General features: G+C 35.3%; 2 protein-coding genes across 2 annotated transcripts; both read left to right on the top strand.

The window, feature by feature from the left end:
* The first annotated feature begins 29,433 nt into the window (after positions 1–29,433).
* LOC142234628 (uncharacterized) lies at positions 29,434–30,165 on the top strand. The gene is made up of 2 exons (XM_075305785.1): positions 29,434–29,538; positions 29,715–30,165. The coding sequence occupies exons 1-2, from the start codon at positions 29,527–29,529 to the stop codon at positions 29,952–29,954; spliced, it is 252 nt and encodes an 83-aa protein (XP_075161900.1). The 5' UTR covers positions 29,434–29,526; the 3' UTR covers positions 29,955–30,165.
* Positions 30,166–34,848: 4,683 nt separating this feature from the next.
* On the top strand, positions 34,849–35,456 carry LOC142234627 (uncharacterized). The gene is made up of 2 exons (XM_075305784.1): positions 34,849–34,900; positions 35,033–35,456. Exons 1-2 carry the CDS (start codon positions 34,889–34,891, stop codon positions 35,348–35,350), a joined length of 330 nt encoding a protein of 109 aa, XP_075161899.1. The 5' UTR covers positions 34,849–34,888; the 3' UTR covers positions 35,351–35,456.
* The last annotated feature ends 36,633 nt before the right edge of the window (positions 35,457–72,089 follow it).

Raw genomic sequence — 72,089 nt, 5'->3', positions numbered from 1 at the left:
AAGTATATTATCTCTAACAACTATGCAAAAATTAGTTCACATCGGTTCATAATTATATATAGCCCCCATATAAACCGTTCCCCCGATTTGGCTTGCAGAGCCTCTGAGAGAAGCAAATTTCATCCGATCCGGCTGAAATTTGGTACATGGTGTAAGTATATGGCCTCAAACACCCATGCAAAAATTGGTCGAAATCGGTCCATAATTATATATAGGCCCCATATAAACCGATCACCAGATTTGACATCCGGAGCCTCTTAGAAGAGCAAAATTCATCCGATTCGGTTTAAATTTGGTACGTAATGTTAGTATATGGTATCCAACAACCATGCAGGAATTGGTTCATATCAGTCCATAATTATATATAGCCCCCATAGAAACCGATCCCCAGACCTGACCTCCGGTGCCTTTTGGAGTGACAAAATTCATCCGATTCGGTTGAAATTTGGTTCGTTGTGTTAATATATGGCCTCAAACATCAATGCAAAAAGTGGTCGAAATCGGTCCATAATTATATATAGCCCCCATATAAACCGATCCCCAGATTTCACCTCCGGAGCCCCTTGGAAGAGCAAAATTCATCCGATTCGGTTGAAAGTTGGTTCGTGATGTTAGTGCATGGTATCCAACAACCATGCAGGAATTGGTTCATATCAGTCCATAAATATATATAGCCCCCATATAAACCGATCCCCAGATTTCACCTCCGGAGCCCCTTGGAAGAGCAAAATTCATCCGATTCGGTTGAAAGTTGGTACGTGATGTTAGTATATGGTATCCAACAACCTTGCAGGAATTGGTTCATATCAGTCCATAATTATATATAGCCCCCCTATAAACCGATCCCCAGATTTGACATCCGGTGCCTTTTGGAGTGATAAAATTCATCCGATCCGGCTGAAATTTGGTACGTGGAGTTAGTATACGATATTTAACAACAATGCCAAAAGTTGTCCATATCAGTCCATAATCATATATAGCCCCCATATAACCCGATCACGAGATTTGGTTTTGGAGCCTCTTGGAGGAGCAAATTTCATCCGAGTCAGTTGAAATTTGGTACATCGTGCTAGTATATGGCCGTTAACAACCATTCCTACCGAGGTCCATATCGGTCTATAGTTATATATAGCCCTCAGATAAATCGATTCCCAATCACACAAAAATTGGTCCATATCAAGTTCATATAAGCGACCCCCATATTTCAATTCAATTTTTCTACTAAATACCACGTATGGACTAACTCACAATTTAGAAAACTATGTTAAGAAGTTTTAAGATACCTTGCCATCGGTAAGTAATACCACAACCCAAGTAATTCGACTGTGGATGACAGTCTTTCGTAGAAGTTTCTACGCAATCCATGGTGGAGGGTACATAAGATTCGATCTGGCCGAACTTACGGCCATATATACTTGTTTCCGGATTGGGACAAAGAAATGAACATTTACACAGTCCCCATAGCGTATTCAGGAGAACATTGCCAAACATATGGGTAGTCAAAAAAGACTTTTAAAATTTCAACTTACTTTTGTTTGGACGCCACCATAGAATGGAGGTATAATGAGTTTGCCATACCGTTTGTAACATTTAAAGATATCGATTTTCGACTAACTAGCGACTAATCTAAGGACGCCCGTCCGTCTATTGAAATCACACTAACTTCCGAACGAAACAAGTTATAGATCTGGAACTTGGTTCATGAAAATGTTTCAATGGAAATATTGCGTTATGAAAAATATTTTTGGCTTAATTTTAATTTAAATGTTTTTTTTTAACCATCAGTAACTTATCACTACCGATATAACATATCCTTGAATTAGTACTGCACATTTATCCATGATAAGCAAAATATTAATGAGATTTTCCAAAAACTATAGAAAAACTTTAAAATAATTGATTTATATTTGCCATAGTATGCTTTTAAGATACTAATTGGAATTATAGACTGAAAATATCAAGGATGTTCACATATTTTAATTCAAGTAAAAATGACTTTTAATTGAATAAATTTAGCTTCGCACAATACTTCGTTCCTTTGTTTCGTTGTAGATTAAGTTTTGTATGAAGAATGAACAACTTTCCGACATCCATTAATAGGTATATTAACCAAGTGGGCGGAGGTACACAGCAAAAAAAAATTATAACCAGTATATTACCAAAACAAAAAACTAACGAAATGTCCGATTAAAAATCATCCAACGAAACTACATACGAGGGCGGTTCGGAAACATCTGAAAGAGAAGTTTCCGAATACACCTAGACCTCGCTTTGCGTCGCAGATACGTTCCAAAAAAACACGACGCAAAATGAATTATGAGTTTCTATGGCAAACCATGCAAAGATTGGAGACAGATAACAACGATAACAACAACGCAACGTCGAAAATCTAACGACGCAAAATGAAAACTAGTACTAATTCAGCAACGATGCAACTTCGAAACAACGCAAAACGAAACGACGCAAAGCGAGGTCTAGGTGTAGTTAGTTTGTCAAAAATATTTTTATTTTTTAATATAATCTCCTGAAACTTCAATACACTTAGTCCAATGCTTTTCTAGCAATTATATCCCTTGATTAAAATAGTTTTCCACAACTGTAATTGCATCTTCATTTGAGGTAAAACGCTTGTCAGCAAGGATTTTTTTTCACTGGGAGCTAAATCAGGAGAATAAGGTGGGTGGTCAAGCAACTCGTACCTGTTAAAACACTCTTGTGCGCTGGTGCGTTTTCTTGATGAAAAATTATTATACCCTCCACCATAGGATGGGGGTATATTAACTTTGTCATTCCGTTTGTAACACATCGAAATATTGCTCTAAGACCCCATAAAGTATATATATTCACCCGATCCGGCTGAAATTTGGTACATGGTGTTAGTATATGGTCTCTAACAACCATGCAAAAATTGGTCCATATCGGTGCACTTTTACGTATAGCCCCCATATAAACGGACACCCAAATTTGGCTTGCGATCGCTCTAAAAGAAGCCAATTTCATCCGATCCGGCTGAAATTAGGTACATGGTGTTAGTATAGGGTCTCTAACAACCATGCAAAAACTGGTCCATATCGGTCCATAATTACATATAGCCCCCATATAAACCGATCCCCCGATTTGGCTTGCGGAGTCTCTAAGAGAACCAAATTTCATCCGATATGGCTGAAATTTGGTACATAGTGTTAGTATATGGTCTCTAACAACCATGCAGAAATTGGTCCACATCGGTCCATAATTATATATAGCCCCCATATAAACCGATCCCCCGATTTGGCTTGCGGAGCCTCTAAGAAACGAAAATTTCATCCGATTCGGCTGAAATTTGGTACATGGTGTTGGTATATGTTCTCTAATAACCATGCAAAAATTGGTCCACATCGGTCCATAATTATATACAGCCCCCATATAAACCGATCCCCCGATTTGGCTTGCGGAGCCTCCAAGAAACGAAAATTTCATCCGATTCGGCTGAAATTTGGTACATGGTATTGGTATATGTTCTCTAATAACCATGCAAAAATTGGTCCACATCGGTCCGTAATTATATATAGCCCCCATATAAACCGATCTCCCGATTTGGCTTGCGGAGCCTCTACGAAACGAAAATTTCATTCGATCCGGCTGAAATTTGGTACATGATGTTGGTATATGTTCTCTAATGACAATGCAAAAATTGGTCCATATCGGTCCATAATAATATATATAGTCCCCATATAAATCGATTCCCAGATTTATCCTCCGGAGCCTCTTGGAGGAGCAAAATTCATCCGATCCGGTTGAAATTTGGAACATGGTGTTAGAATGTGGTATCTAACAAATACGCAAGAATTGGTCCATATCGGTCCATAATTATATATAGCCCCCATATAAACCGTTCCCCAGATTTGATCTCCGGTGCCTCTTGGAGGAGCAAAATTCATCCGATCCGGTTGAAATTTGCAACGTGATGTTAGTATAAGGCCGCTAATATCCATGCCAAAATTGGTCCATATAGGTCTATAGTTATATATAACCGATCCCCAATCACACAAAAATTGGTTCATATCGGTTGATATTCATGGTTGCCACTCGAGCCCAAAATAATCTACTAAAATTTTATTTTTATGGAAAACATTGTCAAGATGTTATTTCTATAGAAAATTTTGTCTAAATTTTATTTCTATAGAAATTTTTTTCCAAATTTTATTTCTATAGAAAATTTTTTCCAAATTTTACTTCTATAGAAAATGTTGTCAAATTTTATTTCTATAGAAACTTTAAACTTAATTATATACGTATTTAATCGGCCTTTTTTAGTTTAATATATACTACGTATGGACTACCTTGTAATTTAGAAGACGGTGTTAGGAAGTTTTAAGATACCTTGCCATCGGCAAGTGTTACCGCAACCCAAGTAATTCGATTGTGGATGACAGTCTTCAGTAGAAGTTTCTACGCAATCCATGGTGGAGGGTACATAAGCTTCGGCCTGGCCGAACTTACGGCCGTATATACTTGTTTTTTTTTTTGTGGTAAGCCAGGGCGTTTTTCTCGAATTTGTACATTTATCCAAAAGGTTGCAATAGTACTCTGAATTTATTGTTTTACCCTTTTGCAGATCAGTCAATCAATAAAATACCTTTGAAGTCCCAAAAAACCGTTGCCATAACCTTACCAGCCGATTGAATTCATTGGGGCACTTTCTCCAGCTCCATTCCATTGTTTGGATTGTTATTTTGTCTCTGGAGTATAGTGGTGGATCCACGTCTCATCAATAGTTATGAAACGATGCTTAAAATCCATTTTGTTTCGCTTAAAACGTTCCAAACAAGCTTGAGAAATGTTCATTCTTATGCGTTTTTGATCGACTGTTGACAAATGCGGCACCCATCTTGCAGAAGGCTTTTTCATCTGTACACTGTTAGAAAAATAGGTTTTTCATATGTTCCGATATAAACAAAATCTGTTACGTGCATAATTTTTAAACACAATATATTTAAGTGTTCCTAACTATGTTCCTAAACTAACACTAAATGTTTGGGACACATATGTTAATATGTTAGAATATATTATGTTTGGGGGAATGAATGTTTCATAAAAATAATATGTGTGAATGTAAAGGAATTTAAATTTACAAATTTCGAGTAAACATATATATGTTGTGATAATTTATTCAGAGAACGACAGAGAGAGAGAGAGTATAGAGAACGAAATAGAGATGGAAACCGGGAGGTTTCACGAAAGATATCAACATAACACAACGAGAGAATCAAAAGAGAGCAATTTCTGCAAAACTGCTTGTATGTTGTTTCGTAAAACTGTTTTATGATAAGGCCAAAAATTTGAATTATTAATACAAGTAAGGAAAGTCTAAAGTCGGGCGGAACCGACTATATTATAACCTGCACCACTTTGTAGATCTAAATTTTCGATACCATATCACATCCGTCACATTTCTTGGGGGCTATATATAAAGGTTTGGCCCAAATACATTCATTTACATATTACTCGATCTGGACAGAATTTGATAGACTTCTACAAAATCTATAGACTCAAAATTTAAGTCGGCTAGTGCACTAGGGTTGAACACAATGTTAGTAAAAACATGTAAGGAAAGTCTAAACTCGGGCGGGGCCGACAATATTATACCCTGCACCACTTTGTAGACCTAAATTTTCGATACCATATCACATCCGTCAAATGTGTCGGGGGATATATATAAAGGGTTGTCCCAAATACATACATTTAAATATCACTCGATCTGGACAGAATTTGATAGACTTCTACAAAATCTATAGAATCAAAATTAAGGTCGGCTAATGCACTAGGGTGGAACACAATGTTAGTAACAAAAAGGGAAACTTTTAAATCTGAAGCAATTTTAAATCTGAAGCAAGACTTTGATTAAAAAAATGTGTTCACGGACAGACGGACATGGCTATATCGACTAAGGAGCCCACCCTGAGCATTTTTGCCAAAGACACCATGTGTCTATCTCGTCTCCTTCTGGGTGTTGCAAACATGTGCACTAACTTATAATACCCTGTTCCACAGTGTGGCGCAGGGTATAAAAAGTGTTGTTCCACCAAGACAACGCACCGTGCAGCAACTCATTGAGAACGATGGCAAAAATTCATGAATTGGGCTTCGAATTGCTTCCCCACCCACCGTATTCTCCAGATCTGGCCCCCAGCGACTTTTTCTTGTTCTCAGACCTCAAAAGAATGCTCGCTGGGAAAAATTTGGCTGCAATGAAGAAGTGATCGCCGAAACTGAGGCCTATTTTGAGGCAATACCGAAGGAGTACTACCAAAATGGTATCAAAAAATTGGAAGGTCATTATAATCGTTGTATCGCTCTTGAAGGCAACTATGTTGAATAATAAAAACGAATTTTCCCAAACATGTTATGCTAGTTTATGAACATTATATGCTTGCACTTAAAAATATTGTGTTAAGAAATTTGAGTTCCAAACATATAAGTTTTACACCCAAACATAAAGGTTATATTTAAAATAACTTCGCCCACTTGGTTGATTCACCAATGGCTGCAGGAAGATATTTATTCTTCACACCTAATGTACAACGATACAAGGCAACTAAGTATGCTGAGGTAACTTTATTCAATTAAAAGTCTATATTAATTCAATTCTTCTATACGAAATATGTGGACATATGCGTCATTGATATATTGATAATTTTCCATTGTTAGGTAGTACGGATAAGAGCAACATCTAATTTCAATTAGCATCCTAAAAGCATTCCGTTGCATATATAAATCAATTATTGTAAAAATTTTCTACAGTTTTTGGAAAATCTAATTAATATTTTCGTTACCCAGGATTAAAATATGCACAACTAATAGGATAGTTATGTGGCTAGTGATATTTTACTGACGCAATTCAAATGCATGTATTATCCATTTTGGTAAGAGTCATTGGGAGGATGCTTAGTTTCCACTGCCGTATGGATGAAGATGATTTTAATCAATTACCCTACATAGATAATTACTTGAGGAGAAAAACTGTTTACCAAGCAGGGCTGTGGGGTCGAAGCCGGAGTCTAAAAATTTTTGATGGATTCGGAGCCGGAGTCGTAGAAATTTAGCTCGACTCCAACACCGATGAAAATTTGAAATACACTTCATATTTTTGCAACCAAACAAATATTTAGATTCCATTTTAGTCCTTCAATCGTACAACGAAATGGAAGTCGTGGAATAAAGCATTTGCCCCTCGCAAGTGGGTTGCAGACCATGCAATGTGCGTTGATGTGGGTGAAATTCCACGGTTTGATTCTAATCGCACACGCAAAAAAATTCTTTCCTCCCAAACGAAATTTTAGACAAACAAATATCACTTCCCATTTGCTTTTCGCTGTAAGAAGGTTTGTTTGGATGAAAATAATATATTTTTTTGATTTTGTGCTGACTCTTTTACAGGATATAAAAATAATTTCATAAAGACTAGCACCGCAATTTTAGTTTACATTCTGGTTAATTGCATCTTCCCTCACATTAAAGGGTTATACGGTCAAAATTTGGTCAATATAAACTTCACGTATTTCTTTCAATTTTGCATTTAAAAAACCTGAACACCGCTCATTTTGAAGGTGTGTGTGTGTGTAGAATGTTGCTCCTATTTTGATTTTGGAATTCACTCTTCAGTTGTCAAAATGCCGTCCAAGCAAGAAGAGCAGCGTATCAAAAGTTTGCTCGCGCATCGCGAAAATCCGAGCTACTCGCACGCAAAGCTGGCAAAATCGCTAAAAGTTGCTAAATCAACCGTTACAAATGTAATTAAAGTGTTTGGGGAACGTTTGTCGACAGCCAGGTAGTCTGGATCGGGGGGAAATCGAAAACCGGAAGCCGCTGAGACGACAAAGAGAGTTGCCGGTAGGTTCAAGCGAAACCCTAACCTCTCTCTTCGAGATGCCGCAAATAAGCTGGGTGTATCGTCTACAACCGTGCATCGAGCCAAAAAACGAGCCGGGTTATCGACTTACAAGAAGGTAGTGACTCCAAGTATCGATGATAAACGAAATACGACGGCCAAAGCGCGATCCCGAAGGCTGTACACGACGATGCTGACGAAGTTTGACTGCGTGGTAATGGACGACGAAACCTACGTCAAAGCCGACTACAAGCAGCTACCGGGACAGGAGTTTTATACGGCAAAACGAAGGGGAAAGGTAGCAGATATTTTCAAGCACATAAAACTGTCAAAGTTCGCAAAGAAATATCTGGTTTGGCAAGCCATCTGTACCTGTGGCTTGAAAGCAGCATTTTCATAGCTTCCGGGACTGTCAACCAAGAAATTTACGTGAAAGAGTGTTTGAATAAACGTCTGCTGCCTTTCCTGAAGAAACACGGTTGTTCCGTACTGTTTTGGCCGGATTGGGCATCTTGTCATTACGATAAAAAGGCCAACGACGTGCAGGTGGTTCCCAAGGACAAGAACCCTCCCAACACGCCAGAGCTCCGCCCAATTGAGAAATATTGTCAAGCGGAACCTAATGAAGACCAAAAAAACTGCTAAGGACGAGCAGCAGTTCAAGGCAAACTGGCTTTCTGCGGCGAAGAAGGTGGACAAGGTGGCTGTACAAAATCTGATGACAGGTGAGGCGTGAGGCCCGGCAATTCGGATTTGAAAAGGGAAAGCCTAACTGAATATTTTTCCTGAATTTTATACTAATTGAACTTTATTTAACAGAAGCATATGTTTAGTTGACCACCGTGAAGTAATGGTTAGCATGTCCGTCTTGTATACAAAGGTTCGTGGGTTCAGTTCCTGCTTCGACCGAACACCAAACAGTTTTTTTATACCTTCTACCATAGGATGGGGGCATATTAACTTTGTCATTCCGTTTGCAACACATCGAAATATTGCTCTAAGACCCCATAAAGTATATATATTCTGGGTCGTGGTGAAATTCTGAGTCGATCTGAGCATGTCCGTCCGTCTGTTGAAATCACGCTAACTTCCGAACGAAACAAGCTATCGACTTGAAACTTGGCACAAGTAGTTGTTATTGATGTAGGTCGGATGATATTGCAAATAGGCCATATCGGTCCCCTTTTACGTATAGCCTCCATATAAACGAACCCCCAAATATGGCTTGCGATTGCAAGTTTCATCCGATCCGGCTGAAATTTGGTAAGTATATGGTCTCTAACAACTATGCAAAAATTGGTCCACATCGGTCAATAATTATATATAGCCCCCATATAAACCGATCCCCCGATTTGGCTTGCGGAGCCTCTAAAAGAAGCAAATTTCATCCGATCCGGCTGAAATTTGGTACATGGTGTTAATATATGGTCTCAAACACCCATGCAAAAATTGGTCGAAATCGGTCCATAATTATATATAGCCCCCATATAAACCGATCACCAGATTTGACCTCCGGAGCCTCTTCGAAGACCAAAATTCATCCGATTCGGTTGAAATTTGGTACGTGATGTTAGTATACGGTATCCAACAATCATGCAGGAATTGGTTCATATCAGTCCATAATTATATATAGCCCCCATATAAACCGATCCCCAGATTTGACCTCCGGTGCCTTGTGGAGAAGCAAAATTCATCCGATCTGGTTGAAATTTGGTACGTGGGGGTAGTATATGATATTTAACAGTCATGCCAAAAGTGGTCCATATCAGTCCATAATCATATATAGCCCCCATATAAACCGATCCCGATAGTTGGTTTTGGAGCCACTTGGAGGATCAAATTTCATCCGAGTGAGTTGAAATTTGGTACATTGTGCTAGTATATGGCCGTTAACAACCATGCCTAACTAGGTCCATATCGGTCTATAGTTATATATAGCCCTCAGATAAATCGATCCCCAATCACACAAAAATTGGTCCATATCAAGTTCATAATTGTATATAACCCCCATATAAGCGACCCCCATAATTCAATTCTGGCTCTCTACCACGTATGGACTAACTCACAATTTAGAAAACGATGTAAAGAAGTTTTAATATACCACACCCCAAGTAAGTCGATTGTGGATGACAGTCTTTCGTAGAAGTTTCTACGCAATCCATGGTGGAGGGTACGTAAGATTGGGCCTCGCCGAACTTACGGCCGTATATACAATTAACTTTTTAATCAAAATTGGAAGACTAACTCAGTTAAACAAAATGATTGATTTTTTTTTTAATTTTTAATAAAAAGTCTGTTAAAATGTGATGGATTTTTTTAAATTAAAAGTTTATTTCAAACACCAAATTGTTTAATTAAGCTAAAAACATTAACCCACATTTTCAGGAAGCTCCGTTAGTGCTACGTTAGCTAACGAACTTTTAAACCGTACTATGGACATGCCTGTCATCTTGTCTATATATTTCATATGCCAGTTAGGAACTTAACTGCTAAACATTTTTCAGTTAAAGTTAACCGGAGTGAAGATATTTCGATTTTACTTTCTGCTAACTGGGAGTTAAAGTCTAACGGAGATACATGAAAATGGCCGTAAGTCAGATAAGATAGTATTTACAATTTCAGGCATATTAGATAAAAACCTACGGATTCTAGAAGCCCAAGAAATAATATCGGAAGTTCGGTCTATATGGGGGCTATATCAGAACATGGTCCGATAATCACCATTTTCGGGACACCTCTTTATGATCCTAAAATAACTCTTGATTTCCAATTTCTGGCAAATTAGATAAAAATTACAGCTTCTTTAAGCCCAAGACCCTAAATGGGGCGATCGGTTTATATGGGAGCGCTATATCAGGACCTGGACCGATATAGCCCATCTTCGAACTTGGCCTGCGTGCAAACAAAAGATTCTGTGCCAAATTTTAGGACGATAGCTCCATTATTGAAGACTGTAGTGTGATTACAACAGACGGACATGCTTATATAGTTGTAGAATTTCTCCCTGATCAAGAATATATATACTTTATATAGTCGGAAATCGATATTTCGATGTATTACAAACAGAATGACAAACTTATTATACCCCTGTCACCATTCTATGGTGGTGGGTATAAAAACATAAAAGTAGCCCATCATAACGCCAAACTAAATGTCAGTAAAAAGTAAACAAATAACATACAAAAATGTTTCTCCCTAATCAAGAATCGGAAATCGATATTTCGATGTGATACAAACGGAATGACAAACTTATTATTCCCCCTGTCACCATTCTGGTGGTGGTTATAATCACTTAAATTTGCTAATGAAATCAATTATATTTTAATTAAGTATTTTTTTATGCCCAATAAAAACTGTCATTGATACTATCATTTTCATGATTGAAGACATTTCAATTAAAACAAATATATACGGTCGTAAGTTCGGCCAGGCCGAAGCTTATGTACCCTCCACCATGGATTGCGTAGAAACTTCTACTGAAGACTGTCATCCACAATCGAATTACTTGGGTTGCGGCAACACTTGCCGATGGCAAGGTATCTTAAAACTTTCTAACACCGTAATATATACCACATAGTCCATACGTGGTATATATTAAACTAAAAAAGGCCGATTAAATACGTATATACACGGATGAAAAAGACTGTTTTTCATATGTTCGGCTATAAACATTATATGTTTGGAGCACACAATATTATTGAGTGCAAGCATATAATGTTCATAAACTAGCATAACATGTTTGGGACATATATGTTAATATGTTAGAACATATTATGTTTGGGACATAAAATGTTTGTAAATATAATATGCTTGGATGCAAACATATATTAATTTAGAAATAGCCTATAAACATATATGTGTTTAGTAGCTTGGAGCGCTATTTAACAGGGAGCGATATTGAATTAAGTTGGTGGTTGTTGCTTGTTATTACAAAATTAACATTTTATTTTTCCTTGGGCAATTGATCAGCTACTTCTTTGATCCTTACAAACTGTGTGGTCCGCTGTTCGAATCCCCGTCCGGCAAAACGTAAAATTAAAATAAAAAAAATCATACAATTGAATAATTTCTTCTACAATGTTTGTATTACAGAAAAAGGTGCTAAGAACTAAAAAATGTCGTGGAAGTGAGAAAGATGTGGGGGAATATACAATTGGGCAGAAACAAAATTTTGAGCATTCAGGTCGAAAACCTATGTTGTTAGCACCTATATTACCTGTTTATTTTCATAATTCATTATGATTGTAAATATATAAATAAATAAATAAAATTTTAATCACAATATTGTTTGGGAGAATTTTTTTTAAGCATATAATATTTTTGGGTGCAAAATGCTTCCAAACATATTATATGTTCACATAATAACATATTGTTTTTTGGAAGACAACATTATTGAATTTGGATGCAAAAATACAAAATGTTTGGAACTTAGACTACCCAAACATATATTGTTTAGACCAATATGCTTTCAAACATATTATATATTGGAAGAGATCAAACATATAAATGTTTGGGCAATACCCAAAAATGTATATGCTTGAAGCAAAATATGTTTGGGAGTATATGTTACAGAAGCGATTTTTTGTGAGCGAGTAATTAAGTTTAAAGTTTCTATAGAAATAAAATTTTGACAACATTTTCTATAGAAGTAAAATTTGGAAAAAAAATCTATAGAAATAAAATTTGGAAAAAATTTTCTATAGAAATAAAATTTTGACAAAATTTTCTATAGAAATAAAATTTTGACAATGTTTTCTATAAAAATAAAATTTTGGTAGATTATTTTTGGCTCGAGTGGCAACCATGATTATGAATCGATATCATATGCTGACACCATGTACCAAATTTCAAACTGATCGAATGAAATGTGCTTCTCTTAGAGGCTCCGCAAGCCAAATTTGGGGATCGATTTATATGGGGCTATATATAATTATGCACAGATATGGACCAATTCCTGCATGGTTGTTGGATACCATATACTAACACCACGTACCAAATTTCAACCGGATCGGATGAATTTTGCTCCTCTAAGAGGCTCCGGAGGTCAAATCTGGGGATCGGTTTATATGGGGGCTATATATAATTATGGACCGATATGGACCAATTTTTGCATGGTTGTTAGAGACAATATACTAACACCACGTACCAAATTTCAATCGGATCAGATGACTTTTGCTCCTCTAAGAGGCTCCGGAGGTCAAATCTGGGCATCGGTTTATATGGGGGCTATATAATTATGGGCCGATGTGGACCAATTTTTGCATGGTCATTAGAGAACATATACAAACACCATGTACCAAATTTCAGCCGGATCGGATGAAATTTGGTTTTCTTAGGGGCTCCGCAAGCCAAATCGGGGGTCGGTTTATATCGGGGCTATATGTAATTATGGACCGATATGGACCAATTTCTGCATGGTTGTTAGAGACCACATACTAACACCATGTACCAAATTTCAGCCGGATCGGATGAAATTTGCTTCTCTTAGAGGCTCCGCAAGCCAAATCGGGGGATCGGTTTATATGGAGGCTATATATAATTATGGGCCGATGTGGACCAATTTTTGCATGGTTGTTAGAGACCATATACTAACACTATGTACCAAATTTCAGCCGGATCGGATGAAATTTGGTTTTTCTTAGAGGCTCCGCAAGCCAAATCGGGGGTCGGTTTATATGGGGGCTATATGTAATTATGGACCGATATGCACCAATTTCTGCATGGTTCTTGGAGACCACATACTAACACCATGTACCAAATTTCAGCCGGATCGGATGAAATTTGCTTCTCTTAGAGCAATCGCAAGCCAAATTTGGGGGTCCGTTTATAAGGGGGCTATACGTAAAAGTGGACCGATATGGACCAATTTTTGCATGGTTGTTAGAGACCATATACTAACACCATGTACCAAATTTCAGCCGAATCGAATGAAATTTACTTCTCTTAGAGCAATCGCAAGCCAAATTTGGGGGTCCGTTTATATGGGGGCTATACGTAAAAGTGGACCGACCGGTCGGATGGTATTGCAAATGGGCCATATTTGCAATACCATCCGACCTACATCAAAAACAACTACTTGTGCCAAGTTTCAAGTCGATAGCTGGTTTCGTTCGGAAGTTAGCGTGATTTCAACAGACGGATGGACGGACGGACATGCTCAGATCGACTCAGAATTTCACCACGACCCAGAATATTTTATGGGGTCTTAAAGCAATACTTCGATGTGTTACAAAAGGAATGACAAAGTTAATATACCCCCATCCTATGGTGGAGGGTATAAAAATTATTCGTGATTGAATCAGAGAAAAATTCTTTGTGTGTAACAAATGGGTATTTTGCCATAACTTCATATATTTTACTTCCAGGTCTTCTATACACCACATTGTTTTTCCGATTTGCTTGAAATTGGAAATCTAGAGATATTTTAGATGAACGAATATACATGCCGAATATGGGCTGTATCGCTCCAATCCACCCTGATCTCCTGATTTGTTTTATTGGACTTCAGATTCATCTAAAATTCAACCAAAAATGGTTCCAGAATCTAATGTAATCACCATACCTAACAACATTAACCTTATCTTGAGGAAGCCATCCATTTGAGGTGATCTTCTTGTGATAGTATGTTTCATCAAATCCACCTGAAATTCTATAAACTTGTATTTTCATGTGACCCATTACGACGAGGAAGTTACATTGATTGATAGGTATAGAAGATTCGGTCCGACGACTTCAGTTCAACATAGAAGGAAAATATTGATGGTGTTAATTTTAAAAGGGTTTCCAATAGAAGGTTATATATCAATATCCAAAGAAAAATGTGTATTTCTTAATAAAGAGGAAGGTAATTTCTTCGAGTATATTTCAGGGTTCCCCATATTAAGGCATGTTAAAACTGTTGCCATTATTTATTTACGATTAGTGCAGTAATCCATTGTTTTTTGTATTGATTACCATCCCTTGATATTTTTCCAACAAAAATTTCTAATTGAATTTTTTTCCTAATCATTGCTTTACGGTGATAATGCCGTTGTCAAAGCAATTTCTTTAATAAAGTTATAAAAACAAGAAAGCAATTAATTTCCTAATTCTGATACGAAAAATATTGTTTTTTTTTATATCCATTGGAAATGCGTAATGATGATTAGAGACAAATAATGACAAGGACATCTCAATAAAATGGATTTCCCAGAAGATTAGCAGTCATGCCAACGATACAAACAAGCAAGCAACAGGAACTTAGATCCTTGAAATCATGATATGCCACAATCGGGGGCATTGATAATCTTTTTTTTAGGAGCCACGTTTTGGCAATTTGGTTTCTTTCAGTTCATAATTCAATAAAACAATAAAAACATAAACCAAAAGTGAGAGGAAAAAAAAGCAAACGAAAAGAATGCCAGAGGAGTCATTCGGGTACCAAAACTACATATGAACATAGCACACTAGATGGGGACGAATTGGGAAGAACGGAGTTTAATGTGGACCATCACAGCCTGTGTTTACGGGTTTCAGTTAAATTGAATCAAAATTCTGTATTCGAAAATTCTGTATTGGCCACATTAGCATAGCTAGTCAATTTTCCTAGGCTATAGCCCCCCCCTAGCTAAAAATGTATAGACTGAACTTATAGGTTCAATTAATGTTTTATTTCATAAATTTGAATAAAAAATTAGACATCAAAATAACTCGACAATTAATTTATAATAAAGCAAGTAAAAGTAGTTCCACACTTTTCCCAGCAAAAAAATTGTGAGTTGTTCTAAAGGCACAACTTTAAGAGCACTTCCAAAAATTTCCTCAATTATTTTAACTACACAGGAAGTTTTTTACTTCATTTTTTTTTCATATTTTAATGTGTAATTTTTTGTTTTCTATTTTTTTTTTCAAATAGTTTAAAAAAAGAGTAAGAATAAATTGGTACAAATTATTAAAATTTTGCCATAAAACTGCTAAATCCATTATAGAAAAATCGATCATTTTGGAAATTATTCGAGGAAAAACGTTTCAAACAAGCGTCAGAATGCATTAAAAATCATAAAAACAATAAAAAAAATATTTATTTGGGAAAATATCACAAAATTTTTTAATTCACATTCAAAACACTGAATTCGGATCTCACCTTAAGAACTGATGCAAATTCATTGCAATGGCTGTTGAAACGGTGGACATTTGTCCTATGACAAGCTCATATTACATTCATTGCTTCTCCGCCAATTTTGCACCACTTCTAGACCCAAAAAGAACATTTCACTACTTTTTTGGCGACGCTTTTTCCCAGCATTATTAAGATATTAATTTATGAAAGAATAGTTTTAATATCAATTACTACTTTTTTAATTAAATTGACTAAACTAAGATTGTGTATACTTGTTTAATTGTTAAAAAAATTAAAAAAAAACTATTGACATTTATTGAAAAATGGAAAATCATAAATAGAGTTTCAAATTCTGGGGGGGGGCTAAAATTTTTCTGGGGGGGTCAAAGCCCCCTCCCCAGAGGCCTTCCTACGCTTATGATTGGCCAGTTACCACCTTACACATTGATGGACCTAGTAGAATTAGATTCATAGAGTTATGGGGTGGCTGATTTGTCTTACAACCATCCTCAGGTTTGTCTTACAACCATCCTCAGGTCCGTCCGTCCGTCTGTTGAAATCGCATTAACTTCCGAACGAAACAAGGTATCGGCTTGAAACTTGGCACAAGTAATTGTTATTGATGTAGGTTTGGTTAGGTTGTAGAGGATGACATCCATTTTTATGTTGAAATTGATGTCCACTTAGACCAGTATAGGTCTTCCTCGATGAGATCTTTCCATCTTCTTCCTTCCTACGCGGTCCGCTTTGTCCCAGAGCTTCCTCCTGCTCGTTTTCTTTGAAAGAAATCTCAGAACAACCAACCAGAGAGCCTGATGAATGCAAGTATGTCCTTTAAGCTGCACTCCCGCAGATTAGTGAGAGCCTGAAAGAAAAAGGAGCCCAGTATCTTGTTTCTTCTAAAGGATAAAGCTGGACACTGACTCAGGAAGTGGTACGAGTCCTCCGTAACTTCCGGATCGAGGCACCATCTACAGATATCATCGTCTTTAAGTCCTACTTTTACCATGTGTTTCCCAAGTGTGTTATGTCCTGTTATGATACCAATCAGTGGCCGCAATTCTTCTCTGTTCATCGACATCAAAATTTTGAAGTTCCTACGTTTATTTTCGTTCCATATCAACTTGTTATTGATGTCGGTCGGATGGTATTGCCAGTGGGCCATATCGAACAGATCCCCACATTTGACCTCCGGAGCATCTTGGAGGAGCAAAATTCACCCGATCGGATTGAAATTTGGTACGTGGTGTTAGTATATGGTCTCTAACAACCATGCACAAAATGATCCATATCGTTCCATAATTATATATATATATATATATATATATATATATATATATATATATATATATATATATATATATATATATATATATATATATATATATATATATATATATATATATATATATATATATATATATATATATATATATATATATATATATATATATATATATATATATATATATATATATATATATATATATATATATATATATATATATATATATATATCTTTCATATAAACCGATCCCCAGATTTGACCCCCGGAACCTCTTGGAGGAGCAAAATTCATCCGATTCGGTTGAAATTTGGTACGTAGTCTATACACAGAAAAAAATTTCCGTAGTTAAACTAATGCTAAATTTAACTTATTTTTATTGGAAAAAAACATTTGCTTGGTTTTAATTTTTATTATTTTTATCGAAATTTTCCACAGTTTAATGAAATGTTACTTTTTTAAGTATGTCTCAAAAATTTTATGAACTAAACGTGAGCATAAAGTTCAATGACCGTACACATAAGTTCAATATGAACTAAAGCAAAAAAAAGATTTTCTTACGATTCCCAAAAATAGTAAGAATGAACTACTGTATGGTTAAAATGGCGATGATTTGGCGCTAATCATTTTCTTCTTTACTTTTAGTTAATTTTTTCTTCTATGAGATGATGTAATTTCGTGAACTGCAGTTAAAAACTACAACAGGGCATTAAAATCTCCTGGCTTTAAAAACGCTTTGTGGAAATCTCAAAATGTGGAGTAAAATTTAGTTCAATTTTCGTGCGAGGTAGTTCATTTTTCCTATAAAATAGTTCACTTTTTTTCGGTGTAGAAATTTTTTTCTAAATTTTATATCTATAAAAAAAAATTTTCAAGATTTCATTTCTATAGAAAATTTTATCAACATTTTATTTCTATAGAAAATTTCGCAAAATTTGTACATATCGGCCCATAATCATATAGTATTATATAGAAAATTTTGTCAAAATTTTATTTCAATAGAAAATGTTCCCAAATTTTATTTATATAGAAAATTTTGTACAAATTTTATTTCTATAGAAAATTTTGTCAAAATTTTATTTCTATAGAAAATTTTGTCAAAATTTTATTTGTATAGAAAATTTTATCAAAATTTTATTTCTATAGAAAACTTTATCAAAATTTTATTTCTATAGAAAATTTCGTCAAAATTTTATTTCTATAGAAAATTTCGCAAAATTTGTACATATCGGCCCATAATCATATAGTATTATATAGAAAATTTTGCCAAATTTTATTTCAATAGAAAATGTTCCCAAATTTTATTTATATAGAAAATTTTGTACAAATTTTATTTCTATAGAAAATTTTGTCAAAATTTTATTTCTATAGAAAACTTTATCAAAATTTTATTTCTATGGAAAATTTCGTCAAAATTTTATTTCTATAGAAAATTTCGCAAAATTGGTACATATCGGCCCATAATCATATATAGTATTATATAGAAAATTTTGTCAAAATTTTATTTCTATAGAACGTTTTGTAAAAATTTTATTTCTATAGAAAAGGGAGCCACCGTGGTGCAATGGTTAGCATGCCCGCCTTGCATACACAAGGTCGTGGGTTCGATTCCTGCTTCGACCGAACACCAAAAAGTTTTTCAGCGGTGGATTATCCCACCTCAGTAATGCTGGTGACATTTCTGAGGAAAATTTTGTCAATTTTGTTAAGCTACACTTGTAGTTTAGTCAATGCATGGTTTTAAGCTGCAATAAAAAACAACAAAATTTTATTTCTATAGAACGTTTTGTAAAAATTTTATTTCTATAGAAAAGGGAGCCACCGTGGTGCAATGGTTAGCATGCCCGCCTTGCATACACAAGGTCGTGGGTTCGATTCCTGCTTCGACCGAACACCAAAAAGTTTTTCAGCGGTGGATTATCCCACCTCAGTAATGCTGGTGACATTTCTGAGGGTTTCAAAGCTTCTCTAAGTGGTTTCACTGCAATGTGGAACGCCGCTCGGACTCGGCTATAAAAAGGAGGTCCTTGTCATTGAGCTTAACATGGAATCGGGCAGCACTCAGTGATAAGAGAGAAGTTCACCAATGTGGTATCACAATGGACTGAATAGTCTAAGTGAGCCCGATACATCGGGCTGTCACCTAACCTAACCTAACCTAACCTTCTATAGAAAATTTTGTCAAAATGTTATTTCTATAGAAAATTTTGTAAAAATTTTATTTCTATCGAAAATTTTATCAAAATTGTATTTCTATAGAAAATGTTGTAAAAATTTTATTTCTATAGAAAATTTTGTCAATATTTTATTTCTATAGGAAATTTTATCAAAATTGGATTTCTATAGAAAATTTTGTCAAAATTTTATTTCTATTGAAAATTTTATCAAAATTTTATTTCTATTGAAAATTTTGTAAAAATTTTATTTCTATAATTTTGTCAACATTTTATTTCTATAGAAAATTTCGCAAAATTGGTACATATCGGTCCATAATCATAGAAAATTTTGGAAAAATTTTATTTCTATAGAAAATTTTATCAAAATTGTCTTTCTATAGAAAATTTTGTAAAAATTATATTTCTATAGAAAATTTTGTCAAAATTTTATTTCTATAGGAAATTTTATCAAAATTGGATTTCTATAGAAAATTTTGTCAAAATTTTATTTCTATAGAAAATTTTATCAACATTTTATTTCTATTGAAAATTTTGTAAAAATTTTATTTCTATAATTTTGTCAAAATTTTATTTCTATAGAAAATTTCGCAAAATTGGTACATATCGGTCCATAATCATATATAGTATTACCACAACCCAAGTAATTCGATTGTGGATGACAGTCTTTAGTAGAAGTTTCTACGCAATCCATGATGGAGGGTACATAAGCTTCGGCCTGGCCAAACTTAGGGCCGTATATACTTGTTTGAACCTAAAATACATCTAGATTTCCAAGAAAGTCAAATCGGTCTATATGGGTTCTATACCAAAACATGAACCTCTAGATTTGCAATTTCAAGCAAATGGGATACAAATTGCAGTGAATAAAATCGAGAGATAAGTCTATTTTGTGTCTAGACCGATACACACCATATTTGTTGACCTAAAATACCTAAATACCTCCAATTTGAAGCAAATCGGAAAAATATTGCGGCGTCGAGAATGCCAAGAAGTCAAATCAGGAGATCGGTCTATATGGGGGCTACACCAAAACATGAACCGATACACCATATTCGGATACCTCCAATTTGAAGCAAAGCGGAAAAATATTGCGGCGTTGAGAATGCCAAGAAGTCAAATCAGGAGATCGGTCTGTAGGGGGCTACACCAAAACACGGACCGATACACCATATTCGGAACATATACGGTGTATATACGCTCAAAAATCGGTAGATCGGTCTATATGGTGGCTATACTTAAACATGGACCGATATACAACATATTTGGCACACGCATTTGTGGACCTATCAAATATCTAGATTTTTAATTTCAAGTAAATGGGATAACAATTGAGGTGTGTATAAGTCCATGAAGTCAAATCGGGAGATCGCTTTATAGGGGACCGATATCGCTTTATAGGGGACCGACATGCAGACGATCCTGGTTATATTATCCTGGTTATATTTCTCCCTGATTAAGAAAACTGTATACAGACGGAAAAGGATATTTCGATCCGTATTGAAGCCCTGGACAAACGTTGCGGCCACAGATCAAGGACATTCCAACTGTACTCAGCACTATCACACACATTGTCAATAAATAAAAATGCATTAAAAAGGAAGTTCCTCGCTTCATTTCTACCGTGCAATGGTATGAAAAATCACCGGATCTCAATCCGTTGGACTTTTGCACCTGGGCCATTATGGAGAGTAAGGTTGGCATCAAAAACTACCAAAGTTTCAATCATCTAACGACGCCGCATCGCCAGGAATGATCTAAAATACCCCAGAGCCACTTTCGTACAGCATGTGATGACTATGGCGGTCATCACATGTAAGGACCACATGTCAGTAAGAACCACAGCGAGTCACAAGTGACTCCTAAGCCAGGTATTCAAGATGGGTCAGTAGGGAATCCGTTGAGTCAATAAGGGCTCCGCGGTACTCAATAAGGTTCTATAAACATATGGATCAGAAGGGACCCCATGGAACCAGACAAAGTTTAAAAAGTGTCATCATAGACGGTAAGGGCGCGGAAAACAGGTTCATAGAAACAGCAATTGGATGATGTTTGATCGAAACTGGTTTTGAACCCACGACCCTGTGTATGCAAGGCGGGCATGCTAACCATAGCACCACGGTGAATCGATAGTAGGTCCATAAATGTTAATGTTTGAAAATTATTTCATGCTTAGTCCAATTTGGCATTCTCGTTGCAACATTTCGACCAGTATCTAAAAGCTCCAATGTTGTTCTCAAATACGTCAATTGAAGCGGTCAACTCTGTAAAGACATGAGCTTTAGTAAAGCCCAACAAAACTTAGTCTAAAGGCATTAATCGCACGATCTAGGCGGCCAATTTACCGCTCCCGAAAGAGAAATCAAATGTTCGCTTCTCAACAATTACAATTTTACTTAAATGAAAGAGTATATTCAATTAAAAATTTAATTGGTTGAATTTTTATACCCTCTACCATAGGATGGGGGGTATATTACCTTTGTCATTCCGTTTGTAACACATCGAAATAATTCTCTAAGACCCCATAAAGTATATATATTCTGGGTCGTTGTGAAATTCTGAGTCGATCTGAGCATGTCCGTCCGTCTGTTGAAATCACGCTAACTTTCGAACGAAACAAGCTATCGACTTGAAACTTGGCACAAGTAGTTGCTATTGATGTAGGTCGGATGGTATTGCAAATGGGCCATATCGGTTCACTTTTACGTATAGCCCCCATATAAACGGACCCCCAAATTTGGCTTGCAGACCCTCTAAGAGAAGCAAATTTCATCTGATCCGGCTGAAATTTGGTACATGGTATTAGTATATGGTCTTTAACAACCATGCAAAAATTGGTCCACATCGGTCCATAATTATATATAGCCCCCATATAAACGGATCCCCCGATTTGGCTTTCGGAGCCTCTAAGAGAAGAAAATTTCATCCGATCCGGCTGAAATTTGGTACATGGTGTTAGTATATGGTCTCTAACAACTAGGCGAAAATTACTCTACATCGGTCAATAATTATATATAGCCCCCATATAAACCGATCCCCCGATTTGGCTTGCGGAGCCTCTAAGAGAAGCAAATTTCATCCGATCCGGCTGAAATTTGGTACATGGTGTTAGTATATGGTCTCTAACAACCATGAAAAAATTGGTCCATATCGGTCCATAATTATATATAGCCCCCATATAAACCGATCCCCCGATTTGGCTTTCGGAGCCTCTAAGAGAAGCAAATTTCATCCGATCCGGCTGAAATTTGGTACATTGTGTTAGTAGATGGTCTTTAACAACCATGCAAAAATTGGTCTACATCGGTGCATAATTATATATAGCTCCATATAAACCGATCGCCAGATTTGACCTCCGGAGCCTCTTGGAAGACCAAAATTCATATGATTCAGTTGATATTTGGTACGTGGTGTTAATATATGGCCTCAAACACCCATGCAAAAATTGGTCGAAATCAGTCCATAATTATGTATAGCCCCCATATAAACCGATCCCCAGATTTGACCTCCGAAGACCCTTGGAAGAGCAAACGTCATCGGATTCGGTTGAAATTTGGTACGTGATGTTAGTATATGGTATCCAACAACCATGCATGAATTGGTTCTTATCAGTCCATAATTATATATAGCCCCCATATAAACCGATCCCCAGATTTGACCTCCGGTGCCTTGTGGAGAAGCAAAATTCATCCGATCTGGTTGAAATTTGGTACGTGGTGGTAGTATATGATATTTATCAGCCATGCCAAAAGTGGTCCATATCAGTCCATAATCATATATAGCCCCCATATAAACCGATCCCGAGATTTGGTTTTGGAGCCTCTTGGAGGAGTAAATTTCCTCCGAGTCAGTTGAAATGGTACATTGTGCTAGTATATGGCCGTTAACAACCGTGCCTAACTAGGTCCATATCGGTCTATAGTTATATATAGCCCTCAGATAAATCGATCCCCAATCACACAAAAATTGGTCCATATCAAGTTCATAATTGTATATAGCCCCCATATAAGCGACCCCCATATTTCAATTCTGGCTCCCTACGTACCGTGCAAAAGTCCATATCGATTCGTAATTATTTGTAGACTTACATACCTTTTTGTCTAATATATACCACGTGTGGACTGACTCACAATTTAGAAAACGATTTAAGATACCACAACCCAACTAATTCGATTGTGGATGACAGTCTTTCGTTTCGATTCGGCCTGGCCGAACGTACGGCCGTTTATACTTGTTTTAATTGACTTTGGTGATTGATGCTATCATTTCTGTTATTGAAGACACGGTATCACTCACATTACGTTTCGCAACATCTTCGAAAACGTTGAATTTTTCAATGTTTCTGGCTGTTTATCACTCTCAAATCAACAATTCTGCTTACACAGAAAAAAAAATCACTAAAAATTATCCAATTTTAATTGATTTTTTAAAAATATTCAATTAAAAATTTCATTGATTTAACAAATTTTTTAAATGAAACAAAAATCAATCACAAAAATTAATAGTGTCAATTAATTTTTTTAATTGGATCAATTAAGTTTTTAATTGTCCTTCTATTAATGTTTTAATTGATACTATCACTTCTGTGATTGAAGACATTTCAATTAAAAAAATATTTGGATCAATTAATTTCGTGATTGAATAAGAAAAAAAATTTGTGTGTATTTGCGTACCCGTTGAGCCAAAAATGCGCTACGTCGTTGAACACAATTTTTCGATAAGAAGCGCGCGATGAACTTTAAAAGCAAATAATTTGATATTAAAATTCAATAATTTGCAAGCATAGTTTGTTTGTAAGATGATTCATGATTAAATTATAGACCAAACTGAAGAAGTCTGAAAGTGAAACAAAACACGAAACGTGCGTCAGCTGTTTGAACTAGTCTTGCCAAAAAGGTAATAGCTAAAAAATCACTCTTTATACCATACTCGTCGAAATCAGATACATAATTTCGGAGAAAATAATATGGTTGCGAAGAAATATGTTACATGTTTGGTTTATATAGAGGCTATGTCAAAACTTGGACCGATATAACACATTTTCGAATTTGACCTAAGTGCAAACTAAAAACGAATCTGTGCTAAATGTCAGGACGATATCGGCATTATTAAAGGCTCTAGCGTGATTACAGCAGACAGACAGACGGACTTCGTTTTAAAAATTTCTCCCAGATCAAGAATATATATATTATATAGTCGGAAATGCACACTTCGATTTGTTACAAACGGAATGACAAACTTATTATACCCCCATCACCATTCTATGGTGGTGGTTATAAAAAATCGATCCACCCTTATGTTATCCTCATATATAAGTGGCAAATACATGACAACAAATCCTTACAAATTATGACACAATCAAATAACGTGTGCCATCGTAAAGGAACCCATACCCCTTTAACCTTACACGCCACCCAGTAATTCAAACGGACCCTAACTCAGAATATCTGTCTGCAGTCAGCCACACAATAAACACTCGATAGTAGGTAGTAGAGGTGTGCACGTGAGTAATATTTTGCTCACGCTCACGCACACTCACGACGGAGAAATCTTATTCACGCACACTCACGCACGATATTTTTTGGTAGGACTCACGCTCACGCACGCTCACGAAAAGAAAATTTGTACTCACGCACACTCACGCACGAAAATCTTTTAAATGTCGTGACTCACGAAAAATGTCGTGACTCACGAAAAACTTCGTGACTCACGAATAATTTTATGAGTGATTTTCCTTTAGAACCTGACTGAAAACATGAGTATGGTTAAAATAGTTTGTGTTATAAAAATCTTACCACCTAGGATGTCACTAAAATTATAAATGAATTCAAATCGTAAGCATTTTATGTTCGTCAGCGGGATTATTTTCGTGAGCGTGTTTTTCCGAAATTCGTACTCACGCACACTCACGAGGATATTATTTTCGTGACTCACACTCACGCACGACATTTGCTTGATTAATCACGCTCACGCACACTCACGATGTTGCCGCCAGTGTGACTCACGACTCACGCGTGAGTCACGAAAATTTTCGTGAGTCACGACAATTTGGTGTCACGTGCACACCTCTAGTAGGTAGTCAGTTCCCTATAAGCATTTGTTGGCTATAACACAGGGAACGGTTGGATGGATGGTAAAGACGTGAAGTCATAAAAAAATCCTGGCAGGAAGCGTAAAGTCCGCACGTACCAGTCATCGCTCTGAATGTGGTGAGAATGTATGACGATGAGGACACAGAAAAAGATCTTGTAGTTGAATCTTTAAGATGGCTGGCCTGGATATATGGCTGACTTGATAGTGGATGGCAAATAGCGACTCTACCACTTCCAAATGTTATGCGTATACATGTGCACATGCGGAATGCCATAACTGGAATTGATCACATACGAGTATGTGATGATACCAAATAAAACGTCATCATCACACTGAATAGTATGGTACTTGAATTCGTCAAAAAAAAGAAAGGACCTCACACACACATATATAACATACACACACTTATCTTAATACTATCGGCAATCAGTGTTGCCAGAAGTAGGGATATTTCTAATATTTAGCGTCTTGTAGGGACGTAAGGGCAAACTGTAGGGTTTTTATTCCTGTAGAAAATTTTGTCAAAATTTAATTTCTATAGAAAAAATTTTGTCAAAATTTTATTCCAGTGGAAAATTTTGCAAAATTTTATTCCAGTGGAAAATTTTGCAAAATTTTATTTCTATAGAAAATTTTGTAAAAATTTTATTCCAGTGGAAAATTTCGTCAAAATTTTATTTCTATAGAAAAATTTTATTTCTATAGAAAATTTTGCTAAAGTTTTATTTCTATAGAAAATTTGTCAAAATTTTATTTCTATAGAAATTTTTGTCAAAATTTTATCGCTATAGAAAATTTTCTCAAAATTTTATTTCTATAGAAAATTTTGTCTAACTTTTATTTTTATAGATTTTTTTTAATTTTATTTCATAGAAAATTTTGTCAAAATTTTATTTCTATAGAAAATTGGGTCAACATTTTATTTCTATAGAAAATTGGGTCAAAATTTTATTTCTATAGAAATTTTGTCAAAATTTTATTTCTATAGAAAATGTTGTCAAAATTTTACTCTACAGAAAATTTTCTCAAATTTTACGTAGGGGCAAAATCTAGGGACTTTTTCACTCAACACAATTTATAATAATTTTTACATTTTGGTGGTTCTAGAGGAGGAGTTTAGAAGCCATTAACCACGGTTCCCGCACATACCAAAAAATACCAAAGTTTGCTGAAAATCTTACGACAAATCTATCAAACAAATATTACTATAGAAAATTTTGTCAAAATTTTATTCCTGTAGAAAATTTCGTCAAAATTTTATTACTATAAAAAATTTTGTCAAATTTTATTCCTGTAGAAAATATCGTCAAAATTTTATTCCTGTAGAAAATTTCGTCAAAATTTTATTTCTATAGAAAAAAATTTTGTTAAAATTTCATTTCTATAGAAAATTTTCTCAAAATTTTATTTCTATAGAAAATTTTGTCAAAATTGTATTTCTATAGATTTTTTTTTTAATTTAATTTCTATAGAAAATTTTGTCAAAATTTTATTTCTTTAGAAAATGTTCACAAAATTTTATTGCTATAGAAAATTATGTAAAAATTTTATTTTTATAGAGAATTTGGTCAAAATGTTATTTCTATAGAAAATTTTGTCAAAATTTTATTTCTATAGAAAATTGGGTAAAAATTTTATTTCTATTGAAAGTTGGGTCAAACTTTTATTTCTATAGAAATTTTTGTCAAAATTTTATTTCTATAGAAAATTTTGTCAAAATTTTATTCCTGTAGAAAATTTCGTCAAAATTTTATTTCTATAGAAAATTTTCTCAAAATTTTATTTCTTTAGAAAATTTTGTCAAAATTTTATTTCTATAGATTTTTTTTTTAATTTTATTTCTTTAGAAAATTTTGTCTATATTTTATTTCTATAGAAAATTTTGTCTAAATTTTATTTCTATAGAAAATTTTCTCAAAATTTTATTGCTATAGAAAATTATGTAAAAATTTTATGTTTATAGAGAATTTTGTCAAAATTTTATTTCTATAGAAAATTTTTTCAAAATTTTATTTCTATAGAAAATTTTATCAAAACTTTATTTCTACAGAAAATTGGGTAATTTTTTTTTCTATAGAAAATTGGGTCAAAATTTTATTTCTATAGAAATTTTTGTCAAAATTCTATTCTATAGAAAATTTTCTCAAAATTTTATTGCTATAGAAAATTATGTCAAAATTTTATTTCTATAGAAAAATTTCTCAAGTATCTCACTATTTTTATACCCTTCACCACTACTGTGGTACAGGGTATAATAAGTTTGTGCATTTAGCGATGTCCGTCTGTCTGTCTGTTGGTGTATTTTTGTGTGCAAAGTACAGCTCGCAGTTTTAGTCCGATTGTCCTAAAATTTGGTATAGGGTCCTGCTTCGGCTCAAAGACGATCCCTATTGATTTTGGAAAAAATCGGTTCAGATTTAGATATAGCTGCCATATATATTTTTCACCGATTTGGTCATAATTGGCGTGTATATCAACCAATCTCCCTCAAATTCCGTACATCCGAATATTTCATGAGTCTCATAAAACTTGCAAAATATCAGCCAAATCGGTTCAGATGTAGATATAGCTCCCATATATAGCTTTCGCCCGATTTACACTCGTTTGCCCACAGAGGCCAATTTTTTGCTCCGATTTAGTTGAAATTTTGCATAGGGAGTAGAATTAGCATTGTAACTATGCGTGCCAAATTTGGTTGAAATCGGTTCAGATTTGGATATTTCTCCCATATATAGCTTTCGCCCGATTTACACTCATATGACCACAGAGGCCAATTTGTAACTCCGATTTAGCTGAAATTTTGCACAGGGAGTAGAATTAGCATTGTAGATATGCGTGCCAAATTTGGATGAAATCGGTTCAGATTTAAATATATCTCCCATATATAGCTTTCGCCCGATTTACACTCATATGACCACAGAGGCCAATTTTTTGCTCCGATTTAGTTGAAATTTTGCACAGGGAGTAGAATTAGCATTGTAGCTATGCGTGCCAAATTTGGTTGAAATCGGTTTAGATTTAGATATATCTCCCATATATAGCTTTCGCCCGATTTACACTCATATGACCACAGCGGCTAATTTTTAACTCCGATTTAGTTGAAATTTTGCACAGAGAGTAGAATTATCATTGTTGCTATGTGTGCCAAATTTGGTTGAAATCGGTTCAGATTTTGATATAGCTCCCATATATATGTTTTTCTGATTTCGACAAAAATGGTCAAAATACCAACATTTTTTGTAAAAATTACTAATTTTCCTAAACTTCTAATACATATATATCTAATACATTTATATATAGCCCCCAACACATTTGACGGATGTGATATGGTATCGAAAATTTAGGTGTACAAAGTGGTGCAGTGTATAATATAGTCGGCCCCGCCCGACTTTAGACTTTCCTTACTTGTTTTTATTTTTTTTTTTTTTTTTTTTTTTTTGTAGTTAAAAGTTTCTTTTTTTCTAAAAGATAATTTTTTTATAATGTAAATATTTGTTGCAGTGTACACACAAACATATGGTATAAACTCACCTTGAACTAAGCTTGTTGGTCTCCGTGCTCCCGCGTGATATCTGAAAGATTTAAGAAAAAAATCAATTTCAAAAATTGAACAAACTGAACTCAGACAATCAAGGTCTTATTCGTCAATATTTTTAGTGGATGACCAAAAAGTAACAAGCCCCTCGCTATGTGCTATGTGAAAACCCAGTTAATAATAATAGGCCATTAACATTAAATATCTATAAAGTGTTACGAACAGGCTAGAACAGACGAAGAACAACCATTGGTTTCGGAGAGGGGGGATTTGTAATCGACGAGGAGAATGGTTGAATATCAGCACTAATCACAAATATGGGAATAGGCTTCTATGGCATGGGCATATTTCTTGGTATAAAAATGATTGACATGTGGGGAACCCATTGACAATTCACCAAGTTACCAGACGGAGTAAACACCATCGGGAATACAACAGGCCAACAACAGAAAAAAAATTACCATCGTCATCATGTTCAAATTTGTAAGTAAATTCATTAGGTCATAGTCATTTTTGTCCTTAATCTCTCTCTCTCTGGCGTTAGTGAATTGAAAAGTAAATAATTGTGAACTTTTACAAGTGCTGACGCTGGGGATGATGGGGTGCTTAAGTACTTTCGCTTTACTAAATTAGCCCAATGGCTTTTATTTACTTTTCAGATGAGCATTTGTCTATTCGCCTTGATGGCTTTGGTTTCGGCCAAACCGCACTTGTTGACCACAGGCATTAGTTATGCCACTCCAGCTGTTGCCCCTGTTGCTGCTATCACTGCTCCAACCACAGCTTTTGCCACTCCAGTATTGGCTTCGCATGGCTATTATCCAGCGTATACTGCGCCATATTTTGGATCATATGCCACATATCCATACTTGGGTGCCACGTATTTTGTGCGACGCTAATGACTACGCCCCCATGTCACTACACAAGAGGTTAAATGGCAACTCCAAATGCAAAATGGCCGATTTCGAAAAATTTTCAATAATGATGGCCAATTTTTATCTTGTTATAAACTCAATATTGTTATGCTAAACTTCAATGAAGGTTTCGAAATATAAAATAACGAACGAAAATGATTTTGTTGCCTATTACTAGGCCAAAAAAAATAAATAAGAGTTTTATTTTTTTATCTATTTACACTGTCATACATATTGTCGTGAGGCCAAAGAATTCTTGTTCTTAAAAAAAGCATTTTCTGAAGTAAAGTTTTTTCCTTATACAAAAATCGATAATCTTTTTAGGAAGTCGTTTTGTAGTTATAGCTAAGTGACTCGACTTAAAAATGGGTATCTTTACGTGGAAGAAAATTTAGTTTGATTAAGGTCAACTTGGGTTTAATAATTCTGAAAAATTCTTCAGAATTATAAAGAAAATTTATTGACTTTTTGCTCCTTGACTACAAAGCAACAAAGCAGTCAAAAATAGGATATGACTTCAACATTTTTATTTAAAGACGTTTCTTACATGAAATAGGATCATTTCCACTTGGAGTCGAGTCTGAATTTGGACATTTAAGTTAAGTTTGATAGCTCACGAAGCAAAAAGCTGAAAAAACGAATAAATTAAAATTTATTTCCTAGACTCATGTACGCAAAACTTAAATTTAAAAGAGAATTCTGTCTACAAAGTATCCTTGCTTTCTTTCAGTGTTAAATCGAAGTTAGGTGACTGGTAAATATGTAAAAAGCTATACTTTTTGCATTTTTTTATTTTTATTGTTTAAATTTATTCACACGCTGCACGCAATCGCCCTCTTGAGATGTGTTGTTTAGTACCATTCTTGCTCTTCAAAATTTCCCAGGCGCAAACGTGCAGCGGATTCACATTCATATTTTTTGGTGGCCATTTTGCGGTAGAAATGAACCGAGGAACATCATTGGGATAGGGTAACCATAGTATTGCAATCTGTCAATTGACAGCTCTATCGTAAAGCTTGACATTTTTGAGATTATACGTACTCAGAACGTTTACACGTACGAGCGATAGTTGTGTTGTTTACAGCAACTTAAAAAAGTCATTTCACAAAAAAATGGAATGAAATCGTGAACATTTTCGTGCGATTATTTTTAACAACTTTCGACAACTTAATTCACTTATTGGCGATGAAACCACGGTTACCACAATTGGTAGTATTCTACCACAAATGGTAGTTTTTATATTGTTTGGTAGATTGGTAGAATTCTTGACGTTTTGGTAGATTTTGCAAAATATTCCTCTCCCACTGAGAGATACTTTACAATTTTTATAGAAATAAAATTTTGATAAAAATAAAAAAATTTTCTATAAAAATAAAATTTGGACAAAATTTTCTATAGAAACAAAATTTTCTATAGAAAGAAAATTTTCTATAGAAATAAAATTTTGACAAAATTTTCTATAAAAAATTTTCTGTTAAAATAAAATGTTGACAAAATTTTCTATAGAAATAAAATTTTGACAAAGTTTTCTATAGAAATAAAATTTTGACAAAGAAAGAAAATTTTCTATAGAAATAAAATTTTGACAAAATTTTCTATAAAAATAAAATGTTGACAAAATTTTCTATAGAAATAAAATTTTGACAAAATTTTCTATCAAAATAAAATTTAGACAAAACTTTCTATAGAAATAAAATATAGAAATAAAATTTTGACAATATTTTCTATAAATAACATTTTGACAAAATTTTCTATATAAATAAAATTTTGACAAAATATTCTATAGAAATAAAATTTTGACAAAATTTTCTATAGAAATAAAATTTTGAAAAAATTTTCTATCAAAATAGAATTTAGACAAAATTTTCTATCAAAATAAAATTTTGACAAAATTTTCTATAGAAAGCAAATTTTCTATAGAAATAAAATTTTGATATAATTTTCTGTAGAAATAAAATTTTGACAAAATTTTCTATAGAAATAAAATGTTGACAAAATTTTCTATAGAAATAAAATACTTAACAAAATTTTCTATACAAATACAATTTCGACAAAATTTTCTACAGAAATAAAATTTTGACAAAATTTCTATCAAAATAAAATTTTGACAAAATTTTCTATAGAAATAAAATTTGACGAAATTTTCTATAAATAACATTTTCACAAAATTTTCTATAGAAATAAAATTTTGAGAAAATTTTCTATAGAAATAAAATGTTGACAAAATTTTCTTTAGAAATAAAATTTTGACATAATTTTCTATAGAAATAAAATTTTGACAAAATATTCTATAGAAATAAAATTTTGTCAAAATTTTCCATAGAAATAAAATTTTGTCAAAATTTTCTATAGAAATAAAATTTTTAAAAAGTTTTCTACAGAAATAAAATTTTGACAAAATTTTCTATTGAAATAAAATGATGACAAAATTTTCTATAGAAATAAAATTTTGACAAAATTTTCTATAAAAATAAAATGTTGACAAAATTTTCTATAGAAATAAAATGTTGACAAAATTTTCTATCAAAATAAAAGTTAGACAAAACTTTCTATAGAAATAAAATTTTGACAACATTTTCTATAAATAACATTTTGACAAAATTTTCTATAGAAATAAAATTTTGACAAAATTTTCTATAGAAATAAAATTTTGACAAAATTTTCTATAGAAATAAAATTTTGACAAAATTTTCTATAGAAATAAAATTTTGACAAAATTTTCTATCAAAATAAAATTTAGACAAAATTTTCTATAGAAATAAAATTTTGACAAAATTTTCTATAGAAATAAAATTTTGACAAAATTTTCTATAGAAAGAAAATTTTGTATAGAAATAAATTTTGACAAAATTTTCTATAGAAATAAAATGTTGAAAAAATTTCTATCAAAATAAAATATTTAACAAAATTTTCTATACAAATACAATTTTGACAAAATTTTCTATAGAAATAAAATTTTGACAAAATTTCTATCAAAATAAAATTTTGACAAAATTTTCTATAGAAATAAAATATAGAAATAAAATTTTGACAAAATTTTCTATAGAAATAAAATTTTGACAAAATTTTCTATGGAAATAAAATGTTGACAAAATTTTCTATAGAAATAAAATTTTGACAAAATGTTCTATCAAAATAAAATTTTGACAAAATTTTCTAAAGAAATAAAATTTTTAAAAACTTTTCTATAGAAATAAAATTTTTTCAAAATTTTCTATAGAAATAACATTTTTACAAAATAATTTTCAAAATAATAAAATAAAATAGAAATAACATTTTTTCAAAAAAAAAAAAAAAAAAAAAAAACACAAAAAAAAGCGAAAAAATAACATTTTTTTCAAAATTTTCGATAGAAATAAAATTTTGACAAAATTTTCTATAGAAATAAAATTTTGACAAAATTTTCTATAGAAATAAAATTTTGACAAAATTTTCTATAGAAATACAATTTTGACAAAATTTTCTATAGAAATACAAATTTGACAAAATTTTCTATATAAATACAATTTTGACAAAATTTTCTATAGAAATAAAATTTTGACAAAATTTTCTATAGAAATAAAATTTTGACAAAATTTTCTATAGAAATAAAATTTTGACAAAATTTTCTATAGAAATAAAATTTTGACAAAATTTTCTATAGAAATAAAATTTTGACAAAATTTTCTATAGAAATAAAATTTTGACAAAATTTTCTATAGAAATAAAATTTTGACAAAATTTTCTATAGAAATAAAATTTTTAAAAACTTTTCTATAGAAATAAAATTTTTTCAAATTTTCCTTAGAAATAAAATTTTGACAAAATTTTCTATATAAATAAAATTTTGACAAAATTTTCTATAGAAATAAAATTTTACCAAATTTTCTATAGAAATAAAATTTTGACAAATTTTTTATAGTTATAAAAAACCCGCTGAATGCGAATATCGTTAAATGTAATATGAAATCATCCAATAAACTTTAAACATCTTGGCACTTAATATAATTGTATAAAGGATTAGAGCGGACCGGAATCCACATCCGGCGAGTTGAAGCCGCAGCAAGTGACTTAGAGTGCCACCGCTAGTACTTCAAAGCAGATCCTTTACAATTTTATTTCTATAGAAAATTTTTTCAAAATTTTATTTCTATAGAAAATTTGGACAAAATTTTATTTTTATGGAAAATTTGTCAAAATTTTATTTCTATCTTTCCGATGTTCACTCCTATGACCGCGGAAGGCCAAAGTTTTAGTCGATTTACGAGAATTTTTGTGCAGGTAACAGAATTAACATTAAATGATTTGAGATGGTATCGATAATGTAGATCTACAGTGGTGCATGGAATAATACAGTCGGTCCCGCCCGACTTTAGACTGAACTCACTTGTTAGTAGACAATTGTGAAAAGTACAATTTTTTTCATTGAATGCATTTCAGTGAAACTTTTAATTGGAAATATTCTTCGATACACATGAACCCCATTGAAGGATGTCACCTTTATACCTAATTTCCATCAAACATTGCAGAGGAGTTAGCTATGGCGTTTTGTTGTGGCTACTTACGCTTATTTGCTTCTGTATGATTTTGCGGCTAAGTACGCCCCCATCCTATATACACTTGAGCGATTCACAGACAGATAATCACTGTAGCACATATGGCCATATTTTGTGCATTATTGTGTGTGAGAAGAATTTTAATTGGCGAACTTTTGCGGTGGCGATGGTGATGGCCTTTGTCTCATTTGCTGTTGCGGTCACTAGGCCCGATGAGAATGTGAGCCAAGAAAATTGCCTCATTAAATGCGCCAATTGAATTCGGTTAACCATGGTCAACGATTCTTATGCATGCGTGCCCACTATAAATAGAGAATGCATCCATACATCGAACTCAGTCAGTTGTGTTAACCACTAACTAAGAAACCACCGTCAAACTACAACATGTTCAAATTTGTAAGTAATTACTGGGTTAAAGGATAAGGTCCTTCTCCCAACTCATTACAAAGGATGTAGCAAAATGTAGCATGAATTGCTTATTGACGTTCTTTGTCTTCTCTTTCTCTTCCTTTGCCCTGGTCATTGTAGATTGTATTGTGTGTATTTGCTGTATTGGCTGTTGTCTCGGCCAAACCCGCTGTGGTGGCTCCTTTGGCTTATTCAGCTCCTTTGGCTTATACTGCTCCTGCTGCTGCTGCGGTTGTTGGTAGTGCTGCCTATGTTGCTCCCTATGCTTCCAGTTATAATGCCCATACCGTTGCCCATTCTGCCGCCTTCCCTGCTGCCTATACAGCTGCTGCTCCTGCTGTTGCACCTTATGTAGCTGCTTCCCCCTATGTAGCCGCTCCTTATTATGCTGCTGCTGCCCCTTATGTGGCTGCTCCTGCCCCATTATTGCTAAAGTAATTTGTCTGTGATAATGACCTGTTGATGACATTCGTTCGAATATATTTTGAGATGTTGGCGATTTTAATAAAGTCCTTAAACGAAAACTGCTGTTTTCGAGTATTAATTTCCTCTCTTTTGAATTTATATCTTCCCAACATGTCAATGCTGGTTGATTGAAAATTTTCAAATACTTTGGTTAAGAGGTTGTTTATAAGTCCATAAGAAGATTTCATTCCGAGTAATTTGAAATTTGATATGGTCTTAAGGCTATGCCAGTCAATGTCATCATATTTCTTGCTAACTATCTGGTTGTGATATTTGAGACTAACTTTAGTATATCATTGATAATTTAAGTTAACTGAGATTTGGGATGGAGATAATCAAGTGAAGAGATTTAAGAGATTTCTTTATAGATACCCCAACAAAAAAGCGTTTAACACATTAGTTTTTTAAGAGCAAACATATACACCTTCAAAAAAAAATCGTCTCTGTAACATATACTACCAAACATATTCTAATTCAAGCATATACATTTTGAGAATTACTACAAACAAAAAATTGTTTGTACTGTGCAAACTTATTTCATTTCTTTTTTTAAAACACCAAATAGGTAATTGCTTTCTTTATAAATATTTTAAAACAAGTAAGGAAAATCTAAAGTAGGGCGGGGCCGACTATATTATACCCCGCCCCACTTTGTAGATCTAAATTTTCGATACCATATCACATCCGTTAAATGTGTTGGGGGCTATATATAAAGGTTTGTCACAAATACATACATTTAAATATCACTCGATTTGGACAGAATTTGATAGACTTCTACAAAATCTATAGACTCAAAATTTAAGTCGGCTAATGCACTAGGATGGAACACAATGTTAGTAAAAAACAAGTAAGGAAAGTCTAAAGTCGGACGGGGCCGACTATATTATACCCTGCTCCACTTTGTAGATCTAAATTTTCGATACCATATCACATCCGTCAAATGTGTTGGGTGCTATATACAAAGCTTTGTCCCAAATACATACATTTAAATATCACTCGATTTGGACAGAATTTGATAGACTTCTACAAAATCCCACCACCATGAACCAAATATTAGGTTAGGTTAGGTTAGGTGGCAGCCCGATGTATCAGGCTCACTTAGACTATTCAGTCCATTGTGATACCACATTGGTGTACTTCTCTCTTATCACTGAGTGCTGCCCGATTCCATGTTAAGCTCAATGACAAGGGACCTCCATTTTATAGCCGAGTCCGAACGGCGTTCCACATTGCAGTGAAACCACTTAGAGAAGTTTTAAAACCCTCAGAAGTGTCACCAGCATTACTGAGGTGGGATAATCCACCGCTGAAAAACTTTTTGGTGTTCGGTCGAGGCAGGAATCGAACCCACGACCTTGTGTATGCAAGGCGGGCATGCTAACCATTGCACCACGGTGGCTCCCACCAAATATTAGGGTTTCCTTTTAAATTTCAGGAGGGCTTGAGGACACTTCCCGAAGATAAATTTAAAGATTTCACCTATGAAGACTATATCAGATTCTGGATTTATAAGAACTATTTTTGTTTGAGTTTTAGAGGAATCATTAACATCTCTTGTAAGTGTGCAAGAAAATTATAAAATAACTTCTTGATTTGAAATCTTAAATCTGTAGAAGTAAAATCTGGAAATTTTACATTGAGTTTCAAGCAATTTTCATGATCAGTGCGCCTTATACACCCTCAAGAAGTGAAGTCGGTCTATATGGAGGCATTACCAAATGGACCGATAAAAACTTAATCCGATACACGTTTTTGTGAGCCTAAAATACCAGAATATTTACAATTTCAGGCAAATCAGATAAAAACTACGGTTTCTAGAAAACCAAGGAGTTAAATCGGGAGATCGTTCTTATGGGGGCTATACTAAAATATGGACCGATACTCACCGTTTTCGGCACACCTCTTTATGACCCGAAAATACCTCTAGATTTCCAATTTCAGGCAAATAGGATAAAAACCTCGGATTCTATAAGCCCAAGACCCCAAATCGGGAGGTCGTTTTATATGGGGACCATACCAAAACATGGACCGATACTCACAATTTGTGGCACCTTTACAATACGTTTAGATTTCCAATTTCAGGTAAATTGAATAAAAACTGCGGTTTCTATAAGCCCAAGAAGTAAAATCGGGAGATCGGTCTATATGGGGGCTATACCAAAATATGGACCGATATTCACCATTTTTGGCACACGTATTTGTGGTCCTACAATACATCTAGATTTCCAATTTCAGGCAAATTGGATAAAAAATAGGATTTCTATAAGCCCAAGAAGTAAAATCGGGAGATCGGTCTATATGGGGGCTATACCACAACATGGTCCTATACTCACCATTTTTGGCACACCTCGTTATGGTCATAAAATACCTCTAGATTTCAAATTTCAGGCAAATTGGATAAAAACTTCGATTTCTAGAAGTCGGTTTATATGGGGACTATATCAAAACCTGGACCGATATAGCCCATCTTCGAACTTGACCTGCCTGCAGACAAAAGACGAGTTTGTGCAAAATTTCAGCACGATTGCTTCATTATTGAAGACTGTAGCGTGACTACAACAGACAGACAGACAGACGGACATCGTTATATCGTCTTAGAATTTCTCCCTGATCAAGAATATATATACTTTATATAGTCGGAAATCGATATTTCGATGTGTTACAAACGGAATGACAAACTGATTATACCCCCGTCACCATTCTATGGTGGTGGGTATAAAAATATGGGAAACCTTTAAATCTGAAGCAATTTTAAGGAAACTTCGCAAAAGTTTATTTATGATTTATCGCTCGATATATATGTAGTAGAAGTTTAGGAAAATTAGAGTAATTTTTACAACTTTTCGACTAAGCAGTGGCGATTTTACAAGAAAAATGTTGGTATTTTGACCATTTTTGTCGAAATCAGAAAAACATATATATGGGAGCTATATCTAAATCTGAACCGATTTCAACCAAATTTGGCACGCACGGCTACAATGCTAATTCTACTCCCTGTGCAAAATTTCAACCAAATTGGGCCAAAACTCTGCCTATTAGAACCATATAAGTCCATATCGGTCGAAAGATATATATGGGAGCTATATCTAAATCTGAATCGATTTCAATCAAATTTTGCACACTAAGCTGCACTACTAATTGTACTCCTAGTGCAAAATTTCAAACAAATTGGGCCAAAAATATGGCTTCTGGGGCCATATAAGTCCATTGGCGTCTGTGGTCATATGAGTGTAAATCGGGCGAAAGCTATATATGGGAGCTATATATAAATCTGAACCGATTTCAATCAAATTTGGCATGCATAGCTACAACGCTAAATCTACTCCTTGTGCAAAAATTCAACCAAATTGGGCCAAAACTCTGGCTATTAGAACCATATAAGTCCATATCAGGCGAAAGTTATATATGGGAGCTATATCTAAATCTGAACCGATTTCTTCCAAAATCAATAGGGTTCTATTCTGACCCAAATTAGGAACATGTGCCAAATTTGAAGGCGATTGGACTTAAATTGCGACCTAGACTTTGATCACAAAAATGTGTTCACAGACAGACGGACGGACGGACGGACAGACGGACATGGTTATATCGACTCAGGGACCCACCCTGAGCATTATTGCCAAAGACACCATGTGTCTATCTCGTCTCCTTCTGGGTGTTACAAACATATGCACTAACTTATAATACCCTGTTCCACAGTGTGGCGCAGGGTGTAACAAGTAAGTAAAGTCTAAAGTCGGACATGCTATCTCTGCTAAATTTCACGTAAATGTGAGTATAACTCTGACCCCCGTGGTCATTTGAGTGTAAATCGGGCGAAAGATATATATGGGAGCTATATCTAAATCTGAACCGATTTCAACCAAATTTGGTACCCTTACCGATACTATTAAACGTACTCATTGTGCAAAATTTTAACTAAATCACGGCAAAACTATAGCTTTTGAGGCCATATAAGTGCAAATCGGACGAAAGATATATATGGGATCTATATCTAAATCTGAACCGATTTCAATCAAATTTATCAAGCATTGGTAGAATGTCAATTCTACTCTCTGTGCAAAATTTCACGAAAATCGGTAGTAAACTCTTGCCTCTGTTGCCATATGAGTCTAAATCGGACGAAAGATATATATGGGAGCTATATTTAAATCTGAACCGATTTGGCTGATATTTTTCAACTTTTTCGAGACTCATAAAATATTCGGATGTACTGAATTTGAAGAACATCGTTTGATAAACACTCAAATTATGACCAGATCGGGGATAAATATATATGGCAGCTTTATCTAAATCTGAACCGATTTTTTCCAAAATCAATAGCGATTGTCTTTGTCCCAAAAAACGATCCTATGCCAAATTTGAGGACGATCGGACTTAAACTGCGACCTGTACTTTGCGCACAAAAATACATGAACAGACAGACGGACGGACAGACAGACAGACAGCCAGACAGCCAGACGGACATCGCTAAATCGACTCAGAATTTAATTCTAAGACGATCGGTATACTAAACGATGGGTCTCAGACTTTTCCTTCTTGGCGTTACATACAAATGCACAAACTTATTATACCCTGTACCCAGGGATCCGGAGCGGAGCGGAGCGGAGCGTGGAGCGGAGCGGAGCAAGCCCTTTTTTTGCCGGAGCGGGAGCGGAGCGGGAGCGGAGCGGTTTCCAAATGAAAAACCGCTCCGCTCCGAATAAAATATTACTTGAATGAAATGTGTAACTTTGAAATTACACTGTGTAGGTAATTTCAAATTTAGCTAGTACTTAGCGTAGTGTGAGTAAGCGTTTAAAATGTACGATATGTAGTTTTGTACGTACGTGCATTGGGGAAAACACCGTGTTTTTTAGTAATTGTTTTCAAAAACGGCAAATGTCAAAATATATCTCTAGTATGTGTTGTAAAAGTAACAACAGTACTTTCGATCAATTTCATTCCGTATTACTACAAAGATGTTTGTAATGAACGTCAAATAAATGCAATTAAACGATCTTATTTATATTTAATTTTTTAGTTTTCTACACTGAAAAAAATATTGTCGTGAAGTCAAAGATTCCATGTCCTTAGAATAAGAATGCAAATTTTGCTTAACATGGAAGACGCATTTCTCTAAAATAAAGTTTTTTATACCCATCACCATAGAATGGTGACGGGGGTATAATAAGTTTGTCATTCCGTTTGTAACACATCGAAATATCGATTTCCGACTATATAAAGTATATATATTCTTGATCAGGGAGAAATTCTAAGACGATATAACGATGTCCGTCTGTCCGTCTGTCTGTCTGTCTGTTGTAATCACGCTGCAGTCTTCAATAATGAAGCAATCGTGCTGAAATTTTGCACAACCTCGTCTTTTGTCTGCAGGCGGGTCAAGTTCGAAGATGGGTTATATCGGTCCAGGTTTTGATATAGTCCCCATATAAACCGACCTCCCGATTTGGGGTCTTGGGCTTATATAAATCGTATTTTTTATCCAATTTGCCTGAAATTTGAAATCTGGAGGTATTTTATGACCGTAAAGAGGTGTGCCAAAAATGGCGAGTATCGGTCCATGTTTTGGTATAGCCCCCATATAGACCGATCTCCCGATTTTACTTCTTGGGCTTATAGAAACCGCAGTTTTTATTCAATTTACCTGAAATTGGAAATCTAGAGGTATTGTAGGACCACAAATACGTGTGCCAAAAATTGTAAGTATCGGTCCATATTTTGGTATAGCCCCCATATAGACCGATCTCCCGATTTTACTTCTTGGGCTTATAGAAACCGCAGTTTTTATTCAATTTACCTGAAATTGGAAATCTAGAGGTATTGTAGGACCACAAATACGTGTGCCAAAAATTGTAAGGATCGGTCCATATTTTGGTATAGCCCCCATATAGACCGATCTCCCGATTTTACTTCTTGGGCTTATAGAAACCGCAGTTTTTATTCAATTTACCTGAAATTGGAAATCTAGAGGTATTGTAGGACCACAAATACGTGTGCCAAAAATTTGAGTATCGGTCCATGTTTTGGTATGGTCCCCATATAAAACGACCTCCCGATTTGGGGTCTTGGGCTTATAGAAAGCGTATTTTTTTTCCAATTTGTCTGAAATTGGAAATCTAGGGGTATTTTCGGACCATAAAGAGGTGTGCTGAAAATGGTGAGTATCGGTCCATATTTTGGTATAGCCCCCATATAGACCGATCTCCCGATTTTACTTCTTGGGCTTATAGAAACCGCAGTTTTTATTCAATTTACCTGAAATTGGAAATCTAGAGGTATTGTAGGACCACAAATACGTGTGCCAAAAATTTGAGTATCGGTCCATGTTTTGGTATGGTCCCCATATAAAACGACCTCCCGATTTGGGGTCTTGGGCTTATAGAAAGCGTATTTTTTATCCAATTTGTCTGAAATTGGAAATCTAGGGGTATTTTCGGACCATAAAGAGGTGTGCTGAAAATGGTGAGTATCGGTCCATATTTTGGTATAGCCCCCATATAGACCGATTTCCCGATTTTACTTCTTGGGCTTCTAGAATCCGAAGTTTTTATCCTATTTGCCTGAAATTGGAAATCTAGAGGTATTTTCGGGTCATAAAGAGGTGTGCCGAAAACGGTGAGTAGCGGTCCATGTTTTAGTATATCCCACATAAGAACGATCTCCCGATTTAACTCCTTGGGTTTCTAGAAACCGTAATTTTTATCTGATTTGCCTGAAATTGTAAATATTCAGGTATTTTAGGCTCGGTCCATTTGGTAATGCCTCCATATAGACCGACTTCACTTGAACTGCTTGAAACTCAATGTAAAATTTCCAGATTTTACTTCTACATATTTAAGATTTCAAATCAAGACGCTATTTTATAATTTTCTTGCACACTTACAAGAGATGTTAATGATTCCTCTAAAACTCAAACAAAAATGGTTCTTATAAATCCAGAATCTGATATAGTCCTCATACACGGTAGAAAAAGACTGTTTTTCATATGTTTGGCTATAAACATTATATGTTTGGAACACAAATTTTTAAACACAATATTTTTGAGTGCAAGCATATAATGTTCATAAACTAGCATAACATGTTTGGGACATATATGTTAATATGTTAGAACATATTATGTTTGGGACATAAAATGTTTGTAAATATAATATGCTTGGATGCAAACATATATTAATTTAGAAATAGCCTATAAACATATATGTGTTTAGTAGCTTGGAGCGCTATTTAACAGGGAGCGATATTGAATTACGTTGGTGGTTGCTTGTTATTACAAAATTAACATTTTATTTTTCCTTGGGCAATTGATCAGCTACTTCTTTGATAACCTAACCTTCTTTGATCCTTACAAACTGTGTGGTCCGCTGTTCGAATCCCCGTCCGGCAAAAGGTAAAATTAAAATAAAATAAAAATCATAAAATTGAATAATTTCTTCTACAATGTTTGTATTACAGAAAAAGGTGCTAAGAACTAAAAAATCTCGTGGAAGTGAGAAAGATGTAGGGGAATATACAATTAAGCAGAAACAAAATTTTTAGCATTCAGGTCGAAAATCTATGTTGTTAGCACCTATATTACCTGCTTATTTTCATAATTCATTATGATTGTAAATATATAAATAAATAAATAAATAAAATGTTGAGCACAATATTGTTTGGGAGAATTTTTTTTAAGCATATAATATTTTTGGGTGCAAAATGCTTCCAAACATATTATATGTTCACATAATAACATATTGTTTTTTAGAAGACAACATTATTGAATTTGGATGCAAAAATACAAAATGTTTGGAACTTAGACTACCCAAACATATATTGTTTAGACCAATATGCTTTCAAACATATTATATATTGGATGAGATCAAACATATAAATGTTTGGGCAATACCCAAAAATGTATATGCTTGAAGCAAAATATGTTTGGGAGTATATGTTACAGAAGCGATTTTTTGTGAGGGTGTAGGTGAAATCTTTAAATTTATCTTCGGGAAGTGTCCTCAAGTCCTCACGCCCTCCTAAAATTTCAAAGGAAACCCTAATATTTGGTTCATGGTGGTGGGTATTTAAGGTTCGGCCCGGCCGAACTTAGTGCTGTATATACTTGTTTTCTTGTCCAAAAGGCAATAAACTTTTGAATGAAGTTGTAATATCCTTATAATTAAGTGATTTTACTTAAAAATGTGTATCATAACATGAAAGATAAAATTTTTGAGGTAAGGTCAACGTGACTTTAATAATTAAGAAAAATTCTTTAAAATTAATAAAATTGTCTTTAAATTTGTTTCCTTTTTGCATCTTGCCTACAAAGCAAAAAATCGTTAAAAAATAAGACATGTTTTTCAACACTTTATTTTAAAGACGCTTTTTACTTGAAACATAGCATAATTTCTACTGGAAGTCGAGTCTTAATATGGAAAAAAAAAATAACTCGTTAACTCGTTTTTAAAGGATTTTGATAACAACTGACGAAAAAAATCTAAAAAAATGAAAAATTAACATATGCTTCCTAGAATGCTTCCTTTAATGAAGTCAAAATGGATTTAATATTTCTGAAAAAATCTTCAAAATTAATAAAATATTTCAACACATTGTTTTAAAGTCATTATACCCTAAACCACATAGTGGTCAGGGTATAATAAGTTTGATCGGCCAAAAAATGTGCCTACAAGAAATATTGATTTTAGACCCCATAAAATATATACCGATCGACTCAGAATCACCTCCTGAGTCGATCTAGCGCTTGGCGTCCGTCCGTCTGTCCATGTATTTGTTGTTCGCAGGATTTCGGTCGCAATTATTAACCGATTTTGATGAAATTTGGTACAGGGAGTTTTTTTGGGCACAAGGACGAACGTTATTGAATTTGGAAGAAATCGGATCAAATTTAGATATAGCTCCCATATATATGTATTGCCCGATTTCGACAAATGGGGTCACGTTGCACTTTTTTTACTAACCGATCGTCGTCAAATTAAGCACAAAATAATCTTCTGTATCACCCTTTAAGTCTGAAAATTTCATCGAAATCGGTTCAGATTTAGATATAGGTCCCATATATATGTATCGCCCGATTTTGTCAAATTAGGTCATAAAACCCTTATTTATCAACCGATCTTACTCAAAGTTGGCGAAATGTAATCTTCTATAGCACTAACTATATGTGCAAAAAATCATCGAAATCGGTTCAGATTTAGCTATAGCTCCCATATATGTACCGCCCAAATTTTCTAAATAAAATAAAACTCAATTGAACAAATAATACAATGTTTGTACTATAATTTTCTCGAAGAGGAGCGGAGCGGAGCGTGGAGCGGAGCGATTTTTTTTTCTCGGAGCGGAGCGAGGAGCGGAGCGGTTTTTTTTTCTCCGGAGCGGGAGCGGAGCGGAGCGAAAAAAATGGACCGCTCCGGATCCCTGCCTGTACCACAGTAGTGGTGACGGGTATAAATATGGGAAACATGTAAATCTGAAGCAATTTTAAGGAAACTTCGCAAAAGTTTATTTATGATTTATCGCTCGATATATATGTATTAGAAGTTAAGGAAAATTAGAGTCATTTTTACAACTTTTCGACTCAGCAGTGGCGATTTTACAAGGAAAATGTTGGTATTTTGACCATTTTTGTCGAAATCGGAAAAACATCTATATGGGAGTTATATCTAAATCTGAACCGATTTCAATTAAATTTTGCATACTTGACTATACGACTAAGTGTTATGGTTGTACAAAATTTCAAGCAAATCGGTATAAAACTCTGGCTGCTGGGTCCATATTAGTGCATATCGGGCGAAAGATATATATGGGAGCTATATCTAAACCTGAACCGATTTCTTCCAAAATCAATAGGGTTCTATTCTGACCCAAATTAGGAACATGTGCCAAATTTGAAGGCGATTGAACTTAAATTGCGACCTAGACTTTGATCACAAAAATGTGTTCACAGACAGACGGACGGGCGGACGGATAGACGGACATGGTTATATCGACTCAGGGACCCACCCTGAGCATTATTACCAAAGACACCATGTGTCTATTTCGTCTTCTTCTGGGTGTTACAAACATATGCACTAACTTATAATACCCTGTTCCACAGTGTGGCACAGGGTATAAATATGGGAAACATTTAAATCTGAAGCAATTTTAAGAAAACTTCGCAAAAGTTTATTTATGATTTATCGCTCGATATATATGTATTAGAATTCTAGGAAAATTAGAGTCATTTTAACAACTTTTCGACTAAGCAGTGGCGATTTCACAGGGAATATGTTGGTATTTTGACCATTTTTGTCGAAATCAGAAAAACATATATATGGGAGCTATATCTAAATCTGAACCGATTTCAATCAAATTTGGCACGCATAGCTACAATGCTAATTCTACTCCCTGTGCAAAATTTCAACTAAATCGGAGTTAAAAGTTGGCCTCTGTGGTCATATGAGTGTAAATCGGGCGAAAGCTATATATGGGAGATATATCTAAATCTGAACCGATTTCAACCAAATTTGGCACGCATAGCAACAATACTAATTCTACTCCCTGTGCAAAATTTCAACTAAATCGGAGCAAAAAATTGGCTCTGTGGTCATATGAGTGTAAATCGGGCGAACGATATATATGGGAGCTATATCGAAATCTGAACCGATTTCAATAAAATTTGTCACACTTTACTATAGTACTAATTGTACTCCTAGCGCAACATTTCAACCAAATTGGGGTAAAACTCTGGCTTCTGGGACCGTATTAGCCCATATCGGGCCGTGTACCAAATTTCAGCCGGATCGGATGATATGGGGGATAGTTTTATATGGGCGCTATACATAATTATTGACCGATGTAGACCAATTTTTGCATGGTCATTAGATACTATATACTAACACCGTGTACCAAATTTCAGCCGGATCGGATGAAATTTGCTTCTCTTAGAGGCTCCGCAAGCCAAATCTAGGGATCTATTTATATGGGGGCTATATATAATTATGGACCGATATGGACCAATTCTTGCGTGTTTGTTAGAGACCACATATTAATACCACGTTCCAAATTTCAACCGGATCGGATGAATTTTGCTCCTGCAAAAGGCTCCGGAGGTCAAACCTGGGGATCGGTTTATATGGGGGCTATATAAAGGGTGATTCTTTTGAGGTGAGGATTTTCATGCATTAGTATTTGACAGATCACGTGGGATTTCAGACATGGTGTCAAAGAGAAAGATGCTCAGTATGCTTTGACATTTCATCATGAATAGACTTACTAACGAGCAACGCTTGCAAATCATTGAATTTTATTACCAAAATCAGTGTTCGGTTCGAAATGTGTTTATCGACAAATTTTGTTCAGCGATGAGGCTCATTTCTGGTTGAATGGCTACGTAAATAAGCAAAATTGCCGCATTTGGAGTGAAGAGCAACCAGAAGCCGTTCAAGAACTGCCCATGCATCCCGAAAAATGCACTGTTTGGTGTGGTTTGTACGCTGGTGGAATCATTGGACCGTATTTTTTCAAAGATGCTGTTGGACGCAACGTTACGGTGAATGGCGATCGCTATCGTTCGATGCTAACAAACTTTTTGTTGCCAAAAATGGAAGAACTGAACTTGGTTGACATGTGGTTTCAACAAGATGGCGCTACATGCCACACAGCTCGCGATTCTATGGCCATTTTGAGGGAAAACTTCGGAGAACAATTCATCTCAAGAAATGGACCGGTAAGTTGGCCACCAAGATCATGCGATTTGACGCCTTTAGACTATTTTTTGTGGGGCTACGTCAAGTCTAAAGTCTACAGAAATAAGCCAGCAACTATTCCAGCTTTGGAAGACAACATTTCCGAAGAAATTCGGGCTATTCCGGCCGAAATGCTCGAAAAAGTTGCCCAAAATTGGACTTTCCGAATGGACCACCTAAGACGCAGCCGCGGTCAACATTTAAATGAAATTATCTTCAAAAAGTAAATGTCATGGACCAATCTAACGTTTCAAATAAAGAACCGATGAGATTTTGCAAATTTTATGCGTTTTTTTAAAAAAAAAAGTTATCAAGCTCTTAACAAATCACCCTTTATAACATAATTATGGACCGATGTGGATCATATTTTGCATGGTTGCTAGAGACAATATACTAACACCATGTACCAAATTTCAGACGGATCGGATGAAATTTGCTTCTCTTAGAGCAATCGCAAGCCAAATTTGGGGGTCCGTTTATATGGGGGCTATAGGTAAAAGTGAACCTATATGGCCCATTTGCAATACCATCCGACCTACATCAATAACAACTACTTGTGCAAAGCTTCAAGTCGATAGCTTGTTTCGGAAGTTAGCATGATTTCAACAGACGGACGGACGGACGGACATGCTCAGATCGACTCAGAATTTCACCACGACCCAGAATAAATATACTTTATGGGGTCTTAGAGCAATATTTCGATGTGTTACAAACGGAATGACAAAGTTAGTATACCCCCATCCTATGGTGGAGGGTATAATTAATTGAAATTTGAATTTTTTGAATTTGAAATTTTTAGAGCAATATTTCGATGTGTTACAAACGGAATGACAAAGTTAGTATACCCCCATCCTATGGAAGAGGGTATAATTAATTGAAATTTGCTCATTAAATGAATTATTTTATTATGCCCAATTAAAACTGTGATTGATACTATCATTTTTGTGATTGAAGACATTTCAATTTAAAAAATAATTTGATCAATTTATTTCGTGATTGAATCAGAAAAACACATTTTTGTGTGTACAGCGATGGGCCAAATTTCAAACTCTGTCATCACCGACTCAATTTGTACGATTCTAACTTCAGCGAATTTTTGCGATTATCGACGCATATCACTTTTCAAATTTGTAATGAGTTATATGCCGTTCATAGTTATTTTTTATTTTGATGACTTTTTGGGAATTTTATATAAAACCCATTACAACACTGACTGAAGAACTTCACCACTATGGTATCACAATGGACTGAATAGTCGAAGTGAGCCTGAAATGAGGTGTTGCCACTACAGCTAAACTAACCAAATGTAACTGCAACAAATTTCTCAAATCCCATATGCACAACCCTGTCGGTCACTGTGGCTAAAATGTAAAGATTTCGATCTCACTGTTGCCAATGTATACACAAATACACAGATAGTCCTTTTGAAAAACAATCCATTAATGGCAACCTATGATGTTCTACAAGATAATGTTATTGTATTGAGCAGATATAAAATAAAACTCTTCAGATTACCGAGAATTGTAAAACAACAATAATTGATATTGAACGCATTTATCATCTGTGATGCGTATTCGAAGGAAAATAACATTGATATTGTGCTTCAATATGAATTTCCAATGAAATCGGAACGAAGAATGTAACAAAACCAAAAAAAAAATCATCAATCATCCGCTATAACCTGGAAGCTTTATCTCCATACTGCAGCATCAAGTAGCGTTAACAATTAAATAATAATTATTATTTTTATGGATTTTAATTTGAGTGAAAAAAATTTAATTGTAAAATGATCATGGACGTCAATGGTAGAAAATGGATTCTTGGAATACAACCCCACACTGTTAGAAAAATATGTTTTTCATATGTTCCGATATAAACAAAATGTGTTTCGGGCACAACTTTAAAACACAATATATTTAAGTGCAAACATGTAATGTTCCTAAACTAACACTAAATGTTTGGGACATCTATGTTAATATGTTAGAATATATTATGTTTGGGACATGAATGTTTCATAAAAATCATATGTGTGAATGCAAACATATATAAATTTACACATTTCGACTAAACATACATATTTTGTGATATTTTATTCAAAGCGACAGAGAGAGTATAGAGAAAGAAATAGAGATGGAAACCGGGAGAGTTGACGAAAGATATCAACATAACACAGCGAGAGAATCAAAAGAGAGCGATTTCTGTGAAACCGCTTGTATATTGTTTCGGAAAACTGTTTTATGATAAGGCCAAAAATTTGATATGCTTAAGTCTAAATATTATTTAATTTGAATAAAGAGAATGGACATTCGGAACCAAGAAAATAGACATTTGAAAAACAAACAGCATATGTTTTCGACTTGAGAGCAGCATTTTATGTATGTGTGGACATGTGTTTTGTTTATCATTTTGGCATTATGGGCACAATTTTTTTCTTGGTTCGTTAAAAGAAATCAGGGGTCTTCATAAAAATAACGAAAGGGCACTATACTCTTTTTAGAGTTGGGACAGTAAAATGAAATAAGGAGGAAATAGTGAAAAATTACACAGTAAAATGTATAAAAACAAAGTTTAGTTCCTCTTAATTAATAAGTAGTCCACGAGGAGTTGACGGACACCTTCAAATATAAAAGCGTGCGTTAAGTTCGAGTTTTGCAGCTAAAACAATTTAAAAAGTTTATTTTCTTTAAAATGAATGAATTATTAAAGAAAAATAAAAGGCATTTTAGAGCGATGGTGTTAAATGCTAGTAAAAAACTGTTCACGCCTAAATAAATGTATGTTTATATTATAAAATTATTTATGTACGTTTATACTCGACTCCACGTTCTTCTTTTGTTAGAGTTTTTGAATTCCTTCCAAATTTTAAAGTTTTGTACCAAAAACAGTTTTTTGTTACAAAATTTTTATTTTTGCAAAAAAAAAAAAAAATATTTCATCCAAAAATCAGTCAATTTCGTTTATATCAAGCTGCTGTCTATAAATCTTTAATAACCCACATTTCGAAGTTTCAGTATAAAAATTTAATATAACATAAATATAAATGTGTAAATTAAAAAAAAGTGTTCGGTCGGAGCAGGGATTGAACCCACGACCCTTTGCATGCAAGGCAGACATGCTAACCACTGCTCCACGTGGCAAACAAATGTATGTTTCTGTTAAATAATGTTATGTTTGCATGGGCTCGTGGGCGCTGCAAACTATGCTATATAAATGTAACTTATAACGATAATTATCTGCTGGTGACAGCTACGTAGAACAGTGGATAGTGTGTTGGCTTACAAACTGTATGGTCCTCGGTTCGATTCTCCGTGCAGGCGAAAGGTAAAATTTAAAAAATTTATAAAAGTGAATAATTTCTTCAACATTGTTTGTATTACAGAAAAAGGTGCCAAGAACTAAAAAATTTCGTGGAAGTGAAAATTACGAGTATGTTAGGGAATGAGCACAATCGTCTTTGGGAAAAATTCTTCCAAGCATATAATATTTTTGGGCTCAAAATGCTTCCAAACATATAATATGTTCACATAAAACAAACATATTAATGTTTCGGCAGTATCCAATAATATATGTGCTTCCTGCAAAATATGTTTGGAACATATGTTAAAGAAGCGATTTTTTTTGAGGGTGCATTTGCATTGCCCATTGCCAAATGTCGAGTAGAGAATATCTAAAAATGCTATAAATAAATAAAACTGTTTTACCTTCTTACAAAGACATCAGAAACAATTGAATGAAGTACATTAACATGGAGTTTTAATACCTTCGACTGTAGTAGGGTGGCTATATACATCCTCAAAAAAAATCGCTTCTGTAACATATACCACAAACACATTTTGCTTCAAGCATATATATTTTCAGGATTAGTGCAAACAAAATATTGTTTCAAACATATTATGTTTCACCTTAGGGTATACACTGGTAGAAAAAAAAATTTATGATTTTTTTTTTGTGTGGATATATGTTAAAATAGTCTATTTTCTAGGTATGATTTAATAAATAGGAAATAATTTATTGGAAGGAGTCTCTTAATTGTATACAATAGCCCATAATTCCAAACTTTATCAAAAGCCTGAGAAATATCTAGAAATGCAGAGGTGCAATAGCTTTTAGATTCAAAAGCTGTATTGATGTATTTATCGGTCCACGTATTGATATTGTCCCCATATACAAATGACCTCCCGATTTGGGGTCATGGGCTTGTAAAAATTGTAGTTTTTTATACAATTTGCCTGAAATTTGAAATCTAGAGGTATTTTAGGACCATCAAAAAGTGCACCGAAAATGGTGCCTATCGCTCCATGTTTTGGTATAGCCCCTATATGGACCGATTTCCCGATTTCGCTCCGTGGGAGTCTAGAAAGTGTATTTTCTATCGGATTTGCCTGAAATTTGAAATCTAGAGGTACTCTAGGACCCTAAAGGCGTGTGCCGAAAATGCTGAATACCGGTCCATGTTTTGATATAGCCACCATATATACCGATCTCCCGATTTTATTTCTGGGTCTTCTAGAATCCGTAATTTTTACCCAATTTGCCTCAAATCGGAAATCTAGAGGTATTCTAGGACCTTAAGGAGGTGTGCCGAAAATGGTGAGTATCGGTCCATGTTTTGATATAGCCCCCATATAGACCGATCTCCCGATTTTACTTCTTGGGCTTCTAGAATCCGTTGTTTTTATCCAATTTGCCTGAAATTTGAAATCTAAAAGTATTTTAGGACCATCAAAAAGTGTACCGAAACTGGTGCCTATCGGTCCATGTTTTGGTGTAGCCCTCATATGGACCGATTTCGCTTCTTGGGAGTCTAGAAAGTGTACTTTCTATCGGATTTGCCTGAAATTTGAAATCTAGAGGTACTCTAGGACCCTAAAGGCGTGTGCCGAAAATGGTGAGTACCGGTCCATGTTTTGATATAGCCCCCATATAGACCGATCTCCCGATATTACTTCTTGGGCTTCTAGAATCCGTTGTTTTTATCCAATTTGCCTGAAATTTGAAATCTAAAAGTATTTTAGGACCATCAAAAAGTGTACCGAAAATGGTGCCTATCGGTCCATGTTTTGATATAGCCACCATATATACCGATCTCCGGATTTTATTTCTTGGTCTTCTAGAATCCGTAGTTTTTACCCAATTTGTCTGAAATTGGAAATCTAGATGTATTCTAGGACCTTAAGGAGGTGTGCCGAAAATGGTGAGTATCGGTCCATGTTTTGATATAGCCCCCATATAGACCGATCTCCCGATTTTACTTCTTGGGCTTCTAGAATCCGTTGTTTTTATCCAATTTGCCTGAAATTTTAAATCTAGAGGTATTTTAGGACCATCAAAAAGTGTACCGAAAATGGTGCCTATCGGCCCATGTTTTGGTGTAGCCCTCATATGGACCGATTTCGCTTCTTGGGAGTCTAGAAAGTGTACTTTCTATCGGATTTGCCTGAAATTTGAAATCTAGAGGTACTCTAGGACCCTAAAGGCGTGTGCCGAAAATGGTGAGTACCGCTCCATGTTTTGATATAGCCCCCATATAGACCGATCTCCCTATTTTACATCTTGGGCTTCTAGAATCCGTAGTTTTTACCCAATTTGTCTGAAATTGGAAATCTAGAGGTATTCTAGGACCTTAAGGAGGTGTGCCGAAAATGGTGAGTATCGGTCCATGTTTTGATATAGCCCCCATATAGACCGATCTCCCGATTTTACTTCTTGGGCTTCTAGAATCCGTTGTTTTTATCCAATTTGCCTGAAATTTTAAATCTAGAGGTATTTTAGGACCATCAAAAAGTGTACCGACAATGGTGCCTATCGGCCCATGTTTTGGTGTAGCCCTCATATGGACCGATTTCGCTTCTTGGGAGTCTAGAAAGTGTACTTTCTATCGGATTTGCCTGAAATTTGAAATCTAGAGGTACTCTAGGACCCTAAAGGCGTGTGCCGAAAATGGTGAGTACCGCTCCATGTTTTGATATAGCCCCCATATAGACCGATCTCCCTATTTTACATCTTGGGCTTCTAGAATCCGTAGTTTCTACCCAATTTGTCTGAAATTTGTCTGAAGAGGTATTCTAGGACCTTAAGGAGGTGTGCCGAAAATGGTGAGTATCGGTCCATGTTTTGATATAGCCCCCATATATACCGATCTCCCGATTTTACTTCTTGGGCTTCTAGAATCCGGTGTTTTTATCCAATTTGCCTGAAATTTGAAATCTAGAGGTATTCTAGGACCATAAAGACGTGTGTCGAAAATGGTGAGTATCGGTACAGTTTTTGATATAGCCCCCTTATAAACCGGCCCTCCGATTTGGTGTCTAGGTTCTAGAACTACAATTAAATGTGCTGAATACAGTGTGTATTTTTCCATGTTTTGGTATAGCCCCCATTACACCGAAATCCCGATTTAACTCCTAAATATACTGGCATTTTAGACCCATAACAAAGTGTATATGATTTAGTTTTATCGGTCCATTTGGTAAGGTATCCATATAGACCGAGTTCACTTAATGAGGGTATAGAAGGCGCACTGATCATGAAAATTGCTTGAAACTGAATGCAAAATTTCCAGATTTTACTTCTCGTGGTCATTTAAATAATTGGGATGAAAATCCACATATTATAGATTTCAAATCAAGGAGTTATTTAATCATTTTCTTGAAGACTTACAAGAAGTGTTTTTGATTCATCTAAAACTCAAACAAAAAATGGATTTTATAAATTCAGAATCTGATCTAGTCTTCATAGGTAAAATCTTTACATTTATCTGTGGGAAGCGTACTGGGAAAATATCTGTCATCAAACCCCCTGAAAATTTCAAAGGAAATTATTATATTTGATTCATGGTGGTGGGTATTTAAGATTCGGCCCGGCCAAACTTACTACTTCTTATTTTTTAGACGTCACCAAATAAACACTATTTTTGGGAAATATTTTTTTATATGGTATTTATTAAATTTGTTTATAGAAATCATTTGTTCCGATATCTCTCGTATAAAATTTCATCTTTAGCCTTCAAGGATAGTAAAGGATGTTTATACCCTGCACCACATTTTGGACCAGGGTACTATAAGTTATGTTTGTAACACCCAAAAAGAGAAGGTATAGTCACATGGTGTCTTTGGCAAATACCATCAAGACCACTTCCTAAGTTGATTTAGCGATAACAGGTTGGCTGATAAGTCCACGGTCTGATACATAAATGGTGTCGCTAGTATTAAATGCATATTATTTTTACACAGAAAAAAATTTCCGTAGTTAAACTAACGCTAAACTTAACTTATGTTTATTAAAAAAAAAATTATTAGCTTTTAGTTAAATTTTATTATATTTATCGAAATTTTCCACAGCTTAATGAAATCTTACTTTTTTTTTTGTAAGTATGTCTCAAAAATATTATAAACTAAACGTTCAATATGAACTAAAACAAATGAAAATTTTCATACGATTCCCAAAAATAGTAAGAATGAACAACTGCATGTTTAAAATGGCCACGATTTGGCGCCAATGATTTTCTTCTTTACTTTTAGTTAATTTTTTCTTCTATGAGATGATGTAATTTCGTGAACTGCAGTTAAAAAGTACAACAGGGCATTAAAATTTCCTGGTTTTAACAACGCTTTGTGGAAATCTCAAAATGTGGAGTAAAATTTAGTTCAATTTTCGTGCGTGGTAGTTCATTCTTCCTATAAAACAGTTCACTTTTTTTCAGTGTATATAGTATCAACCTTCAAATGATTCGTGTCAAAATTTGACGTCTGTAAGTCAATTAGTTTGTGAGATAGAGCGTCTTTTGTGAAGCAACTTTTGTTATTGTGAAAAAAAAATGGAAATAAAGGAATTTCGTGTTTTGATAAAATACTGTTTTCTGAAGGAAAAAAATACGGTGGAAGCAAAAACTTGGCTTGATAATGAGTTTCCGGACTCTGCCCCAGGGAAATCAATAATAATTGATTGGAATGCAAAATTCAAGCGTGGTGAAATGAGCACGGAGGACGGTGAACGCCCGAAAGAGGTGGTTACCGACGAAAACATCAAAAAAATCCACAAAATGATTTTGAATGACCATAAAATGAAGTTGATCGAGATAGCAGAGACCTTGAAGATATCAAGGGAACGTGTTGGTCATATCATTCATCAATATTTGGATATGCGGAAGCTCTGTGCAAAATGGGTGCCGCGCGAGCTCACATTTGACCAAAAACAACAACGTGTTGATGATTCTGAGCGGTGTTTGCAGCTGTTAACTCGTAATACACCCGAGTTTTTCCGTCGATATGTGACAATGGATGAAACATGGCTCCATCACTACACTCCTGAGTCCAATCGACAGTCGGCTGAGTGGACAGCGACCGGTGAACCGTCTCCGAATCGTTGAAAGACTCAAAAGTCCGCTGGCAAAGTAATGGCCTCTGTTTCTTCGGATGCGCATGGAATAATTTTTATCGATTATCTTGAGAAGGGAAAAACCATCAACAGTGACTATTATATGGCGTTATTGGAGCGTTTGAAGGTCTAAATCGCGGCAAAACAGCCCCATATGAAGAGGAAAAAAGTGTTGTTCCACCAAGACAACGCACCGTGCCACAAGTTATTGAGAACTGTGGTAAAAATTCATCAATTGGGCTTCGAATTGCTTCCCCACCCACCGTATTCACCAGATCTGGCCCCCAGCGATGTTTTCTTGTTCTCAGACCTCAAAAGGATGCTCGAAGGGAAAAAATTTGGCTGCAATGAAGAGGTGATCGCCGAAACTGAGTACTACCAAAATGGTATCAAAAAATTGAAAGGTCGTTATAATCGTTGTATCGCTCTTGAAGGGAACTATGTTGAATAATAAAAACGAATTTTGAGAAAAAAAATGTGTTTTTCTTTGTTAGACCGGGGACTTATCAGTCAACCTGTTACCTTTAAGGCCGGTATTAAGTTGGAATTAAAATGACCCTGTTTTGCGTTTGACTTTTCTTAAATAAAGGGTGATTTGTTAAGAGCTTGATAACTTTAAAAAAAAAAAAAACGCATAAAATTTGCAAAATCTCATCGGTTCTTTATTTGAAACGTTAGATTGGTCCATGACATTTACTTTTTGAAGATAATTTCATTTAAATGTTGACCGCGGCTGCGTCTTAGGTGGTCCATTCGGAAAGTCCAATTTTGGGCAACTTTTTCGAGCATTTCGGCCGGAATAGCCCGAATTTCTTCGGAAATGTTGTCTTCCAAAGCTGGAATAGTTGCTGGCTTATTTCTGTAGACTTTAGACTTGACGTAGCCCCACAAAAATAGTCTAAAGGCGTCAAATCGCATGATCTTGGTGGCCAACTTACCGGTCCATTTCTTGAGATGAATTGTTCTCCGAAGTTTTCCCTCAAAATGGCCATAGAATCGCGAGCTGTGTGGCATGTAGCGCCATCTTGTTGAAACCACATGCCAACCAAGTTCAGTTCTTCCATTTTTGGCAACAAAAAGTTTGTTAGCATCGAACGATAGCGATCGCCATTCACCGTAACGTTGCGTCCAACAGCATCTTTGAAAAAATACGGTCCAATGATTCCACCAGCGTACAAACCACACCAAACAGTGCATTTTTCGGGATGCATGGGCAGTTCTTGAACGGCTTCTGGTTGCTCTTCACTCCAAATGCGGCAATTTTGCTTATTTACGTAGCCATTCAACCAGAAATGAGCCTCATCGCTGAACAAAATTTGTCGATAAAAAAGCGGATTTTCTGCCAACTTTTCTAGGGCCCATTCACTGAAAATTCGACGTTGTGGCAGATCGTTCGGCTATTCATGATGAAATGTCAAAGCATACTGAGCATCTTTCTCTTTGACACCATGTCTGAAATCCCACGTGATCTGTCAAATACTAATGCATGAAAATCCTAACCTCAAAAGAATCACCCTTTAATTCATTTTAAAGAAATAAACTTTTTCAATTGTTGCTTTGGATCATTCCCCACCAAGTTATAATACAATTTCCCAAAAAAGTTATTCTGTTTTTGAGATTCGAGTTTTGCCGCTAAAATGAAAAATAATGTTAGCTGAAAAACTCGAACTTAATGCCCACTTTTATATTTGAAGGTATCCGTCACCTCCTCTTGGACTATTTATTAATAAAGAGGAACTAAACTTTGTTTTTATACATTTAACTGTTTTTCCTCCTTTTTTCATTTTACTGCCCCAACTCTAAAAAGAGCATAGTGCCCTTTCGTTATTTTTATGAAGATCCCTTTGTAATTTTCCTTTCCTGAATATTTTGACTTACTCATCGTACGTTCCGATTTATTTTAACGAACCAAGAAAAAAATTGTGGACATAATGCCAAAATCATAAAGAAAACACATGTACCTCACATACATAAAATGCTGCTCTCAAGGCGAAAACACATGCTGTTTTCTTTTTTCAAGGGTCTATTCTCTTGGTTCCGAATGTCTATTCTCTTTACTCCGAATAACCATTCTAATATTCAAAACAAGTATATACGGCCGTAAGTTCGGCCAGGCCGAAGCTTATGTACAATCCACCATGAATTTTGTAGAAACTTCTACTGAAGACTGTCATCCACAATCGAATTACTTGGGTTGCGGTAACACTTGCCGATGCCAAGGTATCTTAAATCTTCCTAACACCGTAATATATACCACATATTTAGTCCATACGTGGTATATATTAAACTAAAAAAGGCAGATTAAATACGTATATAATTAAGTTTAAAGTTTCTATAGAAATAAAATTTTGACAAAATAAAATGTTGACAACATTTTCTATAGAAGTAAAATTTGGAAAAAAATTCTATAGAAATAAAATTTTGACAAAATTTTCTATAGAAATAAAATTTTGACAAAATTTTCTATAGAAATAAAATTTTGACAAAATTTTCTATAGAAAAAAATTTTTGGTAGATTATTTTTGGCTCGAGTGGCAACCATGATTATGAACCGAATAAAATTTTAACAAAATTTTCTATAGAAATAAAATTTTGACAAAATTTTCTACAGAAATAAAATTTTGAAAAAATTTTCTATAGAAATATAATTTTAGTAGATTATTTTTGGCTCGAGTGGCAACCATGATTATGAACCGATATGGACCAATTTTTGTATGATTGGGGATCGGCTATATATAACTATAGACCGATATTGACCCATTTTGGCATGGTTATTAGCGGCCTTATACTAACACCACGTTGCAAATTTCAACCGGATCGGATGAATCTTGCTCCTCCAAGAGGCTCCGGAGGACAAATCTGGGGATCGATTTATATGGGGGCTATATATAATCATGGACCGATATGGGCCAATTCTTACATGGTTGTTAGAGACCATAAACTAACACCACGTACCAAATTTCAACCGTATCGGATGAATTTTGCTCCTCTAAGAGGCTGAGAAGTAATGTTCCAACAAATATTGGCATTAATATATACTCAGACAGTCAACCTGCAATAAAATCCTTGGACTCTGTGTTCCTCAACTCGAAAACGGCCATCGACTGCCGCAAATCTCTCAATGAGATGGCTGAGCAGTACAATATTCACCTAATATGGGTGCCTGGCCATAGGAACATACCGGGGAACTGCGAAGCGGATGAGTTGGCAAGGCTAGGGACTACCTTACATATTCCAGGGGAACTGGAATTTGTTGGTATGCCCCTAGCTACCTGCAAGCTCATGCTGCGTGAGAAGGCTGTTAGGATGGCAAATGTTCGATGGGAGAATTGCAAGGGTTGTAACGACACCAAGCAAATATGGCCCCATTTCAACTTAAACCGCACACTAGATATGCTAATGTTCTCGAGACGTCAGATATCACTCCTGATATCTGCTATAACGGGTCGCTGCCTGATAGGCGATTTTGCAAAAACTATTGGCGCGAAGTATAATGACTATTGTATGAGCTGTCATGATGCGGAGGAAAAATAATCAATTAAACACCTCTTGTGTGAGTGTCCTGCATTTTGTGTAAAGCGCAAGCAACTTTTAGGAGCATATAGCTTCAGATTACTGGCGGATCTGGAAAACGTTAACTTAAGCAGTCTGCTAATGTTTTTGGAACAATCTGGTTGGTTCAACAAAGAAAAATAATCAAGAAGGTTCAGCGGTTAAAACTAGAAGTGCCCATATGTAATAGGTACTTTTAGTTAATGTGGTATCACAATGGACTGAATAGTCTAAGTGAGCCTGAATCTTAATCGGGCTGCCACTTTAACCTAACCTAACCTAAGAGGCTTTGGAGGTCAAATCTGGGGATCGGCTTATATGGGGGCTATATATAATTATGGACCGATATAGACCAATTTTGGCATGGTTGTTAGAGACAATATACTGACACCACGTACCAAATTTGAATCGGATCGGATAACTTTTGCTCATCTAAGAGGCTCCGGAAGTCAAATCTGGGGATCGGTTTATATGGGGGCTATATATAATTATGGGCCGATGTGGAGAAATTTTGGCATGGTCATTACAGACCATATACCAACACCATGTACCAAATTTCAGCCGGATCGGAGCAATCGCAAGCCAAATTTGGGGGTCCGTTTATATGGGGGCTATACGTAAAAGTGGACCGATATTGCCCATTTGCAATACCGTCCGACCTACATCAATAACAACTACTTGTGCCAAGTTTCAAGTCGATAGCTTGTTTCGTTCGGAAGTTAGCGTGATTTCAACAGACGGACGGACGGACGGACATGCTCAGATCGACTCAGAATTTCACCACGACCCAGAATATACATACTTTATGGGGTCTTAGAGCAATATTTCGATGTGTTACAAACGGAATGACAAAGTTAATATACCCCCATCCTATGGTGGAGGGTATAATAAATAATATTTAGACTTAAGCATATCAAATGTTTGGCCTTATCATAAAACAGTTTTCCGACACAACATACAAACGGTTACACAGAAATTGCTCTCTTTTGATTCTCTCGCTGTGTTATGTTGATATCTTTCGTCAACCCTCCCGGTTTCCATCTCCATTTTTCGCTCTATACTCCCTCTCACTGTCGGATAAAATATCACAACATATATATGTTTACTCGAAATTTGTAAATTTATACATGTTTACATTCACATATATTATTTTTATGAAACATTCATGTCCCAAACATAATATATTCTAACATATTAACATATGTGTCCCAAACATTTAGTGCTAAGTTAGGAACATTACATGTTTGCACTTAAATATATTGTGTTTAAAAATTGTGCCCGAAACACATTTTGTTTATATCGTAACATATGAAAAACATATTTTTCTAACAGTGTAGGTATAGTGGCAGCCCGATATTTCAGCCTCACTTAGACTATTCAGTCCATTGTAATACCACAGTGGTGAACTTCTCTTTTATCACTGAGTGCTGCCCGATTCCATATTAAGCTTAATGACAAGGGACCTCCTTTTTATAGTCGAGTCTGAACGGCGATCCACATTGCAGTGAAACCACTTAGAGAAGCTTTGAAATAGAGGTGTGCACGTGAGTAATATTTTGCTCACGCACACTCACGACGGAGAAATCTTATTCACGCACACTCACGCACGATATTTTTTGGTAGAACTCACGCTCACGCACGCTCACGAAAAGAAAATTTGTACTCACGCGCGAAAATTTTTTAAATATCGTGACTCACGAAAAATGTCGTGACTCACGAATAATTTTATGAGTGATTTACCTTTAGAACCTGACTGAAATATGAGTATGGTTAAAATCGAGTGCGTTATAAAACTCTTACCACCTAGGATGTCACTAAAATTATAAATGAATTGAACTCGTAAGCATTTTATGTTCGTCAGCGGGATTATTTTCGTGAACGTGTTTTTCCGAAATTCGTTACTCACGCACACTCACGAAGATATTATTTTCATGACTCACGCTCACGCACGACATTTGGTTGGTTAATCACGTTCACTCACATTCACGCCGTTGCCGTCAGCGTGTCTCACGAAAATTTCCGTGTGTCACGCCAATTTCGTGTCACGTGCACACCTCTACTTTGAAACCCTCAGAAATGTCACCAGGTGGGATAATCCACCGCTGAAAAACTTTTTGGTGTTTGAAACTGGGTTTGAACCCACGACCCTGTGTATGCAAGGCGGACATGCTTAGCAATGCACCACGACGGCTCCCAATGGACTGAATAGTCTGAGTGGGCCCGAAATATCGGACCAGTACTATACCTAACCTAGGTTTAAACGAGGATTCACATTGCCCTGTCTCATGTCGGCTGACATAAATGGTGATACGGTCAAAATTTGGTCAAGGGAAACGCGTTTAAATCGGTGAAATCGTTTATTTAAAAAATCAAATTAAATTTCTTTTTCAAGTTCAATTAGTATAAAATTCAGGGAAAATATTCAGTTAGGCTTTCGCTTTTCCAAATCCGAATTGCCGGGCCTCACGCTTGGCACCTGCCATCAGATTTTGTACAACCACCTTGTCCACCTTCTTCGCCGCAGAAAGCCAGTTTGCCTTGAACTGCTGCTCGTCCTTAGCAGTTTTTTGGTCTTCTTTAGGTTCCGCTTGACAATAGCCCAGTATTTCTCAATTGGACGGAGCTCTGGCGTGTTGGGAGGGTTCTTGTCCTTGGGAACCACCTGCACGTTGTTGGCGGCGTACCACTCCATGGCCTTTTTACCGTAATGGCAAGATGCCAAATCCGTCCAAAACAGTACGGAACAACCGCGTTTCTTCAGGAAAGGCAGCAGACGTTTATTCAAACACTCTTTCACGTAAATTTCTTGGTTGACAGTCCCGGCTTGCCAAACCAGATATTTCTTTGCGAACTTTGACAGTTTTATGTGCTTGAAAATATCTGCTACCTTTCCCCTATCTTTTACTAAATAAAACTCCTGTCCTGGAAGCTGCTTGTAGTCGGCTTTGACGTAGGTTTCGTCGTCCATTACCACGCAGTCAAACTTCGTCAGCATCGTCGTGTACAGCCTCCGGGATCGCGCTTTGGCCGTCGTATTTTGTTTATCATTGCGATTTGGAGTCACTACCTTCTTGTAAGTCGATAGTCCGGCTCGTTTTTTGGCTCGATGCACGGTTGTAGACGATACACCCAGCTTATTTACGGCACCTCGGAGAGAGAGGTTAGGGTTTCGCTTGAAACTACCGGCAACTCTCTTTGTCGTTTCTGCGGCTCCCGGTTTTCGATTTCCCCCCGATCCAGATTTCCTGGCTGTCGACAAACGTTCCCCAAACACTTTAATTACATTTGTAATGGTTGATTTGGCAACTTTTAGCGATTTTGCTAGCTTTGCGTGCGAGTAGCTCGGATTTTCGCGATGCGCGAACAAAATTTTTATATGCTGCTCTTCTTGCTTTGACGGCATTTTGACAACTGAAGAGTGAATTCCAAAATCAAAATAGGAGCAACATTCTACACACACACACCTTCAAAATGAGTGGTGTTCAGGTTTTTTAAATGCAAAATTGAAAGAAATACGTCAAGTTTATATTGACCAAATTTTGACCGTATCACCCTTTACACCTAAGCCAGTATTCGGTTTGTTGTGCGCTGTAACTTCTTCCTTCTTCATCGTACCCATTCTTTTATTCCATGAACTCTGTGTCCCTAACGCATTCTCTAAGCTGAGCCAGGTCCCGAAGCACCTCTTCACCGATGCGGTTTACTATTTGCCTCCCAGCAAAAAAAATTGGAAGTTGTTCCACAAACATTTCTTTTAAAGCCCATCCCAGAATTCCCCATCGAGTTTTTTCAACTTCCGATGCAGTCCTTTTGAATAAGTCCACAAACATTTGTTCTAAAGCGCATCGTGGGATCCCCCAATGATTTTTGTACACTTCCGATGCGGTCCTTGTGGACAAGTATTAGAAAGAACGCAATCAGGCTATTTTAGGTGCAAATTTTGGACAATTAAATTTTCCAAAAAAAATAGGAAATTAATAAAAAAATAGACAATTAATAAAAAATTAAAAAAATAATAATAAAAAAATACATTTCATCCCCCCTGGCATTTGAACCTGTGCCGTTTGACTTTTTCGCTTCCATGGAAGTTTTGCAATTTACGAGAATTTTTAATTTGTTTGTTGAATTTTAATGGAAACAGGTATAAACGGCCGTAAATTCGGCCAGGCCGAATCTTACGTACCCTCCACCATGGATTGCGTAGAAAGACTGTTATACACAATCGAATTACTTGGGTTGTGGTATCTTAAATCGTTTTCTAAATTGTGAGTTACTCCACACAAATTAGACAAAAATGTATGTAAGTCTACAAATAATTACGAATTGATATGGACTTTTGCACGGTACTTAGGGAGCCAGAATTGAAATATGGGTGTCGCTTATATGGGGGCTATATATAATTATGAACTTGATATGGACCAATTTTTGTGTGATTGGGGATCGATTTATCTAAGGGCTATATATAACTATAGACCGATATGGACCTAGTTAGGCACGTTTGTTAACGGCCATATACTAGCACAATTTACTAAATTTCAACTGATCTGACAAATCTCGGGATCGGTTTATATGGGGGCTATATATGATTATGGACTGATATGGACCACTTTTGGCATGGTTGTTAAATATCATATAGTAAAACCGCGTACCAAATTTCAATCAGATCGCATGAATTTTGCTTCTCCAAAAGGCACCGGGGTCAAATCTGGGGATCGGTTTATATGGGGGCTATATATAATTATGGACTGATATGAACCAATTCATGCATGGTTGTTAGAGACCATATACTAACACCATGTACCGAATTTCAGCCAGATCGGATGAAATTTGCTTCTCTTAGAGCGATCGCAAGCCAAATTTGGGGGTCCGTTTATATGGGGGCTATACGTAAAAGTGGACCGATATGGACCAATTTTTGCATGGTTGTTAGAGACTATATACTTACACCACGTACCATATTTCAGCCGGATAGGATGAAATTTGCTTCTCTTAGAGGGTCTGCAAGCCAAATTTGGGGGTTCGTTTATATGGGGGCTATACGTAAAAGTGGACCGATATGGCCCAATTTCAATACCATCCGACCTACATCAATAACAACTACTTGTGCCAAGTTTCAAGTCGATAGCTTGTTTCGTTCGGAAGTTAGCGTGATTTCAACAGACGGACGGACGGACGGACGGACATGCTCAGATCGACTCAGAATTTCACCACGACCCAGAATATATATACTTTATGGGGTCTTAGAGCAATATTTCGATGTGTTACAAACGGTGGAGGGTATAAAAATATATTTATGCGAAAATATTTGCCGAAAATAAAAAATAAAAACGATACATAACATAAAAAACAATTTTTTAGAAAAATATTGGATAAAAAATTGACGCTGGTGAGATTTGAACCTACGTTTCTTATTTTTTCGTTCATACTAATAAAGAACATCTCGAGAAGCAATTAGAATGTTATTCCTTGGTGCGTATTACGATCATATCACAAACATTTGAATTGACCTTTCGACGCTTTATGCTTAATGGCGTTTGTGGCTGAGTGTGCTAAGGCGTTCTGTTATGGTGCCAGCAAACCCAGGTTCAACCCCTGGTCGGAGCAAAAAAGTTTTTCAAATTGTAAAAATTAGATAATAGGAAAATAATAGTGTAATATAAAATATGGTTGAAAAAAAGTGAAATTGGTTGAAAAAAAATTTTTTTTCGCTTTTTAAATTTCTTCATTCAAATTAACTTCCAGAGCACAACCTCTAAAGCAATACAAAGGATCCAAAAAGGGAGTACTTCCGTCCAATGACAAACCCATGTAAAATTCATTGGAGATGATCCAAGTTTGCACTACTTCCGGATCACAGATTGGGGATCCAAACTACTTTTTTTGAAGTTCTTTTTTTTTCTGGGCTATTAAATTCAGGGCAGTGAGAAAGGTAGTGATCTAAGGTCTCGTCAGCCTCAAAACACTCCTTAATTACACTATCCTGTGCTGCTACTATTCGGCAAAGTTGTGCTCTCAATTCTAGGTGACCGGTCCCATGGGCCTCTTAACAATCGCCCTACTCCCACTGAGTATTTCTCCTGTCTTTTTCTGATCTAGGTCACCATATAGTATTTTCGTCGCTCTTCCGACCATTGATCCACATCGATGTATATGTCTCAAGCGCCTATTCAATCAACTCGGCCCGCCTTGCCTCTATTGGCTTTCCGTTCGCTTCCCTATGTATTCCAGCTCTTATTGCTAGTTCATTTGCATTTCTGTCTACTCTTATTCTCGCATGTCCCGGCATCCATATGCTAGAGATCCTGCCGTACTCGGAGTATTTGTTGATCTTTCTTTTGCATTTCAATATGATTCGGGATCGAACCGTAATGTCTGCTATTGCCTTCATTACCTTCCGACAATCTGTGAAAATATTCACGACTTGTGGTCTCGTGTTGTTTCCAAGCCATTTAACACATTCCGTTGTGGCACGCACTTTTGTCCGTAAGATTGCGTTGGGGTCCGTTAATCGGAATAGGATCTCGGGAATCTGGTTCCTGCACATATACCCTCAGTCCCGTCCTCCCACCTATCTTTGATCCATCGGTGTAGCAGCTATTTCACTCTAGTATCTGTTCAGGGTTCCCATTCTCCCATAACCATCTTACTGGCACCAGAATGTCATGCTCGGCCGCTATGAACATCTCAGGCATAGGATCATGGGTTGTTGCAGCATCTGTCATAACACCTGGTTCGTCATTTTTCGTGTTTCGCAAGATCTTCAATCTCATCGCAGCCATGGCGCCTTCGCTTTTTATCTGAACATCTATAGGTCTATGGCGCCTTCGCTTTTTATCTGATCATCTACAGGTCTTAAGTTCAGTATCGTCTCTAAGACTCTGGTTGACGTCAACCCGCAACAGTAGATATGCGTCGATTTTAATAAATAGTAAAAGTCGATTATTCGAATTTTAAGATTATAAAAAGTCGACTTTGCGTAGGTTATAAAAAATCGACTTCGATTACAAAAAATCGATTCTCAACTTTTGCATCTTTAATTTTTTTTTTTTAATTCATATTTATTAATGCCTTCTATCTTAATTCGATATTTACATTATTCTTAGTGTTTGTTATTTCATTTTATATATCCATGGTGCTCACCCAGTGGTGAACCCATTCATACTATGAATATTATACATTTTTGTTAAATAGTTATGGTAATATTAAGTCTTGTGGTGCTCTCCTCTTTAGCCTTGTAAATGTCTCCCGGTTTGCCATCAATTCTGATGCTAGTGGATTCGGATGAGTTTCGATTCTTAATTTGTAGTTATTCAGATGTGTCAGTATTTCTTCCTGGATTGTTTTAATATTCAACTCCTTGTGCAGACGTGTGTTCGTTATAAAATATGGTGCCCTAGCGATTTTACGCAAAGTTTTTGATTGGAATTGTTGTAGTATTTTGATTGTTGTATTGGAAGCTGTTCCCCACAATTGGATGCCGTATGTCCAAATAGGTTTGATTATGCATTTGTAAATGAGCAATTTATTTTCAAGGGACAATTTAGAATTAGACCCAATCAGGTAATTCATTTTGTTCACTTGCAAGTCGACAGCTTTTCTCTTAATTTTAATGTGGTGTTTCCAATTTAGTTTATTATCAAGATACAAACCAAGGTACTTTGCCTCAGTTTCTTGCGGAAGTACTATTTGGTTCATCTGTACTGAGGGACAGCTCCCTTGTTTAAGAGTAAAAGTAATATGGGTCGATTTGGATTCATTTGCTTTTATACGCCACAATTTTAACCAGCTACACAGTTCATTCAAATAGTTTTGTAGCAAGTCGCTTGCTTTGTGAGCATTTTTGTGGACTGCTAGTACTGCTGTATCATCAGCAAATGTTCCAATAACTGCAGTTTTCGATTGAGGAAGGTCAGATGTAAAGAGTATATACAGAATTGGCCCCATAACACTGCCTTGGGGCACGCCAGCTCTTATAATTTTTGTACTGCTAATGTCATTCCCTTCACAGACATAGAACATCCTGCTTTGGAGGTATGATTTTATAAATAAATAGTAGTTTATTGGCAGTAGTTTTTTCAGCTTGTACACCACACTTTGTCAAAAGCTTGTGAAATATCTAAGAATGCCGAGGTGCAATATTGTTTGTTTTCGAATGCAGAGTGAATTGTTTCTACTAAACGATGTATTTGTTCAATAGTTCCATGATTCTTTCTAAATCCGAATTGGTGATTTGGTATGAGGTTTTTTGCCTCAATAAGAGGCATTAGCCCCTTCAAAAAAAGAGATTCCAAGACTTTAGAAAGTATAGGAAGTAAGCTGATGGGTCGATATGATTTAACTTGGTCAGCTGGTTTTCCAGGTTTTAGTATCATAGTGATTTGCGCTACTTTCCATTGGGGTGGAATAAAGTTGCGGGATAAGCAAGCATTAAATATAAAGGTGATGCAGTCCGTGCCTTCTTTTGACAGTTCCTTTAGTATTTTAGGGGTTATTAAATCATATCCAGGAGCTTTTGCAGTTTTCAAAGATTTTAGTGCTTCAATTACTTCAGTTTTTGTAAATTTTTTAATTGGCAAGTCAAGCTGATGAGGTTGGTTCAGAAATGTGTTAATATACTGTGGCGTTTCATCATCATTGTGAGGTGTGAAAACATCGTATAAGTGTTTGGCGAATGTAGATGCTTTTTATACCCACCACCATAGAATGGTGACGGGGGTATAATAAGTTTGTCATTCCGTTTGTAACACATCGAAATATCGATTTCCGACTATATAAAGTATATATATTCTTGATCAGGGAGAAATTCTAAGACGATATAACGATGTCCGTCTGTCCGTCTATCTGTCTGTCTGTCTGTTGTAATCACGCTACAGTCTTCAATAATGAAGCAATCGTGCTGAAATTTTGCACAAACTCGTCTTTTATTTGTAGACAGGTCAAGTTCGAAGATGGGCTATATCGGTTCAGGTTTTGATATAGTCCCCATATAAACCGACCTCCCGATTTGGGGTCTTGGACTTATAGAATTCGTAGTTTTTATCCAATTTGCCTGAAATTTGAAATCTAGAGGTATTTTATGGCCATAAAGAGGTGTGCCTAAAATGGTGAGTATCGGTCCATGTTTTGGTATAGCCCCATATAGACCGATCTCCCGATTTTACTTCTTGGGCTTATAGAAACCGCAGTTTTTATTCCATTTACCTGAAATTGGAAATCTAGACGTATTACAGGACCACAAATACGTGTGCCAAAAATTGTGAGTATCGGTCCATATTTTGGTATAGCCCCCATATAGACCGATCTCCCGATTTTACTTCTTGGGCTTATAGAAACCGCAGTTTTTATTCAATTTACCTGAAATTGGAAATCTAGAGATATTGTTGGACCACAAATACGTGTGCCAAAAATTGTGAGTATCGGTCCATGTTTTGGTATGGTCCCCAATAAAACGACCTCTCGATTTGGGGTCTTGGGCTTATAGAAACCGTAGTTTTTATCCAATTTGTCTGAAATTGGAAATCTAGACGTATCTTATGACCATAAAGAGGTGTGCCAAAAATGGTGAGTATCGGTCCATGATTTGGTATAGCCCCCATATAGACCGATCTCCCGATTTTACCTCTTGGGCTTATACACTGTTAGAAAAATATGTTTTTAACCACACGATTTTAAACCACAATATATTTAAGTGCGCACATGTAATGTTCCTAAACTAACACTAAATGTTTGGGACATCTATGTTAATATGTTAGAATATATTATGTTTGGGGCATCAATGTTTCATAAAAATCATATGTGTGAATACAAACATATATAAATTTACAAATTTCGACTAAACATACATATGTTGTGATATTTTATTCAAAGCGACAGAGAGAGTATAGAGAGAAATTTTCTGTGAAACCGCTTGTATGTTGTTTCGGAAAACTGTTTTATGATAAGGCCAAAAATTTGATATGTTTAAGTCTAAATATCATTTAATTTGAATAAAGAGAATATACATTCTGAACCAAGAGAATAGACATTTGAAAAACAAACAGCTTATGTTTTCGCCTTGAGAGCAGCATTTTATGTATGTGTGGACATGTGTTTTGTTTATCATTTTGGCATTATGGGCACAATTTTTTTCTTGCTTCGTTAAAAGAAATCAGGGGTCTTCATAAAAATAACGAAAGGGCACTATACTATTTTTAGAGTTGGGACAGTAAAATGAAATAAGGAGGAAATAGTGAAAAATTACACAGTAAAATGTAAAAAAACAAACTTTAGTTCCTCTTTATTAAAAAGTAGTCCACGAGGAGTTGACGGACACCATCAAATATAAAAGCGGGCATTAAGTTCGACTTTTACAGCTAAAACAATTTAAAAAGTTTATTTTCTTTAAAATGAATTATTAAAGAAAAATAAAAGGAATTTTAGAGCGATGGTGTTAAATGCTAGTAAAAAACTGTTCACTCCTAAATAAATTTATGTTTATATTATAAAATTATGTATGTATGTTTATACTCGACTCCACGTTCTTCTTTTGTTAGTTTTTGAATTGCTTCCAAATTTTAAAGTTTTGTACAAAAACAGTTTTTTATTACAAGATTGTTATTTTGCAATAAAAAATAATATTTTATCCAAAAATCAGTCAATTTCGTTTATATCAAGCACTGTTACTGACTATAAATCTTTAATAACACACATTTCGAAGTTTCATTTAAAAAAAATAATATAGTATAAATATAAATGTGTAAATTAAAAAAAAAAAAAAACAAAAAAAAATGTTCGGTCGGAGCAGGGATTGAACCCACGACCCTTTGCATGCAAGGCAGACATGCTAACCACTGCTCCACGTGGCAAACAAATGTATGTTTCTGTTAAATAATGTTATGTTTGCATGGGCTCGTGGGCGCTGCAAACTATGCTTTATAAATGTAACTTAAAACGATAATTATCTACTGGTGACTATAACAGCTACGTAGCCCAGTGGATAGTGTGTTGGCTTACAAACTGTATGGTCCTCGGTTCGATTCTCCGTGCAGGCGAAAGGTAAAATTTAAAAAATTTATAAAAGTGAATAATTTCTTCAACATTATTTGTATTACAGAGAAGTTTCCAATAACTAAAAAATTTCGTGGAAGTGAAAATTACGAGTATGTTAGGGAATGAGCACAATCGTGTTTGGGAAAACTTCTTCCAAGCATATAATATTTTTGGCTCAAAATGCTTCCAAACATATAATATGTTCACATAAAACAAACATATTAATGTTTCGGCAGTATGCAATAATATATGTGCTTCCTGCAAAATATGTTTGGAACATATGTTAAAGAAGCGATTTTTTTTGAGGGTGTAGAAACCGCAGTTTTTATTCAATTTACCTGAAATTGGAAATCTAGAGGTATTGTAGGACCACAAATACATGTGCCAAAAATTGTGAGTATCGGTCCATATTTTGGTTTAGCCCCCATATAGACCGATCTCCCGATTTTATTTCTTGGGCTTATAGAAACCGCAGTTTTTATTCAATTTACCTGAAATTGGAAGTCTAGAGGTATTGTAGGACCACAAATACGTGTGCCAAAAATTGTACCAAAAAAAATGGTGAATATAGGTCCATATTTTGGTATAGCGCCCATATAGACCGATTCCCGATTTTTCTTCTTGGGCTTCTAGAATCCGAAGTTTTTATCCTATTTGCCTGAAATTGGAAATCTAGAGGTATTTGCGGGTCATAAAGAGGTGTGCCGAAAACGGTGAGTATCGGTCCATATTTTGTTATAGCCCCCAAAAGAACGATTTCCCGATTTAACTCCTTGGGTTTCTAGAAACCGTAGTTTTTATCTGATTTGCCTGAAATTGTAAATATTCTGGTATTTTAGGCTCACAAAAACGTGTATCGGATTAAATTTTTATCGGTCCATTTGGTAATGCCTCCATATAGACCGACTTCACTTCTTGAGGGTGTAGAAGGCGCACTGATCATGAAAATTGCTTGAAACTCAATGTAAAATTTCCAGATTTTACTTCTACAGATTTAAGATTTCAAATCAAGACGTTATTTTATAATTTTCTTGCACACTTACAAGAGATGTTAATGATTCCTCTAAAACTCAAACAAAAATGGTTCTTAAAAATCCAGAATCTGATATAGTCCTCATAGGTGAAATCTTTAAATTTATCTTCGGGAAGTGTCCTCAAGCCCTCCTGAAATTTCAAAGGAAACCCTAATATTTGGTTCATGGTTAGGTTAGGTTAGGTTAAAGTGGCAGCCCGATTAAGAATCAGGCTCACTTAGACTATTCAGTCCATTGTGATACCACATTAACTAAAAGTACCTATTACATATGGGCACTTCTAGTTTTAACCGCTGAACCTTCTTGATTATTTTTCTTTGTTGAACCAACCAGATTGTTCCAAAAATATTAGCAGACTGCTTAAGTTAACGTTTTCCAGATCCGCCAGTAATCTGAAGCTATATGCTCCTAAAAGTTGCTTGCGCTTTACACAAAATGCAGGACACTCACACAAGAGGTGTTTAATTGATTCTTTTTCCTCCGCATCATGACAGCTCATACAATAGTCATTATACTTCGCGCCAATAGTTTTTGCAAAATCTCCTATCAGGCAGCGACCCGTTATAGCAGATATCAGGAGTGATACCTGACGTCTCGAGAACATTAGCATATCTAGAGTGCGGTTTAAGTTGAAATGGGGCCATATTTGCTTGGTGTCGTTACAACCCTTGCAATTCTCCCATCGAACATTTGCCATCATAACAGCCTTCTCACGCAGCATGAGCTTGCAGGTAGCTAGGGGCATACCAACAAATTCTAGTTCCCCTGGAATATGTAAGGTAGTCCCTAGCCTTGCCAACTCATCCGCTTCGCAGTTCCCCGGAATGTTCCTATGGCCAGGCACCCATATTAGGTGAATATTGTACTGCTCAGCCATCTCATTGAGAGATTTGCGGCAATCGATGGCCGTTTTCGAGTTGAGGAACACAGAGTCCAAGGATTTTATTGCAGGTTGACTGTCTGAGTATATATTAATGCCCACATTTTTTGGAACATTAC

The sequence above is a fragment of the Haematobia irritans genome, chromosome 4, assembly GCF_050003625.1.
Source record: "Haematobia irritans isolate KBUSLIRL chromosome 4, ASM5000362v1, whole genome shotgun sequence".
NCBI classification, from domain to species: Eukaryota; Metazoa; Arthropoda; class Insecta; order Diptera; family Muscidae; genus Haematobia; species Haematobia irritans.
This window is presented reverse-complemented; position numbering and strand designations above follow the sequence as displayed.